Consider the following 72089-nt stretch of genomic DNA (forward strand, 5'->3'; position numbering starts at 1 on the left):
CCCTGGTGAAATTTACGATCCAGAGCTCCCACAGGCTCAGGCTGAGGCTCCACTGCACTTGAAAACTAATCTTTGCTGTTTTCCCCCTTCCCTACCTTGCTTCCCCGGCTCCCTTACAGGTTGAGAACACACCCTCAATAAATATCTTGCAACAAGAATTCTCATCTCAGGTTCTGCTTCTAGGAAAACTGGCCTCAGACGGAATGCGTCTAGGAAGGAGCAATGGATGCCGAGCAGTCAAAAACACTATGTGACTAATACAGTCCATCCCTTTGCTGGCCCAACTGGAGTTTTTTCCATATACACACTTTTAAGTATGCTCTATCCAAACATCCACACCTTCCTGTACAAACAGAGACACCTTTGCCTTCTCCTTGAAGGGAAAGAATCCATATCTAGTCATTGAATGCAATTAGCTAGACGTTTGTGCTTCTTGGATTGTGCTTCGTCTTCTATTGTGATTCTATTTCAGTGTCTTGCAACCTATGAAATGGTAAATTTAACCACTACTTTGTACCAAAGAGGGTGAAAGGGAGAAGAAAGAGAAGCAAAATTATTTAAAATAGATAAATATACATTTAACACACACAGACAAATATAACCAATTTCTGTCACTACTCACAAGGTTGTAGCTAATATTTACTAATCCTACACTGCCTACTCTGTATTTCTTGGTTCAGGTTGTTTTCCCAGTGAGGTGACCCAAGTCTTTATTTCTCAGGGGGCTAAATCTTTGGTGCCCTTGCATGGAAGAATTTGCCATAGTTTTCATTAACTTGGACCACTGGATGTGGCTCCATGCAGGTGGGAGGCAGTCGGGACACCACTTGAGTTTCCATTCACACTCCTTTGGCTCATGTTGTGAATCAGAATTTCTATTTTCCTTTGATAGAGAGGGTCATCAATCCCAGCCTGCCACCACCAGAAACCTTTCTTTTTTATTGGGACATAACAAGTCTCAAAAGGCAAAAGGCAGCCTCACCTCCCAATTCAGTGGAATCATAATCGGGCTCTCCCTTAGAAGCATCTCACATGAGATTCAGAGTCAGAGATGTTAAAATCAATATGCTTTAGGTCACCTGATGGTAGAGTCTAGACTAGAACCCATGTCTATATGATCCCTAAGCCAGAGCACTGAGCTCTTCAACCACTTCAGTGGCTGCAAAGACTCTTGCATTCTAGATGGTTCTTGGCGGAAGACAAGTATATGGGAATATTAGTAGAGAAATGGCTCCCAGGGTTGGGGGGAGGGCAGTGTGGTGCAGTAGAACAATCCATGGCTTGAATTCCAGCTCTGTACTTATATTTATTTAATGTATTAAAAATTATTTAATGAGTCTCTTCTAGATGACAGGTGCTGTCTTAGTTACTGCAAACAGAACAGCATTCATAAGCAAAGTCCTACATTTTCCTTCTTGGCTATATGTTCACTGGCAAGTTATTTCACTTTGCTGAGCCTCACTTTCCTGACCTATGAAATGGGGCTACTAATACCTACCAGGTGAGAGAAGTCGATTGTTTTGTCAATAGGAAAATGGGGACCATAATACCTGATCTTGCTGGGAGAATTAAATCAGGCAAACATGTATGGATTCATTCATTCGACAAATAGTTATTGACCATCTACTATGTGCCAGTGATGGAGCTGAGCTCTGGGAACACATCACTAAATAAGGCTAATGTCATTCCTTCCCACTTGGACCTTACATTGAGTGATGTTAGATATTATGCAAAAGATTACAGTTGTGAGTAAGGTTTCTAATGAATACGCAACCAACTATGGCCATTGCTGTATTTCTTTGTATTCATTGTCCCGCTGGTTCTCAGCAAGTTCCTTCTTAAAGGTCTCCAGGGTTCGGAGAGCTTATAATGCCTTCCTTGTTTGTTTACTGAGTCCTGAAAAGGAGAGTAGCATGTTGGTGTTTGAGCAGCCAAGGCATGTAAGAGTTAAAAGTGAAAAGTTCCTCAAAGAAACAGCAACCACGCATCTGCTGCCATGTTGGCTGAGTCTCACTGTGACTTTGCCATGACTTTAGGTTTATGGAAAAAAAGTAAGTCCAGCAGAGAGGAAGAGAGGAAGTCGTTTTTCCTACAGCACAGCTGAAAATCCCATCTCTCCATGGAATTTTTTTCCCTTAATGTGCACAGTTTTTGGATGGATTTTGCTCCTCTGTCAGCTTCCTTTAGACGTTTTATTGTAAGGTGTATTTACGGACTTTGAAACCAAATATAAATGGCTGAGGACTAATTCTGTGGTTCTTCAGTTCTAGCAGAGTGTACCCAGCATGGTGGCTGGTGTAGAGTAGATTCTTGGCGAATGTTGGCTGGATGAATTTTTGCCTGGAGACTGCAGGTCAATTACAACTTTCTGGAAGTTCTGTCCTGTTGACCCATCTTGTTTACAGAAGAAAATGGTGCCAGTCTGTCTTTCTGCGTCAGTGAGTTTGTTTTCGACCTGTCAGGGTAGAAACACATCAGGGTTCTTAGGTAATTAATGTTGGAGGAGTACCTGCTAGGTGACAGCCATTGCATTGGTGTTTTACAGGTCGGATCCTTGAGATATTTAAGAAACAAGGAAATCGAGGCATCATGTCCATTGCCTCCTCCCACTCCGACCCCTAATTCATTTCCACGGGGATCAAGCTTACCAGTTGCTGCAAGTCTCTTGTATCCACTGAGATGAGTCTGTCTTCTTGTTGGTTAATGGTTTTGTCATTAGTCAGATGAATAGACTCGATCTAACATTCTTCAACTCCAGAGTAGGAGGGGATTCTCATAGCCACCATGCTGACTCTGTCATGATACAAGACAGAAATCTTCCAATTAAGCTTTTATAATGAGACAGACTAAACGGGCAAAGTGTCTCTTTTTCTCTGGCTGAGTCATTTTGGATGGAGGGAGTACAAAAGTTGTGTTCTAGTTTGACGACTGCCCAAGAAAGTAAATTTCCTTTTTAGTGTAGTGGTTAGAATTGCTTTGCTAGAAGAAAGTTATAAAGAACTAGATATTTATCAGTGTGACTTGCATATCATAGTAACCCAAAGCACATGATCGGTATATTTATTGAATAAATAGTTATTGAATAAACTGAAAAAATAAATGAAAGGAAAAGGAAAAGACACAGTAGATACTGTACAAATATTGATGAATAAGTAAAGAAAGGAATAAAAAATTAAATAACTGAATAAATGAATGAAAGTAATTCCCAAGGCGAAATAACATTAAATGACTGAGTTTGAATGTGTGAGAGAATTGCGGAGTGTCTTCTTGTGAATAATGGTGCCCTTGACTGCCTTGCCGAAATTCGCAGAGGTGGTTTCTCTGTACCCGCCTTTGTCCAATGCGACTCATTCCTTCTGACCACAATTGTCTGGACGAGGATTGGCATCCAGCCCAAGGCGACAAATCAAAATATCTTCCCCAGGAAGAGCTGAGGCTGAGATTCTCTCTGTCTGTGTTGTGTTTACTGTAATATGCTCATGTGGCTACTATAGGGAGCCACGTTTCCCTCACCAGGAAGATAAGGAAGAAGAGAAAGATGGTTTTCCACGAGGCAGAAGAATAAATACAGAGAGAGAGAGAGAGAGAGAGAGAGGGAGAGCATGAGCGAGTGCTAGAGAAGAGAAATGGAGAAAGAGAAGTCCCTGGATTCCTGAGATTCTTCTAGTTCCTGGACATAATCCTGAATCTTTATAATTTCCCCAGCATTTTTCCTTTGGTTAGCACAAATTGATCTATGTCATTACACCCCAAACAGTCTCAATGTACATGCCCGGAGACGAGATGCTCTAGATGTCATGGCCTTTGTGCAAAGATAAAGACTGGATCTCTCAGCAGCCCTGCCACTTACGGCTCCCAGTTTCCTTCCTGTTTCTTCATCCCTTGGGATTTAAAGATGGAAAAAAAAATAGAAGAAGAAGAAGAAAGAAAGAATGCAACACCTCTCCCCTCATCACTTTAAGCTGGTTGGTGAGGAGTTGCTTGATTTGGTTTCCATTCAGCGCTCAGGCTTGTCTTTCCTGCTTTCGGCATGAGTCTCAGTTGCTTTATCTTGGCTCCTGGCTGCTCAAAAGGACTGAAAGGTGTCCAGGGCAGGGTTATGGTATTTGCACTTGCTGTCAGAGCTGCTGGGTTAGTAGAAGGGCCTGACCTCAGCCTTCAGTGCATCAGAAATTTCCTTTCTGGGGTTCGTTGTCCAGGGGATTAGGTCAAAATGCTCCCATAGTTGAGTTGCAGTAAGACCTGATCGGAATCTCCTAGAAGTGTTGTGTTTTGCCGGGCTACCACTGGGGATCATGGAAAACAAATGGTTCTTCTCTTCTCTCTTCTCCTCTCCAGCAAGGGAAGCTGGTGGTTTTGGCTGCCTCGGTGGAAAAACAAATACCCTTCCACAAATAAGTTCTTCTCACAGCCTTGAATTAGTGTTGGCAAAAACACCTCTGAGTGGGGATTCCACAAAGGCGCAAGTCAACCACACCTTTGAGGAGAGAGGACCTCAAAGAGGTGGGGTGGATGGGTTGGGTGGAGCAGTTTTGGGGGAAAGGGGGCAAAGAGTGTCCCTAAATGGAAATGTTGTCAAAACGGAGAGCTGGGGGGGCATGGAGGGATGAGGTGTCCTGACAGCTTTCTCTGGATCAGGCCAGATACTTTCATTTCAACCAGCTTCCTAGGTGTTGGCAAAGGCGTCATGAATCCTAGCAGCCAGCAAATCTGTGGCTGCCTGGGAAAGCACACTTGTAACAAAAAGAAGAAGAAAGGAACTTGCTTTGCAAATGAACTCACAGACCCTGGAAATTGCACATAAGGGAAAGTTTAAAATAATGGCGCTTTGGTGGAATCTCTCTCTTCAGCCTAAAAACACACCTCTTTTTTAACATCACTAAAAAGTCGCCCTTCCTCAGCATCATGCCACCCTTTGCCACCCTGACCCTCTTGGCTGGCCTTTTCTTCTTCGGGCCCTCACCAGTCAGCTGGGCCTGCCAATCTGAAGGCTAGGGCATGACATATTTGCACCATGCGTAAACACCGCTCACCATTAAGAGCTCCATCTAATGAGAAACAGAGCCACGGAGGGGAAGCTTCAAAGTGGTTAACGGAAGGAAGTGCCTGGAACGAAATCCGACTTGATGTCCCAATTAATACGTCCCCTAATTCTATTTCCTGCCGTGGCGGGCTTGCAGCCGCCTCCCTCTAATTTCTGTGGGAGACGGAGACTCGGCTGATGGGGAGGAAGGAACCTGGAAATGGGGCGGCTTCACGGATGACTTGATACGCAGGCAATGGGCATATTAGGACAAATTAGAGAATTAAGGAGGAGGAAAAAAAAGAGACAACGACAGTCAGAGGAAATGTCATCCCGAGTAATAGTATTAATGGAGACTGGGACTCTGCTGGAGAGGGTGGCTGGAGAAATTGAGAGCTGAGAGCACCAGCCAAATAGTCTTTTATTTCAGCCTGAGAGAGAGGAACGTTTGCCAGACCCTTTCCTCGCTGCTCTAGGACCTTGGGGTAAAACCAGCCACGGGTCTGTTCGGGAGGATAAAGGGCAGGTCCAGACCTCAGCCACAAGCCTGTTGAATTTAGATGAAGGCTTTGCATGCAAATACAGTTAAAGAAGACATTAGCCCAGGAATAGTCGAGTTAGAATAAGTGGTGGGCTCCGAAGGTGTTAAAAGCTCTTTGAAATAACTCTATATAATCAGCTTGAAAGTCCACCATTCAATCACTCTTTTCAGCTCAGCGTTACCCTCTCTGTAGTGTCCCTTCCAAAGGCAGATGCTTGTGGAGGGTAAAGCATAGCCATCCCTGATGCCATAGGACGAAGAGCTTATCAGAGGCATCCGACAACCCAAGAGACGTGGTGACCCACATCTACTCCTCCAGGACAGTGTGAGCAATCTCTGGATGGGTTCCCTGACCCCAGTCTCTCCACCACTCTGGTCTGTCCTCAGCGCATTTTGCACACACCTGCCTCATGACCTTTCTAAAATACAGAGCCCGTGTCGTCATCGCCCTTCCTTAAATATCCGGTGTGGCTCCTTAGTGCCTGTGTGAGCAAGTCTGACCATGTTAGCATGGCATTCAAGGCCTGTCATTTTCCAAATGGGCTTTCCCTGGACCTGTGCCTTCCCTCTCTTTCCTCTTAGGCCACCATCCACCCACTGTTTCCCCAGCCTAGTACATTCCTTTCTTTTCCCCAGCTATGCACACGCTGTGCCTTCCTCCAGCTTTGCCTTCTTCCTCTTCTGTGCTCCCTCTTTATCCACCAAGTCTAAGTTTAAATGGCTTCTCCTTGCTTAAGTCTCTCCAGGCATCTAAGTCACCTCTTTCTGTTCCTGTGGGCATCTCTCTGAATCTCTGAGTCATCACACGTCCCTCAGCATTGTAATAGTTAGCTTTCGTGTCTGGCTTTCCTAAGAGAATGTCTCCCAGAAGATGCACAGAGGACAGGACCAATGGTATAAGTTTCTCAACATTTGCTGTGTCTGACATAACCTTTGTTCTTGGTGCCCTGGAGTCTATTCCAACTCCTAGAGACCCCTGTGGACAGCAGAGCGGTACCCTGCCTGGTCTTTTTGCGGCATCCTCTCACCTTCCAGTGCTGAATAAGACGATGCTCCACTGCTATTCAGAGTTTTCATGGCCAATATTTCAGAAGTGGGTGGCCAGGTCCTTCTTCCCAGTCTGTCTAGCCTGGCAGCTCTGCTGAAACCTGTCCACTATGGGTGACCCTGCTGTATTTGAAATAGCAGTGGCATAGTTTTCAGCATCACAGCAACATGCAGCCACCACAGTATGACAACTGGCAGATGGGTGGCGTGGTTCCCTGACCAGGAGATGAACCTTGGCTGCGGTGGTGAGAGAGCTGAATCTTAACCACTAGACCACCAGGGCTGGCTCTGATATAACATAGGGGATCAATAAATGGGTAGGGAAAGAAAGAAGGAGAAAAGGAAGGAAAGGAGAAGGCAAAAGATAGAGGAAAGAGGACTCAGAAGGAATAGGAAACATCCAGAGCTGCATTGTCCATGGCATAATTTTATCATTATGTAACACAGACAGCCAATTGGACATAAGATCAAGCTGAGTTCAATTTAGAACTTATTCAATTTAAGCCAATTGGCCAGGCTACACAATGTAGCTGGTGATTAAGAGCCTATGCTTTGGAGACCTGGGTTCAAATCCTTTTGCAATCACTTGGTCATTGGGGAGGGCATGTCCCCTCTCTGAGCCTCAGTTCCCTCATCAGTCAAATGGGAAAAGGTGATCATGAAGACCAAACAGGGGAAAGTACTTAAAATGCTTTGCCCAGTGCCTGGTGCAGAGTAAGTGATCAATAAAATCTAAATCCATGAGAGTCAAGCCTGGGCACTCTGCCATCCTTTCAGACCATCTGTGGTTCTCTCTTCCTCCTCTTACAGGCCTCTTCTTCTCAGGACCTGCCCCGTAGTCTGAACTGTTCACTCTCCTTGATGCCATGATAGACAAGCCAGGGAGTGGCCCTAGTATTCATGCCAACAACCACTGGCATCTTGGTTACTGGGGAACAATATGATTGCTGTGGCTAGGTTCCTTCAAGGATCCGATGTCTGCCACAAACATACCCAAACAAAAACCTCCTGATTACATCATTTGCTTGGGAGGAGAAATGATAGCAAAAATTTGCAGGTCTGAGATTTGATGTCTCTGTTCCTCCACCGTGGTTTGCCTGCCAGTGGGGAACCTGGAGGAACTGCTGAGACCACGCTGGGGGTCTTTTCCAGCAAGATACACCTCTACACATTCCAGATTCCTTTCCCTATGTCCCCAGGATCTGGCTTTCCTGCCTGGAGCAGAAGTCACCACTCCCTGGCCAGACAGTGCCTGTTGATGTAAATATTGATGCAATGGCAGGAGAAATCCAGGTTGGAATTTCTCCTTAGGAAATCACTGAAGACAAGGAGAATGACACTGAGGTCCATGGAGGCTGGCTTCAGAGTTGACCAAAGCTTCATGCAAGTCATTCTCCAAAGGGTTGAACTGGGCACTGGTGTCATTGAGAACTCGCTCAAGACAAGGCCTTTCCATTTGGACAGTCCGTGGATGTATTTGAGCCCCTAGATGTTTCATTACTGATAAACTTTGATCAGGATCAGAGAGTCTTCCTCTTCTGGATATCTTATGACATTTGTAGAGGTCTTCCTTCTTTTTATCTTCCTCTTCTTTTATCCTGTTCAAAGCAATTTCATATCCATTGTTTATTTTAGGTTCTTCCTTAGAGATTGAGGAGAGGATGTCATCATCTCCACTTGACTGATGACCAAAGGAGGCACGGAAAGGTTAAGGTTAAGTGTTGTGGATGCATGATGTGTTACTCAGATCCATTTCAGGACTGAAAATCTTATTCCCTCAGCTTCTAGGAGGGTGGCCATCTGAATGCCTTCAGCTCCCAGTCCTCTCTGGTTATTGCACTCCGCTGAGGAGATCCATCTTACTTATGATTTTGGTTCCTTCTGAGGACAGCTCGCATCCAAAAACTGATGATGCAGAGGAATAAAGGTCTAGCCCCTTGGCCCCAGTAGAAGGGTCACCTCATCTTCAGAACTCCTGTGGGGTCAGCTGAGGCCTTTGTTGAGACTGCATCACATCTCAACTTCTCCCTCTATCCAACCCTGATTCCTTTCCAGCCCTAATAAATGTCCTGCACATTGATCTTCAGCCCAGCATCTGCTTCCCAGGAAACCTGCAACACCAAGGTCACACAAGGTGAAAGGGGCCGAGGTGAGGCTGGAATCCAGGTGCCAAGACTCCTGCTCACTCAGGACATCCTTGGCCAGTTTCTGAGTGCTTGCTGAGTGCCAGGCACTGAGCCAAGAACTGGGGATGAAGTGATGAACAAGGCTCACGAGACCCTTGCCCTCATGGGCCCATGCCTGGAAGAACCACAAACATTGAATTTACAGTTATTTACAAAGGTGATGAGTTTTAAGAAGGAGAGGTACCAGATGCTAGGGAAGTAAATAACAAGGGCATTATACCAATTTAGAAGATCACATAAGGCTTCCCAGAAACAGAGATGGCTGAATTAGGAGCACAGGATGATGAGGACAAATTAGCCAGGCAAAGAACAACTTGTTCAAAGATCTAGATACTGGAGAAAGTGTGGCATGATAGTGGAATTCATAGAACTCTGGAAGAGACAGGGAGCATAGTATGAAAAGAGCCTGGAGGGCATGAGGCTGTGGCTTGGACCACTTGGATGATCAAGAAAGCTCTGGACTCTCTATGGTGTGTGGCCTCCCTAGATGCCCATCATTGAGGACTTCATCACTGACACCTGCTGCTCCATCCAAACTTTAAATCTAGGCTGGGCTTGAGACTGGCCTTGGCCAATAGGATGACACAGAAGTGATGCTATGCTGGTTTCGGACCTAGTCCTGAAGAGGCCTGGTGGTTTCCACTTTCCCTCTGATAAGTCTGTCATCAGGCTGTAGAGAAACTCACACTACTACTGAACGATGACACCATGTAGAGAATGGGAGGCCACATGGAGAGCACCAGACATGGGAAGACTTCTTCCTGGACCTTTCAGCTCAGCCTGGCCACCAGCCGAATACCATGAATGAGCCCAGCCAACACCATGTGGAACTGAAGAACCACCCACCTGTGCCCTACCCGGGTTCTTGACCCACAGAATTGTGAGAAATAATAAATCATTGTCATTTGCAGCCTTGAAGTTTGAATTGATTTATTATACAGCAATAGTTAACCGAAACATTCTCCTCTAGAAAAAAATCCCTAGAAAAAAATCTCTAGAAAAAAGCCGGATACACATCCATCTCCAACAGCTCACATTTACTGAGTGCCAACAAGGTGCTAGACTTTGTGTTACGGGCTTTGATACCTTATTTCATCTAAACCTCACCAAAAATCCAATCAATTAAGCGTTTATGTTCATTTCACAGATGAGAATAAGAAAGGCTCAGAGCAAATGTGACTTTCCCAATTTGCGTTGTGGGTAAAATGGTGGAACGTGGACTTGAACCCAGGCAGCATAGCCCCGATGCCTGCTCTTTCCATCATTGTATTGACTGTTCTTGAGCGAGCATGGGGTCAACAGACCTGAACTAAAGCCTGAATCTGTAGGAAGATCCATCTGTTGATGGCAGACGGTGCCGAGGGAAGACTCGCATTTTTCGGACTGTAATCCCCACATCTCAGACACTTCCACGGCTGTCCAATGCCTCTCCAGATACCTGGCTCCTCAATCAGTAGAATTTACTACATGGAAGTCAGGATAGGAGAGATGGGCCCCAACCAGCTGCTAGAAAGCCTGGCTTTCAGCCTCAGTTTCTGCCTCCAACTTGCCAGATGACCTTGGGGCGTGACTTCCCTACCCTGTACACCTACTTCTCCACCTGTAAAATGAGAACAGAGTTTTCCAGACATTTTCAGCTTTCTCATATCGGCAAATGACCAAATCTATTACACACTTGTTTTGTAAATCATCGCCCGTTTGTAACTTAAATAAACCTTGTCCAAAGCTTTAAAATTTGTTAAATTAAAGACTTAAGGTGCTGGTTGTAGATTTTTTGAATACATCTGAAAACAAATATGTAATTTTTTAAAAAACACCTATCTGTTGCCACCAATAATTGTGCCATATGCTACCGTGATGTGTGTGCTACTTGGGAGACCTGGGGGTAGGTGGTCCTGGTGGTCATATTGTTCTTGGTGAGGGCTAAGATCTGGGCAAGGGAGTGGGTTTCAGTTTGGGTCCCACTAGACTGGCCAACTGTCACCTCATAAACAGAGATGCTCTCCAGGTCCTTTGCACCTCACCTGGCCTCGCCTTCCTCTGTGGGTGTGGTGGGAGCTGGAGGCTTCTCATGTCATCACACCACCTCATTATGGAATGGGAGAGTTCACACCAGAGTGAACATCAGGCTTGGGAGGAAGGCAGTAGGCAGGAAGGGAAAAAACAGTCTGAGAAGAGAGAGTTCAATTCCTCCTACAGTTCCTGGCCTGTAGGAAGTTTCTCTTCATCTTTCCTTCTAGAGCAGCTTGGCATTTTAAGAGTCCCTGGTCTGAGGCTTGGCTGCCCGGAGATGGAGAAGGTCCAGCTTGAGAATGGTCTGCTATTAACGGGGTAACTGAAGTTGGAGAACAAGGCTGCCAGGAGGGTTGGGTTTCATTTTCTCATTTCTGGCTGGGGTACTGGCATGTTACGTTATGTCTCAGGGCCAGCTGTGTGGAGTAGAGAGAGCACTGGATTAAGAGAACATAATAATACCTAATAGCAGTATAAGAATAATGATGTTAACAACAATTGTCATCATCATAGGTAGCATTCATTGAGTGCCTCTATTCTTGACTTAACTCACTTGATGGATCCCCACAACAACCCCCTGTGTGATGGGTCCTCTCTTCTCCCCATTTTACAGAGGAGCAAACTAAGTTTAAAGAGATGAAGTCACGTGCTCAAGATTTTACACCAGCAAGTGACAGGGATGAGATGTGGCTGCAAGATATGACATGCCACAAGTCCCTTCCTCTCTTGGAACTTGGTGGTCCCTTCTGTAAAATGAAGGCATTGGACCAGATTGATAGTGGTTTAGGGGTTTTATTTTTTTAACCACGCACTCTTTCTTCAAATGAAGGCTGTCAGAAAGCCTGATACATAACAAGAGGGAAGCGGGATTGCTGTGTTGATGCAGAGAGAAGCAGGAGGCACAAAGCCGTGCTAACAGAGCCAACCTTTGCTTCCTTGAGACAGCTTCCGGCAACTTCCAGGATTCTGTGAAACTCGTTTACGAACCAGAGAGACAAGAGTGTCTCCCAAGTTGCTTCCTAGGTTTGTTTCTGGGAATCCAGTTCTTGGAGACCTCAGAGCTCTGTGGATGGCTTCACGTGTAGCTCTTGTGCTGCTGCTCAAATTAGCGAATGTCCTTGATTGCAGACTTATTCACCATTCATTCCTCCAACATTTTGGGCCCCTGTCTGCATACCTAGCCTGATGTTGAGTATATGGGACAGGAAGAGACAAGAGATGCTCTTTCTGCCTTCTCGGATGTTGTATCTTTTGGGAAAAGGAGAGAGGGGAGGGAGAAATCAGTTCATGGGCAGTTACAATGCTGAGTGATATGCGTTTTAACAGGAATGAGCAGAGCACTGAGAGAAGGGGTTTTTAATTCAGACCATAGGTTAGAAAGACTTTCTGGCAGGAAAAGATAGGCGATAGAAAGACCAAAGGCAAGTGGGGGGATATGGGGCAAGGAAGGCATTTCAGGCGGAGAGAGACCCTTGTGCAAGGCTACAGAGGAGAGAGGCATTGAGGACTGTGTGCAGTATAATGTGACCGGGAATGTAGACAGGAGACAGGGGGTTGGAATCAACAGCTATCTCTTTTATGACCTCCTCCAATGCTTCTCTCTTCCATTATGGGCACAGTGAGGGGTAGAGAGGTGGGAGGCTGATGTTCGCAGTTCCTTGGCCCTTGGATGAATACATTGCAAGAACCCGGGAGTAATTACTTTTTCCAAGAGGCTTGGCTCTTGCCCTCTTAATAAAAACAAGAAACAGGAAGCTGCTACCCACACGGACAGCAACCTGGACAATTTCAGATGGAGAGAATAAGATGAGGTGACGGGAGGAGGGGAGGCAGGAAAGCAGGGTATGTTTCAGTGCTGTGAAAAGCAGCCTTTTGGGGGAGAAGCTGGCCCGAACCCCTCAAACCTGTTCCCACCCACTTTTCTCTCAGGTGTTGAATTCTTTCTGCTGCCTCTGCAACTCAGCATTTCACAAGGTGGTTTTCTCGTATTTTCCCCTCCGGTGACACATCATTACTGAAAAATAGGTCTCAAAGCTCATGTGGGAAGCCAGAAAAGTGAGGGGTAGGGGAAAGTGGTTGCCCAAAGTGTGCCCCGTGAAGTTTGAGTCCAGAGCCCTGTCTGCAAGGTGCCTGGGGGTCTGACTAGGTGGCCACAGAGGCCTGGACACAAATATCAATGGTAAGAGCCCATCCTTGGGTGTCAGAGGGAGCCCACTTGCCCCAAACTCTATTTTGTCTGATATTCATATTACCACACCGGTTTTCTCTTGGTTAGCATTTGCTTAGAATATCTTTTTTCTAATCTTTCATTTTCAACTTTTCTATTAATTTATGCATGCCTCGAAAAAAGAACATAGCTGATCTTTAAAAAAAATGATCCATTCCCAATGTCTCTGTCTTTTAACTGAGGAGTTTAATCCCATTACGATGAGTGTAATTAGAGATTAGTTTGGGTTTATCTCTGTCTTCTGATTCTAAGATTTCTATTTATCATATTTTCATATTTTTTTCTTTTTGTCTTTGCTTCTTTCTTTCCCCTTTTTCTCAGAATGATAGGATTCCCTTTACCCCCTCCTCTCCACTCACCTTCCCCTCTCCTTACGTAGCAGCTTTATGTTTCATTTCTGGTCTTTAATGTGTATATTAAATTCTCATTGTGTATTTGATTAATCACTGCGATCAATACCATAATTCATCTTGCCTTCTCCTGAACAAAATGAAGCTCCCAGAACAATGAACCTCCAACCTTTTCTCCTGTCTGGCATTCATATTATTTTTGTGCAAACCAGATTAGAATCCCCACCCTGCCCCTCTTCTCCGTGTTACCTTGTAAGTAATTTCACCCCCCTGAGTCTCAGATTCTTTGACGGAAAAAAAGTGGGAGTCATAAAATCTTCCTTAAAAGGTTGTTGGATGGCCAGAAACAAGCTATGGGAGGTGAAGCCGTTCTGTCTGTGTGTTGATCCCCAAATCTCCTAGAAGTTGGAGAAGTCAGAGAACTATGGCAGTGGCCTTGAAGGACATTGAGTCCTTCATTCTGCTGTCCTGTCTCTTCTTTCTTTGGCTGCAATTGGATATGATCTTTATTTTATAATCAGTGTCTTTTTGGACCCTACTTTGTGTCAAGGTGATGGAGTATGATGGATGCGTTGAAACTTAACTCCCACGTGCGCGGAGGTGCTGCCTTCTTTTTCTGCCTTATTCTTTTTTCTCTGCCTCTTTATCCCCTTCTGTCTCCAGGTGTGTCTCTCCCACTGCCCGGTTCCTTCCTCCTCTTCTCCTCCTTCTGACAGTCGGGATTTCTGCCTCGCTCCATCTTTCTCTCTGTCTCTCCATGTCTTTGTTTTTCTCGGTCTCCTCTCCCCACCTCTCTCTGTGTCCAGATCTCTTCTTCCTTATTCATCTCTCAGCCCACCCCAGCTCTATCCACCTTTCTGACTGTCTCCTGCATCCACCTCTTTGAACCTGTTAGAGACTCTCTCCTGCCTCTTCCTCTGTCTGCCTCCGCCAATTTTCCTTCCACCTCTCTCTGATTCTGCATCTGCCACTCTTTCTAGCATTTTCTCTGCATCTGGCTTCCTCCCTCTAGCATCTTCCTCTTCCTTGCTCATGCCTCTGCCCCCATCCAGCTCGTGATCTCTGATCCCCCTGCTCCATTTCTTTGCCTCTTGCCCGCATCACCACCTCCATCTCTGACTCTTTCTTACTCTCTCCCTGCCTCACCGCACACTCTTTGCACATCAGGCTGGGCCCCAGCCCGGGGTCTCTGGGCTCCAGGAAGCCAGCCAGAGACTGTGCAGGCTGCGCCATAACTCAGGAACTCCGCCAGCAATCATTTCATTAAGCAGGAATGGCGTTCCCATTACCAGATAGCAGGTCTGCTCCTTCCCCACCAGGGCCCCCTCCCTGCCACAAAGCCCCCTCACAACTTCCTGCTCAGAGCAGCCACACAAGGCCTCATTCTAATCCTCCGACTTGTCTGTTTAGTGTCTTTGGAGAGGGGAAAGGAGCAGAAAAGTAGCTTGTCTTTTATTTTTATTTGCCCTTCTTTTTTCCTTCCTCCAGATATCCCCCTGGGGCACCGGCCTAGAACAGAGCAACAAATATTTACTAATTCCATTAACAGAAGAGGATTTTTTTTTTTTGAGTGAATATCTGAGGCCCCAAGTTCACGGTGAGCCTCCTCCCCCACGTGACCCCTCCCCCTCCTCCCTCCACGCCCAGGACTTATACATAGTTCATACTCAGTACCATTTCCCCAATTTTTTCTGAAGTTCAAGACAAGTTGAAGGGTCAAAAAGGCAAAGGGTGTTTTAGAAGTTGAGCAGACAGCTTTTGGTACAAGGGAAAGAAAGAAAAGAGAGGCGAGAGAGGGAACGACAGCAAGGAGGCAGGGATCTGGCTCACATTAAGCTGGAAAGTTCCAACCATTGATTCGCCCTGGAATTATATCCCTTTTTTTTTTTTAAAATCACAAAGTATGGTTTATTCATGAGTTTTTTTTTTTAATAGCAACCAAAAGTTACACTTTAGTTTACCAAGATGGAGACCCATCCTTCCCTTTTCTTTGTGTCTTTCAGGTGGGCCTGGGAGAAAAGGATGAACGTTGGAGACGATGGATTCCCAAGGCAGCAAGTCCTGAGAACACAGGATGATCTTCCAGGCAGGCCTTGCCAATGTCTTTATCCATCCCTGCCTCTTAGGGAAACCCAAGGACACGTCCTCGCACGGGGAGAGAAGATCTCTTAGAGGAAAGAGAGCCTGTTCTGAAATGGCAACTCCTGGTAAAGGAGAAAGGACAGAGGAGAAAAGATTCATTAGGTCTTGCTGGCAAATGTCACACTAGGAATGAGTTTGCTGCCTGCATTAGCTTCCCAGGGTTGCCGCAACCAAGGCCCACAACCAAGGCTGAAAACAACGGGAATGTGTTCTCGCACCATTCTGGAGGCCAGAAGTCTGAAATCAAGGTTTTGGCAGGGCCATGCTCCCTCTGAAGGCTCTAGGGAAGAATCCTTCCTTTCCTCTTCCAGCTTCTGAAGGCCCCAGGCATCCCTTTGCTTATGGCTACATAATTCCAATCTCTGCCACCGTCTTCACATGGCCTTCCTCGTGTGTATCCAATCTCCTTCTCCTTTCTCTTAGAAGGACACTTGTCATTGGATTTAGGGACCACCCTAAATGCAGGATGCTCTCTTCCTGAGCTTCTCACATCTGCGCAGATCTTATTTCTGAATAAGGTCACATTCACAGGTACGGAGGGTTAGGACTTGGACACATCTTTTGGGAGGACACCCTTAAACCCACTATAATGATCATAGAGTATTTCTCAACAATGTCATGTGGGGAAGCCTACCTGGAGTGACACAGCTGTGTTCCCTTTCTCTTCTCTTTCAGTCTTGACTGGGGCAAGGAGAAAGGCCTAGCTGGTGCTGGTGTGTCTACTCGCTAATCCTCCTTTTTCAGGAACAGAGAGGGCAGCATTTGGGCTCAGAGCCTTCAGCAGACAGCTCCACACAGTGTTTATCACATGTCTGACCCATGTGAGCTTCTATTTATGAAAATAGACACTGGACTTTCATTTACGGTCATGATGTATAGCTTCCTTTCGGATTGAATTAAAATGTAAGCCAACAATAGGTGACTGAGTTGATAAAAACATTAGGTAAATAAATAATGCAAGTGGTACACAGACATGGCCAATGTTGGCGGGTTGCTGCGTAGACGCAGGAAGATTGGGAAACACTGGTTTCCCAGTGTTTCCCCAGCACTGGGGTGCTGGTTTCCCACTGTTCACAGGAGCCCAGAGCCTGAGGGCTTTACCAGGAAGAGGGTGAGTAAAAAGTTTCTAGTCTGTTGGAGTTTGTTGTTTCTCCTTGAACCCAGGATGCTATTTCTGTTTCCCCATGAGACTTTGTTTGCAGGGCGGGGGTGGGGGGGACTGCATAAAGGAAAGAAAACTTAAAGAATCAATTTCCTCTGCTACTTCACTTCTATTTTACAGATGAAGAAATTAAGGCTCAGAAAGGAAAAAAAAAAAAAGAGTTGTCCAAGGTCACCCAGGCGTTTGGACTCCCATATGTTGAGTTCCTACTATTTACGGGGCAGCTGCAAAACATGAATTCTTCAGTGCATGATTTATTGTATTAGATCTTTGCAGCAGCACTGTGAAATTGCTTGAATTTTACAGGAGAGGAAACTGAGGCTCAGAGAGGTTAGGAGCTTGTCTAAAATGACAGAGCTGATAAGGGGGAGGAGCTGGGATTCCCGCCCACATCTGGCTGACTCTCTGTCTGGTATTGTTACTGCAGCAGCCTACTGCTTTCCCCCATTTGCAAATGTCTGCACACGCTCGCCCACCACACACACACACACACACACACACATTTGTTTGGATGAGGACATTCTGAGCCTTGGCTGTTTATGCAGGCTCTACATTCATACACCTTATCCGATTGACATTTCTTTGCTGGGTCCACTTGGAAATCCTTGCAGGCGGCAACATGTTTCTGGCTTCTTCTGAAGGGAATTGAGTGCAAGGGAGACATTCCTCCTTGGGGAAAGAAGAGAAGCTGTGTGCAGGGAGAGATTTAGGACCTAAGGGCGCCACATTATTTCTCTCTATTCTGGCAGTTCCTAGACATTGGAAGACAATTGAATGAAGCCAATTATATGGCTTTTCCTGTTTTTCAAACAACCAGATGTTGAACACCATCGAAGACCCTGGCACCAAGACCATAGGAGTGACCTGCCTCACGTTTGTTAGCTGTTGAGTGTCTTCACTCATGGCACTGTTGTAGTCTAGATACCTGGAGGGTCCCTTTTAGGAAACTGATGTGAACTATGTATCCCTTGCCTCTGTGAACAAAATGCTCCCACACCACTTTTTTCATACAATTTCTTGGAATTTACATACTCTCTGAAGCTCTTTTCTGAGCTCTAGTTTAAGATTTCGCCATCCACTAATCAGAATAAGAACATCCCTGGATATTCCCGTGGGTGACTCTCTCAATTCACAAATGGGGAAACTGAGACCCAAGACCCTAGAGTGGAGGGACTCGGAAGTCCCAGGGATGGTTAGGGCCAGAGCTGGGGTTTGGATGCTATGCCTTCTCAGATTGCATCAGGTCCCTTTTCTACCACGTCCCCCTCTCCCTCAAAGCTTGAGGCACTTCTGAACAGACCTAGGCAATGCTGGGAGAATAGCTCACTGGGAAACCACGAGGGAGGGGCCGAGGGATCCCACACCAAACTCCTAGGTTCGAATCCCAGCTCCACAGCTTATGGGCCATGAGGCTGTGGGTAAATTATTTAACTTCTCTGTGCCTGTTTTCTTATCAGTACAATGGGAAGAATACTAGCACCTACTTCATAGAGTTACAGTGAGGATTGAGATAGAATCCAGGTAAAGTTTTGAACCAGTGCCTGGCACACAGTACACATTCAATGAGAAGTTATTACTGTTAACATCAACATTGTCATTATTGTTAGCTACAGAGGGAAAACCCCTCCTCTTGGTATGGTACAGACACCAGAGACAGGTGCCACCCCCCGCCCCCCACTCTGAGCCAGGAGACATTCTACTCCAGGTAAAAACTGGTCTTGGTGTTGGGGTGGAACTGAGAGGCACTTGGAGCATAAGTGGCTTCATCTGATTTTTAGGCATAGAAACTAACATTTCATAACCAGCCTGGAGAAATTAAGGGACTTTTCTGAAGATCCCACAGCTACTTAGAGGCAGAGCCAGGTTTCCAGAACCTTCTGTTTCACCATCCTCCCACCGCTTGGGGCACATCCCTCTCAAGATGTAATACTGAAGAGGAGACGCTGGCTTCCATGACACTTGAAGGGGTTAACTCTGAAGCCTGCAGCTGACTGCGTTGAGCTTCCTACACTCTGATTTTCATTTGCAAAACAAACAAACAAGAGGCTCTCTAATAACTCCCAGGCCTCCTTCCTGTGGTAAGACGTGAATTTTGCAAGAAGCAGGCCGTCCAAAGATCCCTAATTGCTATGCTGTTGTTGAACAACTAAGGACTGTTTCAGGGCTGACAAAAGCTTTACATGCCCATTCATTCATTCATTCACCAACTGATTGTTAAAGACCTACTTGAAGCCTTCAGCTGTGGGTACAGATATCCACAGCCTCCCTGCCCTGAAGAAGTGCACAGTATACTTACAGCGTTCCCAGAGCTGCTCCTCAGAGAGGTCAGCATGACTATTCTCAGATAAGAGATGGGAACATGGAGGCGTTCACTAAATAAATGCCGATCCAAGAGGAACATGGGAATCTTTCGGCACAATAGAAGTCCAATTCTCCAGGCTGAATTTCTGGTTTGTTGCCTGGTTCAAAACCACATCAGCATCCCAGATTGGCCATTCTTCTCTTCATCTCCTTGTCTTCCTCCTCATCCTCTTCCTTCCTGTTCTCCATTATGGCTAACACGAGTTGAAAGTTTACTATGTGCCAGTTTTTTTAAATTATTTTATTGCGGTCACATTTGTTTATAACATGGTGTAAATTTCAGGTGTACATCATTATATTCCAGTTACTGTATAGACTGCATCGTGTTCACTACCATATGCCAGGTTTTGCACTAAGCACTTTATAATTACTATTTCGTTCTGTCCTTGCAACAAATCAATGTGGTATTCTGAGTCACCCATTTTTTCCAGATGAGCATTGGAAGACAGAGAGATAAGACCACATGGTCAAAGACTCATTGATCGTAAGTGGGGGACAGGGTTTGAACCCAAGTCTAAGGGTCTCCAGGTCTCAGGCTTTTCTCTTCTAGTTTATTTGTGTGATTTCCTCTCATTCATCACATCAAAGATGGAAGAGAGGAAGACTAATGTCCACAATGAATTTCCACATCAACTAATACCTGGAGGAAACTCTGATTCTAGGACTACAGCCACTTTAGGTTACAAGATAAATGCCCTTATTTAGAAACATATCTGGGGTTTTGGAAGAAGGGGTGGGAGAAATGCTAAGCATGCTTTCACTGACTTTGAGCAAATAGTGGCATCTACAAATGTGGCTGATACTGAGAATGGCCTACACAACATCCATTTCCCTGATTTTGCTATCAGATCCTTCAATTAACCAACCCACAATGGACAGGCATGTGAGAAAGAAATCTTTTTGCAATATTTTTGTGATAGTTTAAGTTATTGAGATTGAGAGCTTGTTTGTCACTGGAGCATGACCCAGCCTCCCCTGACAGAAACAAGTTCCCATCAGCTTGATTCCTGGGCTTGAAGATCCTCTCCACAAATACTCTCAAGAATCCCAGAGTTGCTTTCTCTTTGTCTCTTACTTTTTGCTGCTTACAGGAAATACGAGAGAGGAAACATAAGCTGTGACATCCCTGACCCCCAACTCACCATCCCCCAGCTCTGCCTGCTGGTCTCCCCAGGGCTTCATTCTGGTTCCCCATGGTGGACCCTGATGTGGAGGTTGAGTTCATGATGGAGAGAGGGAAGATTTGCTTTTCTTCCGTGGCACACACAGCTAAAAGCATCCACTGCAGAAGACCTGGGGCAGCCAGTATTACAGCTCTTTGAATTCTTGTGGAGGCTAGATCAGAGGTTTCCAGATGCTGCTGTGCAGGTACCCAGAGCACTTCCTCCCGCTGACCTAGGCATGGGGTGGAGGCTGGGACAATTGTTCTGACTTCCCCTTCCCTCCCCTAGGACAAGTTCTCCTTTGGACTCCATTGTACTTTCCTGCCACCTGACCATGCTAGAGCCCACCTCAGTCTGCTAGAACATACTTTTACTGTCTTTGCAACTAGTAGGGGAGGAAGGCATGTCTATATCAGTTAAGTTCTACAATGCATATAAAAAACTCAATGGAGGCTGGCTTAAACCATAAGGAAATGCACTGACAAGCACACCTGGAAGCCAGAAGCAGAGCCAGCTTCAGAGTTGACTTCACATAGTATTTCTGGTTCTGCTTTTCTGAGCTGCTTCAGTCTTGCTATCCTCCATGAACCAGCACTTTTCTCAGCCACCAGTAAGGTGGCTGCCCCAGGTCTATTGTCTACACATGATCTTACTCAGAGGAATAAGAGTGGTCTTCTTCTGGAAACTCTGCTAGAAGATCAAAGAACTTTCATAAAAGTCCCCAGCAAACCTCTTCTTGCATCTCATTGTCCAGAATGGATCAAATGACCATGTCTGAACTATCACTCAGAGCAGAACACAGCTACTCTTAGATTAATTGAGTTGAGCACTGGAGCTGGGAATGGTGTTGACATCCCTTGAGGAACACAGGCAGTGTGGAGGAGGGATGGACACATGGACAGAATTAAGATTCTATTAGGAAGAAGGATGGGGGAAACAGATGCTGGGTGGGCCACCACCCATAATTTTACAGATCCTTACTCTTCTTTTCCCAGGAGTCTTCTCTATCCCAGTGTAATTTTATAGATGTGAATAGATGCTGAGGGGAAGCTCAGGAACAGTGTCAACACCCCAAACCTAACACAGATGGTTATTTTAGGTAACATGTGACATCTAACTCTACCCACCAACCGTACAGACTCAGGATCTGGACAAGGCGAAGTCATTTGATTCTTCTCTTTTCTCAACCAAAGCTCTCTCTCTCCAAATAGATATTTTCTTACGCAATCAAGTTCAATTTGATGAGCATCTTGCTTGTGTCAGTTCAGTCTAATGGAAAGCAGATGCTAAGATAGAGTGAGAAATGCAAGAGATTTATTAGGGGGAAATTCCTGTGAAAGATAAGGGGGGAAAGAAGCAGAATTAGGTAGGAAGAACATCAGACCACACTAAAGATCAGAGAAAGTCTCAGCCAACTCAAGGGGGAGGTCCAGAGCAAAGATTGTCCATTAGACGAGTCCTGTGTGGGCAGAAATGGCCAGGCCCTGATCAGTGTTTGGATGGGGGCTTCCCAGGAAAGATGTGGCTTTGACTTAAGAGCTGAAGGAGATCCCAAAGGTACTGCAGCTGGAGGTTGTCTGATAACTGCACTCCTTGCAGCTGAATAGCAAGTTCTTTCTTGAAGGGAGATCTGAGGGTCACATCTTGGTGGCTACCATATCCTTCTATACCTACTATGCACTAGGATTGTACTAGGCCCTGGGAGGGGGGAAAGGAAGATAATACTCAATTCCTCCCTTATGTCATGTACATGGCTTAATATTGTCATTCCTTGATATGCAAACAAAATTGGATTGAAAATGTTCTTTTGCAGATAAAAAGTCCTTAGCAGTAGCCATTAATTTCCATTACAACTAATGTAAAATCCAGAGCATTCTTCTTAGTGGAGCAGTAAGTTAAAGCAATAAGCTGGTGATACATAATATAAGTCATAATTATACGCCACAGATAGCTGTAAAATCTGTTATCATACTAATAATTTGTAAAAACTCTTGCAAGAACTTGTTGGCAGCTGCAGTGCAATACTTACCATTTTATCAGTCATTTGCAAGCTCTGCCAATGTGTGAATGTTGGTAAAGAAAAACCTGATATTTGCTTGAGAACACATATTTTCTGATTTGATACTGTATTACAGTGCAAACACTTGGTATGTAAGAATGCCTCCATGGACATCTCTGCCAAATGGTGCCCAGAACAAAAAGCTAAGATAATCATGAGGATGATTGTTGTTCCATTTATCTAGTGCTGCTTAGTAAACCATCCCAAACTTAGTGCCTGAAAATAAGAACCATTTTATTATGCCCATGGATTCTGTGGGTCAGGAAATGAATAGGGTGCAGTTTGTCACTGCTCTGTGATGACCAGATTTCAGCTAGGAAGATTCTTAAAGGCTGAGGGTTGGAAGCATCTGGAGGATCCTCCGCTCATATGACTGATACCCCGGCTTGCCTGGGACTTTCCATCAGAGAGCTTTACTCATGGCCTCTTACTGTGGCTTGGGCTTCCTCACAACATGGTGGCCTCAGGGCAGTCATATTCTCTTTGTAGTCCAGGTGTCCAGTGTTCTAGAGAACAAGGCAGACACTGCATGGTTTTTTTATGATCTAGCCTTAGAAATAAGACAAGTCACAAGTCCACCCAGATTCAAGTGGGGAGGGCACAGATCCCACCTTTTGATGGGAGGAGGGTCAAAAAGTTTGTGGCTATTAAGAACTACCAAATTGGTACTAATAGTTATCGCTAGCTATGTGCCAAGCCTGATGCATTTATTCTTCACAATAACCTTGTAAATTAGATATTACAATCTTCATTTTACAGAGGGATTAGTGACTTGTCCAAAGTCTAACAGATAGAAAGAGACATAGCCACAATGAATTCCCAGATCTGTCAGATTCTATAACCCTTCATCCTAATCTTAATTTCATGCCTGAATGTCGCCTCATCCCTGAAACCCTATTCCTGGACTGGTATGGGGAGAGTAGGCAATTGAGAGAAGAAGCTCAAAGATAAATTAAAGGTATTTCTTGCTGGTGAAAGTAATTAAAACAAATAATTTCACTATTATTCCTCAGTCATATCCAAATTCCCGAGTTGGAAATACTATGCCACAGTGGCCAAGGCAGAACATTCCATTGCTTCCCAATAGGCTACGCTGCTTTGCCTTCCATGCCCAGCTCTAGATGGATAAATGACAGCATGAGGCAGTCCAGGAGTCAGTGGGGACAGCTCTGAGAGATGGGGAAGTTCCTCAGTCCAATCAGCCTGTCCCACCGCTGTCCACACCCGGCAGGTACCCAGGCATTTTACACGAAGTGGAAGATGTTCACCCATGATTCCTGCCACATTCCTGGAGTTTGAGGTGACTTCAGATAGCATAACTCGCCCGTTCCATTTCCCAAGTGTCATGCATGGGGTCTCCTGAAACCCCAGCCAAGACTCCCCCATCCTTACTATAATCTCCCATCCTCAAGATCCACCCACTATGTGCCTGGCACACAGTAGGTGATCAATTCATTTTGAAAGAATTGCACTTTGCATTCCACCAATTTTAAACTGGTCAATAGGTCTTCCTCACATATATTTCTGTTTCTCCCTCTGTCCATATTGGCCTCCTTGCCTTGAATTCTCTCCAACCGCCTCTTATCCTTCCCACTCCTAGGGATGCTTCAAGACTGCATTCTGTTCTCATTTTCCTCCAAGAGGCTTTCCTACAGCTAATCTCTGAAGTTTGGGTTAAAAGTCCCTCCCACTTAACCCCCTACTCATATGGCGGCATCTTTCACATTGGATTGTAATGAACTCATGTGTAGGAGGGTTCAATTTCATATGCTATGATTCAGATGTACCCAGAATTATTTAATAAATAAAATACAGCTTTCATCATTTTCTAGAAGTGATTTCATTTGGCCCTTGAGTCTCCATTTCCATTAATGGCAGAAAAATATTAAATTTTCCAATTAAAGGTAACGATTTCTTCGGTAAATATTCAGCCAATTCAGAATTCAAACTCCTGGTAAGGGCTGTGTCTCCTTTCTCAAGAGGTCCCTGCTTCTCTGCCTCATTTCCAAGGCAGCCTCTGGGTGTGGGGAAGCTGAAGGGCCCTCATGGTGACAGGGTGACCAGCTTCCATTGGGTCATTGCTCTGCTCTGCTGTGGGGTGGCTGGACTTGCCTGCCACTTAGATGCCAGGCTGCCATGTGGTCTTTAACCCTTATGATTGCCCACTTCTGATCCCAGGCTCTTTCTGATTTTCTAGCCTCTTAGCACTTCCCACTGGGACACATGGGGACTTTCAGATTCCTTAGATGCTCTGCTCAGACCCTGGGTAACCAAAGGCCCCCTCTTGAGTCATGCGACCAGCATGGGCAAGCTCTGAGCGACTTGCAGTCTCCATCCCAGTGAACTGGGGCCACAATCCCAGACGTGGTTAGATTTCCCCAAACCCATCTGGATGTTTCTACCTCCCCTGACTCCTACAGAGTACAGATTACTGCTGGGAGTTGACCAAAGACTCTTCCATTCCTGACCACTCGGCACTAAATGAACTTTCTCTTTCCCCTTCTTGTCTAACAAGAACTTACTTTATGTCATATTCTCCTTTACTCTTTTTGGAGTTCTTTATTCTGGGTAGCAGCCACCTGCTCATACTCTGGGGCGATCGCTCTGTGGCTCTGACTTAATGGAGGCTGAATTAAAAAAAGAGAATGAAGAAAAGTACATCAGTAGACAGTAATACACACACAGATATTCTTCTTGTTACACTGGTCTCTCTTTCTCTCCCATTGTAACTCCTTGAGAACAGGGACTGTGTCTGACTCATTCCTGCAGCCCCAGGGCCTTGAATGGTGCTTGACACAGAGAAACACTTAAGGAATGTCTCTTAAATGGGACCTTGATTTCCCAGTTGTTTTCCTTGACTTCTGGAACCCTGGTGGCTGGCACGAGATGCTCTGTACTGACAGCTGGCTTCATGTCCCACTGGGAAAAAATGGAAGGGACATAATAATAATGACAGGTACTAGATTTTGAGCATCTAATACAGATCAGATGTAGTACAAGCCACTATAATTAGCTTATCTATAACTTCATGAAACCCTGTGGGTTGGGCTTGATAATGTTCCTCTCGCAGATGCAGAAACTGGTGTTCAGAGAGATTAAATCTTTTATCTGAATATACTTTGCCAGTAAGTGAAAGGGTGAGGATTTGAACCCAGGAACCTGTTGCTCCAAAGCCCAGGGCCTTTTCACCACACCACATGAGAAGTAAGAGGCCTGCATGTGAGTCTTCCTTCAGAACTGCAGAAAGAACTCTGGTCTAAGATGGTCTTGGAATTCAACCCTTGCAAACCCACATCTCCAGAAGGGCAGGCTTTGCAACTGCAGGTTAGAGTTTGGAATTCATTGGTGCCAAATCTCTGTTATATGGGACACACCATATGGAGCCTAGAATTCATCACAGCCCTTGGCAGGCAGCCTGGCCTGGAAATAACCCCAGAAGGCTACATTTTGATCAGGAAGCTTGCAGCTGTTTTTCAAAGTCATTGTTGGAATTTTTAATTTAATTTTATTTTTAGTAAACCTCCGTGCCCCTCGTTTTTCAGCCAGTCTTCTAGTTTCCTTAGTGTTCTGGACCATCACGATGGGTACCCAGCATGTGTTCAGAGAGATGTTGGGAGGTTTGGATAGGTTAGCGTACCTCCTTGGGCCAAGCAAGGAATGGGGCCTCTGGAAAAAAAATCCCAAGTAAAGTTAAACACATAAACAGCTGTGGCCTCGTCTCAGAGTCTCAAGGTTGCAGTGGGAAACAGAAGGAGTACAAAGGAGCTCTGAACACTCCAAGAAATGGGCAATGCCTCTTTCCCTAAAGTGAGGCATCTGGAAGGCCAGGCAGATGCCCTCAGGATAGAGTCCAGCCGGTCAGGCCAGTCTGCCACGGGGCCTGGGTGGGATGCATGGCCCTCTTAGAGCTCTCAATTTTTGATTTTCCAAGTGATTCACCAGATCCCCGTCACGCTGGGGCAGAATTCTTGAAAGTGAAGCCACATTTGAATTCTCCAAAGTAAAGCCACGTTTTAGGCTTTGGCTGCAAGGGGCTTGGAATCCAGCCACCCTGGGACTTGAGAGAACAGCAATTCCATTTTTGAGGTTTGAGGAATCCTAGAATTCAGAGGCTGGGCCCAGCCTGGGAGAGAAACTGATTGCAATCTGATTTAATCCCCCACTGTCACCCTCCACCACCCCGACCCAGGTTTACAGGACAGCATAGCTTATGGCACGTTCTTATTTGTATGAACTGTGTTGTGCATCAATAAGGTGTCAGGCTTTTACTAACTGGGGGAAAACTTCAGGATCCCATGAACGCCCCAATGGAAAGAATGTGTTTGTGTGTTTCTTCTTTTCTCCCCCCAGGATGGCAATCCTTCTGTGGTTGTGTCTACATAACTGGTTGAGAAAGGGAAGAGGGAGAGAAACAAGAAGCCACATGTAAAATTCAGCGTTTTGTTATTCTCTTTTGCCTGCACAATACCACACAGATGGTGTGGTTGACTTATTTTTAACTGGGTGTTTGTGTGAATGAACCAACCTGGTCAGTCGCTTGGGCAATGTTGAAATCAGAAGCAAGCTGATCAAAGGCACCAAATGCAACCACTAATTTGACCAAAAAAAAAAAAAAAAATCCCTCCACAATAGCTAGACAAAGACATGTCAGTTTGGACTGTGTATAGACGAGGCCTGCCTTGAAGTCTGGTGATTAGTGTGGAGAACTACCAAAATGAGCCCTACTTCTGACCATCCAAGCAGCTGAGTCCTGACCATTCCATCCGCCAGTTTAGCTTGTCTGATCCAGTTTTCAAGAAAGCTTGGAGAAAACGGCATGTGTGTGCATGGGGTGGGGGTGGGGGGATGGGAAGGGGGATTTGGTGGAAGTACAATTATGACCATTGACTTTAATGATCAATCCAATAAAGCAATCAGGAATCCAATGACTTGTTAGTCAATTGACGGTGCAGTGGCCAGTCCAATCAGTTGTGTGATCTTTTATTCCTCATTTTTTTGGAGTTGGGCAGCCTACTACATCTTCACACTCTGCTGAGCTATGGGTTGAATATGGGGTTAAGTTGTATTCTCCCCAAAAGATATGCTGAAGTCCTAACCCCCAATGTGATGGTGTTTGGAGGTGGGGCCTTTAGAAGGTAATTAGCTTTAGAGGAGGGCATCAGGATGGGGTCTCCATGACGGGATTAGTGTCCTTCTAAGAAGAGGAGGAAATTGGAGCTCTCTTTCTCTGCCACGTGAGGACACACAAGAAGGTGGCTATTTGCAAACCAGGAAGAAGGTCCTCACTGGAACCTGACGATGCTGGTACCCTGATCTCAGATCTCCAGCTTTCAGAACTATGAGATAAATTTCTGCTGTTTAAGCCACTCATCTATGGTATTTTGTTATGGCAGCCTAAGCAGACTAAGACAGCCATCTCTAAGATTCCTTCCAGTATGAAGATTATATGACTATTGATCTTGCCTGTATGTGGCTAAAAGATGTAATTTATCCTTGGATGGAAACCTCTATCTAAAGGGCCAAATTATTATTTTGGTCAATGATGTATTACACTTCCCTTGTCCATTTTTCGTCTTGGCCCTGTCAGCGAATTCAGTGCTGATGAGTTAATGTATGTGAAAGTGCTTTGTAAATGGCCAGGCATTGCCCCAAGAAAAGGACTGATTTTTATGCTATTTAGGCTGAGAGCATTGCAGCCGATCTGAAGCAAAGTGTATCTGATATCATGTGCTGGCAACGAGGTCATGGGTGGATGATATTTGTGTAAATGCATGAGGAGTGTAGTACATGTGTGTTTCCGTTTCAGTTTAAGTGAAAATTTAAGAAACAGCAGAGCAATATGTTTATAAGCACGCGATCTTGAGAAGACTCTTCAAAGCCACAACCAGACCTTAATGTTTAACATCTGTGTGGTCTTGGATGAATAACTTATCTTCTCTGTGACTTGATTTCTTCTGAAAAATGGGTATAATATTAATTCTTATTTCATAGGGTTGATGGGAAGATTGAATGCGATAAAGCACTGTAAAGAACAGGGCTATGTACGCTAGTGACCTATATGCATGTCTATCTTATGTGTATTTTATGTATGAAGCATGCACAAATGTCACATGCCCATGTTGCCTTTCCTTCTATGTTTTGCAAATTGCTTTGTTCCCTGGGATTTGGCTTGTGATCCCCGAGGAAGCCATTAGAAAGAAGAAATAGAAGATGGCATCTCAGAAGCGTTAACATTGGACAACCTGGCTCTGGAAGACAGTTGACGGATTGTCTTTCCCAACTTTCCAACGCCTGTATTCTCCTCTTCAACATCTTGTAGTCATACATTTGAGGCCAACACTTGGAGCTTTACAGCGCTACCCACAATGGCCTGGATTGCACGTTTCAGCCAATGATCCAAAAGAGTGGCCTCACTTTGAGGAGGATGAAACCTTCCTCTGTGGTAGGAAAAATTAAGGACGTGAAGAAACAGCTGTGTTTCAGGCCACTTTAACCTCTCTGCCTTGGGATCTGTTCTTGGCATGCTGTTGGGGAGTTTGCTGGAGAAGGGAAACATTGAAGTCCATTATTTTAAAAGCAGCAGAAAATAGACTCTGGGAAAAAAAAAAAACAAAAAAGTGCATTGGCCACAGGAACTTAATGGGCCATTTTGATCTCTGCCTCCTGCTCGGCTGAGGGTGTCAGGAGCCATGCTCTCAGCTTGCAAAAAAATGTCGTAATGAAGTGTTCGAGTAATGGAGAGTTAATGGAACTGGGAGCCAGAGTTATAACAAAAGGGCCTTAAAAGAGTGGACGGGTGTAATTTATTAACAGCAATGGACGGAACAGGGAGGCTGCAACATTTATGAGAAAAGGGAATGGGATTTTTCACAAGATCCAAGGTTTCTGTTCTCCACAGGATCAAGCAACGCTCCTTGGAGAGACCCAGGCACCTCTCCTTTCTCTGTTAGCATCCCAGCCCCTCTTCACTAGGGAAGAGTGTGGCATCTCTGCTGAGTATTATGGATCAAAGGTGCCTCTCTGCTTCTCCTGTGGATGGAGAAGTTTCTATTTATGATGGATGCTGAGGTCCTTATCAGTGGAACATGGCTCCAGTGACTCCAGGTGCTTAGGGTATCTCTTGTAACCTGGTATATTAGTCAGGGCTCTGTTGGGTGTGACATGCAGAAACACAGTTCACACTGGCCTAAGACTGAAAAAAAAAATAAAGTGTGGATTTTCGACTCTTCCTGAAGCAGATTTTGAGAGAAGGAGATGAGTTATGATCTCAGGAGACCATGGTTAGGTAGTGGAAAAATGAGGCAGGAAAGAGAAGGAAGCCAATAAAGGGTGGTCATTATCAAGTTAGTTATAGTGTGGGCAATGGATCCTAACCCTTTTGCTCCAAACTCTGGGTGGGAACTCTGGGTGATATTGTAGAACACTTTTTTGAGTTATCTCAGTTGAGGGGAGAGGCTGGGGAAGTTATCCATTCAATCCCTGCTGTCATTGGTTGAGGGCTACTGCTAGAGTTTTAACTCTCTGGCATTCCTGGCTTTCCCTGAATGATGCCAAGGGTACTCCTGAGCCCAGGGACTTGGGGGAGGGACCTTCAGACAGAGAGTCACAGCTATTTTCTGTAAAGAACTGTCAGCATGCAAGGTGACTGCCCAAAAGATATGGATGCATCATCCATAACATCCACCAAAGAGGGGTAGGTATTAATTGACTTAAATGATGGAAACTGTACTAGCTTCAGGCATAGTTGGATCCAGGGGCTAAAGGAGTGTTATCAGCACTGGGTCTGTATCAGTTTGTTATTGGTTTTTCTTTTCTCAACATCAGCTCCATTCTTAGGCAGGGATGCCTATATGATGGTATGTTGACCACCAGTAACTATAAGCTTTTATCCAATTCAGTAATCTCAGTGAAAAAGAACACTCTCCCCACCCCAAACAATTTCAGTAGATGTCCTGGAATTTATTCGTGTTGATTCAACTTGTTTAGTTAAGGATAAGATATTTAACAATTAATTTAATCTACCTACACCCCCTGAGTCTTCACCCTCACAAAGATGTTGTAACACTGTCTTCAAATAGAATCATTTGGTCTAAGTGACTCCCATCTACCTCCTTCAGGGAATCCTCTTTATTTTGATGGCACGTCTGTGCGAGCATTATTTCAAGTAATTTCTTCAACTAATCCTTTGACTAGTTCAGTTCTTCTTTCTATATAAGCTCTTCCTGAGTAACTCCTCCATTCCCTTGCTTAGCTTCCCCTTCTGAGTAGATGGCCTTTCAAATTGACCTCTTGAAGTTACTGCATCAGAACTGTTTTGATAACAAGTGACAGAAAATCCAATTAAAATTGTGTTAATATACGTATATATATACCTATATATACATACTTACATATACATATACCTACAGATACGTTTATATAACTGGAAAAGTCAGGGGCTAGCTGTGGTTTCTATCTTGGCTTGATTCCAGGTCTCACACAGGATCACCCATCCACCCACTTTGCTTTCCTTTTTTTCTTTACTCTCAGACATCATATCTCCTCATGATGACAAGATCCTCCAGTAGCTCCAGCCCCAGATTCTTTCACTTTCATTCAGAGGGAAGAGAGTTTGTTTTGCCAAAACAGAAGTGCCGGGATTCGATCTTGCCTGCTCTAATTGGTCTGACTTGAATCACATGATCATTCCTAAACCAACCACTGGTCTTGGAGGAAGCTGATGTTCTGATTGGCCAACCTTGGATCCCATATTCATTCTTGATTCTAAAGTGAGTTTAGTTTGACCAGAATCACATAGACTGAAAATAGGGAAGGGCCGTTGCCAGAAATAGAAAGACCAATGTCCCCCTCACTTTTCTTTTGCAGCATTCATTGTATTTTCCCTTACACACAATCACCACTAAATCAGTGTCTACAACACATTCACACCACTAAACTCATTGTCTCTGGCCAGCTGTCCTCTGACACATTACCTAACATGTTACATCACAGCATTCCCCCATCCTTCCCACCTTTGACTTTCATGTTAGTCTGTGAATTCCTGAGGATACATATGCTCTTGTTCTCTTTGATATCTTCAGTGCCTAGCAGAGAGGCTGGCATATATTGGGCATGCAAGCAAAGGTAAAAGAGAGAAACAAACGAAGGAATAAAGGATTTTGAACTGGCAGTCCCAGATTCCCTTCTGAGCTAGAGATTCAGACTTGGATTTTGCACTGCTAACATTTAACGTGTTAATGTCACACTTTCAACTCAAATGTCCCAAACTGAAATTACCCTCTTATTTTCCAAACCATACCCAGCACACCACATTTTGCTCCTTGGCTCTCTTTGACCTCAGGATGTCCTACTAGAGTTTTAATCTGGCGGCCATAGACTTTGTGTTGCAGAGGGTCCATGAATCCTCTGAAATCACATAAAATTTTGTATGCATGTGTCCCTGTGAATTGACTTGAGGTGTTGGGCCCATAGGCATCACAGTGACCCGGGGATCTAAAAGCCAAAACTATTAAGAACCAATGACTGAGGTCGTAAATGGAAATCATTTCAGTTTCAAGCGATCTAGCATTCGATGAAACACAATATGAGCATCTTCCCTTTCTTCAGCAGATACCCAAAGGGACAGTCAAATCTCAATGCACAATTTTGGTTTTCCATTGACTGTTTATCGCAGGGCTTAGACACATTTATCAGAGAAAGGGAGTCATGTTTATCTCTCCTCCTACACACAGCTTTCTCTTATCTCAACTCCCTTTCAAGTCAGAGTGATCAGTCATGACAATTCATTGTACCTGCTTAACAATTTCCAGTTATTAAAACTTTTTCTCATAAGTTGTTCAACTTAGTCTTCCCACATAATTCCACCTTTGGAGTAAAAATTGACTCAAGTAAGAATCCCCTTGGCTTCTAAATGACCTTCTGGTTATTGACTTTCTGAGGTCTGATTTTCTACTATGTCCATTAGGAAGATGTTCAGCTGCAAGTAAAAGAGAACCCAATGTGTGGCCTAAACACATATTTTCCTTACATCGCAAGAAGTTAGACAGCAGGTGGTTGTCTATGTTGGTTCAGCTACTTGGTGATGCCATCGTAGACAAGGATCTGTTCAGCTTCCTTTGCTGTATTGATTGACTTTTTATCCTGAAGCTTGTTGCCTTATGTTGCAAGATGGATGCTGGAGCACCAGACATATGCCTAAGCTGGAGGAAAAGAAGAGGGATGGCAGAAGGGCTGTGTCAGCTGTGTCTATCCCTTATTATTAGGAAAGCAAATGTTCTTCCAGAGATCCCCTCCCTTAGTAGACTTATGCTTATATCTTATTGGACTTTACTGGGTCGTCTTTTAACTTCTGCTAGCTGCTAGGAAGATTGTGAAAGTGGAGGGTAAGCTTGTCATGTTTGGTTTCAGCTTAGTCCATCTGGCACGGGGCAGTCACATCATGTCAGTCTTCTGGAATACCAGACCACGTCACTCAGAGTAGAAGCTAAAGTCTTTACAGTGGCCTGCAAGACCTACAAAATCTGGCTCCTGTGGCATTTCTGACCTCATTCCTTACCACTCGCTCTCTCCCTCCCTTCATTCCAGCCACACTGGCCTCCCAGGTCCCACTCCAGCCTGTTCCCTCTACATGGAATGTTCTTCCCCCTGATTCCCACACGGTCACCTCACCTCCTTCATATTTGTTTAAATGTTACTTTCTAAATCGGGCCAACCCATAACACCCCACCCATTCCTGATCTGCCTTACCAGTGTATTAATTTCCTGTGGCCGCTGTAAGAAAGTACCACAAACCGGGTGGCTTAAAACAACAGATATTTATTGTCTCACCATTCTAGAGGCCAAAAGTCTGGATTCAAGGTGTTGTCAGAGCTGTTTCCTTCTGGAAGCTGTGAGGAAGAACCTGTTCCATGCCCCTCACCTAGCTTCTGGTGCTTTCCAACAATCCTTGGTATTCCTTGGCTTGTAGATGCGTCACTCCACCCTCTGCCTCCATCTTCACATGGTCTTCTCTTAGTGTTGCTGGGTGTCTCTGTCCAAATTTTCCTCTTCTTATATGGCTACCAGTCATTGGAGTAGGGCCCACTCCAATCCAGTATGACATTATCTTAACTTAGTTACATCTGCAAAGTCTCTTTTTCCAATGAGGTCACATTCTGAGATTCCAGGTGGCATGAATTTGGGGGGATAGTGTTCATTCCAGGTGGCATGAATTTGGGGGGAAGCCAGTTCACCCAGCTTTACGGTTTTTTTTTCCTTCTAAAAACGCTATATACCTTCTAACTTTCTACAAATCTACGAAACTATTGCTCATTGTTGTCTCCCTCCATGAAGACAAAGGGCATTTCCTTTTTGGTGATTTATCCTTTGACTTAGTAGGTGTGTTGAGTGAATGCCTAAATATGCATTGAGTGAATAAATTGCCATTCTGAACAAAACCAGGATTCTGGTGGCAAGAAAAAAGAGCAGAATTGATAACCGAGTCGATAACTCTCAGTGTCTGCCGTTGTCCTTCCAGTTCTCAGGTTCCTGTGGAAATCCTGTCTCCCTTACCGGCACGTGTGTCTATTATGGGTTGTATCCCCCCAAGAATTCATATGTTGAAGTCTTAACCCCTAGTACCTCAGAATGTACTAGGGTCTTTATTGCAGTAATCAAGTTAAAATGAGGTCATTAGGGTGGGTCCTAATCCAATATGACTGGTGTCCTTATAAAAAGAGGAAATTTGGACACAGGGAGAACGCCATGTGATCATGAAGCAGAGATGAGAGTAACACTCCTATAAACCAAGGAATGCCAAAGATTGCCAGCAAACCACCAGAAGCTAGGCGAGAGGGATCGAACAGATTCTCCCTCATAGCCCTCAGACGGAACCAACCCTCCCTACACCTTGATCTCAGACTTCTAGACTCCAGAACTGTGAGACAATACATTTCTGTTGTTTAAGCCACTCAGATTGTGGTACTTTTTTATGGCAGTCCTAACAAATTAATACAGTATCCATACAAAATACTCTCACCTTTTAGGCAGGCCAAGGGACTTGTTTATTCTCATAGACCCAAGCCCTCAACAGACTCACGCACCAAAACGGGCTCAGAGGCGGGAGGGAGGGTGGGGCCCCGGATCCCAACCGCCTGAGCATCTTCTCCACACAGCATGAGAACCAGACATCGGCTTTTATCCCGTGCCCATCTCCAGGAGGCCCTTATGTGGCGCTCCCCACCCCCACAGAAAGCGAGGCCCAGGAATTCATACGTTTGTTGTTGCCTGTGTTACTGAATATCCATGAAATGCAAAATGGCACCGTGACCTAATGAGGTATTAACCCTGCCTCATTACTGCACATCAACCGTGAAAGCAGGCTCTTCTTGGCCAGGACTATTTCAAGGAGATTTAGGAAATATTTGAGGCTCCGGAAGAATGGCTGGAAATCAGGGACTCTTCAGATGGACCTCTCTGAGATATCAGGGCAGGAGACGTGGGCCAGGAGCCCCCTAATGCACCAGTGGATCTCCGCTGCAGTCTCTCTGCTCCTTCCTCCCACCCCTGCTAAGACCTACCCAATGGTGGGAAGAGCAAAGACTCAGTCTACAGATCTGGGTTTACGGCCCAGCTCTGCTACCATGAGACATGAGACAAGAGAATTATCCCTTCCGAGCCTCAGTTTCCACTTCTGCAAAATGGAAATAATTATGGTCAATGCCTCACAGTGCTGTGAAAACATAATGAGATGATATCTATAAAGCACCTGGCTCATGGAGGATGCCCACTAACTTGGGGCTATTCTCTTGTTGCTTTTCTTATTGTGATTTTTGGTAACATTGACAGAAACCTTGGGTGGAGGAAACTGCAAATGGTCAGCCTGAACCACGTGAACCCTTTGCTCTTCAGAGAGAGGGGAAAGAGAAGTGCGTAATTCAAATAAGCACCATTTATTGCCTGTCTCTGTTAAGCGCTTTATGTGTCTTATCTCAGTATTTCTAGCATTGTCAGCCTCATTGAGGAAACGGAGGGTCAGAGAAGTTAAAAAGCTTGCCGATGTTCAACAGCTGCTGGGAAGTGGCAAATCTGGGATTTGAACCTTGTTCATGTGACATCAGCTGCCATGTTTGTCCCATAACACCAGCCCCGGATCCCCTGTTCTCTATGCACCTCTGTCTTTATCAGTCCTGGGGGTGGAAGGTCAGGGGTCCTGGTGTCCTAATCCAGACCTTGCTCTGGTTTCTCATGAGGGCTTTGATCGCCCTGTGTGTCCACCGAGTCCCAGCTCCAGTTGCTGGGAGGTCACCGTCCCCCACTACCTGGGGACTCCAGGGGCCAGGAGCAGTGTGGGCAGTGCTGTAAAGCAGTTTGATGATGTGTTAAGTGTCACTGCTTAATGAGCTGCAGGACCAAACACTCAGGGTAGGGGCAACGGAGGCCGACGCAGCCCCTGGACACATGCTCCTGCCCAAGTTCAATCGTAAACGTCACAACCAAGGGCAGGTCTGGAGCCACCCGCTCCGAGAACCCCGACTTCCGTTGCCCCACTGGCCTCTGACTAATCCACTCCCCACTCAACAGCTCGCCTGATTTCCTCTCCAGCCCTCCCGCCCCCCTGCCCATCCTCAAGGTTGTCGCCATGGGAGGTCTCTTCTCACAACAGGGCAAAGCAATTAAGGCCAGACGGGGTGAATTAAACCAGAAAGAATGAGTTTCCTCCAGCGCCACAGAACTATCTGGGGCCTTGGAGGAGATGCGGGTGGGAGAGATGGACGGTAGTTGAGTGGTGAAGACGAAAACTGATGGAAGAGGAACTGAGAGCAGGGAGGAGAAAAGAGATGTGCACGTGCAAGGAGCGCCTGGCTTTCCTTGGGCTGTCTCTGGACAAAAGGTTAAAGTGGAAAGAGTAAGTGAAAGGAGAATGGCAGAACCATTCATTCATTCACTCACTCATTCATTCATTTATATGTCAAGAATTGACCTTGGTGCTTGGCATCCGAGGGCAAATTGGAGATGGCAGTGAATTAATCAAGAGTCAGGGCTTTGTAACAAAGTGGACGTGGCTGGTTCCATCACTCATTAGTGGGGCAACCCTGGGTGAGACCCAACCTCCCGAGCCTCAGTTTCTGTAAAATGAAAATAAAGTGCATTTGTCTTGCCAGGGTTTTGGGGGAAAATTAAATGGTATAAGTTATATAAATTAAACATTGTTTTGCACATAGTAGATATTCAAGAAAATTAATACATCATGTACAGGGTCCTCTATGTGTGTTTACTGAATGAATAATTAACAGCTTGCATGCATTTTTCTAAAAGTATTTTATGTAGGTAAACTTACTTGGTTCTCAAAAATACGTGAGGAAGCCATCATTACCATCTTCTTTTCTTTTGAAATAGAAACTGAGGCACCTAAAGGTGAATTTAAAAAGTCACACAGCTATGAAGTGGCGGAGGTGGGATTTGAACCCAGGGACTCCAGCTTCAGAAAGTATGCATCTAAAGGCCAGACTCCACTGCTTTCTGATGAAGCTGGAAAAAAAATAATAAAAGGAATTATACCTTATGCATTTAAGAAGTGAGGATTGGTCAGAGGGTCCTTGGAGATCTCTTAAAAGAGTTCTGTTCAACGACTCCCCTGCCCGTGGCTGAGTGTGGACACACACAGGCAAGCACACAAACACACGCTTGTGTGTACATGCTTTGGCCTCTGCTGACCTCCAGCTGCTCCCCTCTGCATGCCCCGCAGCGATGGCTGTTTCCTGGGAAGGGGTGGATGGAGTTGCCGTGTGGATGCCTAAAGCAAAGGCTGCTGACCCCGTAACCCCAATTCCATCCCACACTGCCCGCCTCCTCCCCACTTCCCCCCTTCCTTCCCTCCCTCCAGGGCCTGGTGCAAACACAGCATCCAATTTGTTACCTACACAGGAAGGTCAGGGCCCTGTTGGCCCCTGCACTTTTCTCAGCGTGGGTCGCTTGGCTGTGGCTTGCTTGATTTTTGCTTTGTGATTTGAAAGGGTGAATGGGAGATGGAGGGGGAATTGGGGCCAGACAGTGACCTCTGACTGTAAGAAATTCATTGGCGAAGGTGCTCTTCTGGAGTCCTGAATAGGTGTCAAAGTTTTCTAGGCAAGACTATGGTGGGAGGATTTTGATGGAGAACTTGAGGTCCACCATAGACTGCAAGACAGACAAATTGCACCTCCTAAGCTAATTGGGGTTCACAGACAAAGCACTATGTGATATCGTGTGTGTGTGTGTGTGTTGTATGTGTGTCCATACGTGTGTTTGTGTGCCTGTGCTCATATTGGCATTTTTCTGGCCAGAGGCTTCATAGATGTCATCAGAATTTCAAATACATATTGGCTTTCTACTCCTTGAAGTCTTTCAGAGATCCAGGTTGATATAGGGTTTATCTTGACACGTGCTTCCATGATCACCACAGCAATGGGAAATGAACATGGCGAATTGCTTATTCTGGCTCTTACAGCTTCTGCCTCAAAGTGACACATGTTTCTTCTGCTCATGTTTCATTGGCTGAAGCCAGTCACGTGGCCATACCTAACTGTGGAAGGGACAGAGAAGTACAATTCTTCCAAGTGCCTGGAAGGAAAGCAGAGAACTAGAAATATTTGATGGGTAGCACTATTAGCTACTGCACCAAGGGAATTCAGCAATTTAAGAGAATCTTTGAATAAAAATATAAGCTAGAATATATTGATAGCCTAAGATTGGCCAAGGACTTCACTTGCATTATCCTACTTAATATGCAGCCTGCAGGGTAGATATGATTGTGCCCATTTCACAGAGTAAAAAACTGAAGATTGGAAAGACCATATGAATGCCCAACGTCTCCTGGCCAGTAAGTGATGGTTTTACCTTTGAACCTGGCGCTCTCTCTCTTTCCAATGTCCATACTCTTAACCCCCATGTTTTTCTTTCTTTTTTTTTTTTTTTTTTTTTTTTTTTTGTGAGGAGATCAGCCCTGAGCTAACATCCGCCAATCCTCCTCCTTTTTTGCTGAGGAAGACGGCCCTGGGCTAACATGGGTGCCCATCTTCCTCCACTTTATATGGGACGCCGCCACAGCATGGCTTACCAAGCAGTGCGTCGGTGCGCGCCCGGGATCCGAACCAGCGAACCCCGGGCCGCCGCAGCGGAGCGCGCGCACTTAACCGCTTGCGCCACCGGGCCGGCCCCTCTTTTTTTTTTTTTAAATCTATTCAACACTTTCTTTCAGAAGCAACATATATTTTCAAAACACCAGGAAGAGTAAAGTACTATTAAGAAAGATGACTCTTAGGGAATTCACTGTCTGGCCATTAAAATATTCATCATCTGTCTTTCATTGGATGAGAATTTCCATATCAGGCTTTCCTTAAAACGGGGGACTCAGCAACAACACCAGTGAGCCAATATTAACACAGTACAGGGTTTAGCTTTCTCAGGGGTAAGCGTGGTGCACAGAAGCTTATCACCTTTCTTTAGTGAAAGCCTGGTGTGATCTGGCTGTCAAAAAAGGCTTCTGTTCATCTCAACTCTCACTGAAGGGTTTCTTTATAATTTTAAAAGCCGTTTTTAATAGTCTGTATTATTGTTTAGCAAATATTCACTCCCCTCCCTCTCCCAGTCTGGGCAGAGAATACTTTCCCCATGCTGTTGAGTTTGGACTTGGTTACGGGACATACTTGGGTCAAGACAGCATTAGAAGGCACGGTGTAAGGAGAGTTCTTCAACATGCCTGCATGTTTTGGCTTGACTCTTGAGCTCTCTTAATCCACCACGAGAAAAGCATCACCCAGGTAGTCACTGCTCTTTTATCCAGGGCTCCAGAACAAACACATGTGGAGCAGACTTGGAGTCATGCAGCCAAGCCAAGCCTACGTCAGCGGAACCGCAGCTGACGGCAGATCTGTGAGTGTAAGAATAAATTCCCGTTGCTCCAAGCCACTGGATTGTGGAGTTGTTTGTTATGCAGCATTACCATGGCAATAGCTGACTAATACAGCATTTATTTTGCATGCAGGTGGGAGATGAGAGCTGGCCACTGGGACATTTTAAGTGTCATTTATTTAGACCTATTTAATCTAGAGAGATGGGGTGGATCTCCAGAGACTTCAAGAGGAATGATGAACTCTTGTCACAGAAGGGCAGAAAACTGGGATATAGGAACACTTGAGTTCTAATCTCAGCTCTGACTCACACATGCGATTTGAAGATGGGTAGACCATTTCTCTTCTCTGGCTTTTTGTTTTATTTTATGTTAAGGGGCTTCTCTAGACCAGAATAGCAAATAGGTCAAAGTGGTCCACTGAGATTTATTAGTGATGGTTGTTTTGAGTACTCTCACAAGTTTAGAAGATGGATCCTGACCTGGAACAAAAGTTCTGTGATTGATTATTGATGTCTGCCATGGGCACTGATTTTTTTTTTTCTTTTTTTTAGTGTGTCCATTCCTTCCCGATGTATACATCTGAGACTCTAGGCATCTAAGAAGCCAGTCTGTTGTCCTTGTGGCTTGACAAAGATTGAGTCAGAGGGAAATCCAATCTCCTGTGAAAGATCAGGAAAGAACAGGAGGAACCAGAGTTCACAGACCATGTGAGGTTAGGGTGACTATTTTGTAAAATTCCTTGCATTTCCTCTGCAGAGCGTCTGTGGAAAGTTGCAGCTGTGATGGTGAAGTTGGCGGGCTGCTTGGAGCAAACACTCCTTTGCCCACCAAATGGTGGGGAATCTAAGCTGACAAAATCTGGGGCTTTAAGAATTAAAGCTGATCAGGAACATTCAAAAGGGATGAGGGGGGCTGGCCGCTTTGGTCCCTTTAAGAGCAGGTGCAAGTCCTCATAATGGGGTGATGGGTACCATTCGGTCAAGGAAACAAAATTGCCAAATCTACGGCCAATCTGAGTTGAGCAAGAATCAAAGCAGAGGCATCCAGCCCTCCACTGGTCCATGCATCGTTCGTTGGGAAATTTAATTGGCTGTCCTCAGGGGTTAGTTTTGAAAGTATTCCCTTCTTTTAAAAAATATGCTTACACCTGGCATCAGAGTTCTTTCTACAGCCTTTGGGTTAATCACCAATTTTCATATTTTAGAGCAGCTTAGAGAACACAGATTCAAAGATTACTCTGCACACAGGGCAACTGTTGAAAAAGTAAGAGCATCTTCCTGTAAGGGTGAGAAAAGATCAGTTAGAAGCTTGCTATAACAAGGAAATGCTTGTTGGTCCCACTCCCTCAGAGCCTTGTTCAGCCACCTGCTTGTTCACTGTTCTTGATGGTCTGGTCATACTGTCGTCTGCCAGGTCAGTGGCCTGTCACTAGGCAGGCGTCCAGTCTGCCTTGTTTTCTCTTGTGAATCCAGATCTATCACGATGCCCAGCTCATGGATGGATAGTAATCATTCGCTGATGGAATGAATGACACACAGACTTTTGCATGTCAGGGAATAGCATTAAGCAGAACTACGCAAACTTTGTGATTGAGATTTGCCTCAATTTGATAAATATTAACTAAAGTTTTCTGAGCACTTACTGTGCACCAGATGCTGTTTGAAGCCCTCCCCTTGATGATCTCCTTCAATGCTCACATCAAAGTCTGCGAGTTGGGTGTTATGGTCATCCACTCCTTGGCATCCATGTCTGGTAATATATTGAGACACTAGGAAGTTAAGTAGCATGCCCAAGGTCACATAGCTTGTAAGTGCTAGGGTCAGGATCTAAACCCAGGAAATCAGACTCTAAATCTCACTGTTTGGCACTGTATTATCCAGGGTGGTAGTTCTCAGAATCCTTTGGAGGGTTGGTTAGAACACAGATTGCTGGACCCCACCTGGAGAGTTTCTGATTTAGCCCATATGGAATGGGCCCCAGGGATTTGCAATTTTCACAGATTCCAGGCGAGGCTGCTGTATCAGGAGTCACACTTCGGGAACTATTGATTTAGGGTAATGCCAAATGTTGGTGGCTTAACACAATGTAAGTTTATATTTTGCTCGCACAACAGATGTGAACGTCCCCAGTTGGTGGGTAGTTTTCCTTCAAGTAGAGATTCAAGAATCCAGATTGCTTCCGTCTTGTAACTTTGCCTCTCCCTAGGCTCAGCTGGCAGAGTGAAACCACAGCCAGGAGAAAGCTTCTTAAAAGACGTAGTCCAGAAGTGACATACATCACATCTGCCCATCTTTCATTGGCAAGAACTAGTCACATGACCACCATGGGAGAGAGGTTTGCTGGGAAATGTAGTCTTTGTCCAGGGAATGGCTTGCTGACCACAACTTTATACTGTGGTAGAGGGAACACGAATTCTGGTGTATAGCTAGCAGCCTCTGCCAGAGATAATATGGCTTACTGCCGCTAAGTCTAAATATTCTGGCATCAGCTATTGGGAGTTCAGACAATTGCTTTTCCAGCTCAGAGAAGTGATATACATTGCTTAGTTGCACCAAAAAAATAGGCTGAATATTTCTCACTTGTGCTTTGGCTCCCAGAATATCATGGTCAAATACAGGCCTTAGATGAATGCCTAATGCAGAGATCCATGAAAATCTGAACACTGAGTGTGAGCTTTGCGTGTATGTATTTTTTTTTGGAGAGAGAGTCCATAGAATCCATCAGGTTTTCAAGAGGGTGATGGAGACCCAATAAACGTTGAGACCCACAGCTCTAAGGGAACACAGACTTTTTCCTGGTCATTCAATCACGTTATCTCATCACTGTCTACTACATCCCTCTTTTAATTTTCTTCCTAACAAAGATCAGTAATTGATATTTATTTTTGCTTTCTATCTGCTTCCCCAAGTTGAATGTCAACTGCCTTGTCTGACCTCCTCGCGGCTGTGTCCTCAGTTCCCAGAACAGTGTCTGGTTCATTGAAAATGCTCAGTAAGAAACTGATGAACAGATTCATGGAGTAACAAATATGGATTAAAACATTCTGGTGTTACGCTTTGGGTTGCTTGTTCCCTAGATTTTTTTCCAGCTTTATTGAGATGTAATTGACATATAACATTGTGTAAGGTTAAGGTATACAATGTATTGATGTGATACACTTACATATTGCAAAATGATTACCACTATAACATTAGCTAACACCTCCATCACATCACATAATTACCATTTCTTTTTTGTGGTGAGAATATTTTAAGATGTACTCTTTTAGCAACTTTTGAGTGTATAATGCAGTATTAGTAGCTATAATCACCATGCTGTACATCATGCTGCACATTGAATCCCAAGAACTTGTTAACCTTGTAACTGGAAGTTTGTACCCTTTGATCAATATCTCCGCATTTCCCCCAGCCCCTGGTGGCCACCACTCTACTGTTTGCTTCTCTGAGTTTGGCTTTTTTAGATTCCATGTATAAGTGAGATCACACATATTTGTCTTTCTCCGTCTGACTTATTTTACTTAGCATAATACCCTCAAGATCCACTTAAGTTGTTACAAACGGCACACCCCCACACACCGTATATACACATTCAGATAAGAATAAAATAGACCAAAATAACAGTGGTTATCTCTAAAGCACACAATTATGGTTGATTTTAATTTTTCTTCTTTAGTCTAGTCTTTTAAATGCCAGACTTTCTATAATAAACAAAACACTACCATTTATGAACATACCAAATAAGATGTGTTATTTTACAATAATCTGTCAAATACCACTAATTTTGAGTTATCTGAAAAGTACTTTCTATAGAGAAAAGTAGAGTCAGCAGCAAGGGCTTATGGAATATGAAGAGGAAAAAATGACAATATGTGGTGGTATAAATCGGGCGTTCAAAATAATCGAGTATCTTGTGACATAGAAATAATTCTGATGTATAATTTTACAAATGTCTGGACATAGACACACATAAATAATTTTGATTACATGGCACAATTATAAATGCAGATTTTGGAAGACTGAAATTGATCAACGTTATCTGGATTGACAATAAGCCCATAACGTAGCATAACGGATTTTTAAAATGAAGCATAAATCTGCTTAAAAAAACATCTAGGCAGCCCAACATCAAGACACATTAAAAACTTCCACCAGTTCCTGGGCTGTGACTTCTGTGCCGGCACCTTTCAGACTCAGCAAATGCAGAAACTTAGCAAGTGCCTTGCTGTGGTGCAGAAGACAGGCTCATAGGAGCTTTTGCTAAAGTACACTTCTTTTCAAGTTGAGTGAGTGGGATGATTTTCTCTTTTTAAAACAAGAAAGAAGATGAGAATGTTTAGCTAGACTCTTTCTCCCCAAATGTAAAGCCATTTCATGGAAAAAGTACAAAGGATGCGAGTTAAATGAAGTTTTTTTTTTTTTTTTTAAGCAAAGGCAGACAGATGGAGCTGCTGATGGACAGACAGATTTTGGATATATTAATTAGCCAGAGCTCTTCATTGCAGCAATTCTAAGGCTTTGTCCCTATGAAAAGTGGGGCTGCTTTTTGAGGCTAACACAAATAAATTGGATGGATTAATCCCTGAATTGAAGGCTCAAGAAACAATGAAGTCAATGAAGGAGGGTTGGGGTGTGTTATTATTTAGCTCCTTGGCTCCCTACTCTTTTTAAAAGCCAACTTGGAATTTTGTTGAGTTATTCACCACCACTGCTCTCCTGCTCCCAGTGTCTAAAATTTGATAAAAGACAAAAATAGATATAGAAATTATAAAGCAGTTTCAAATCTCCCATTCATGCCTACACTGAATGTGTACGGTACACACCTATTGTGTTTCAGGCCCAGGTGGAGGAAACTCAAATTACTTTTAAATTACAGTTTTAAAATTCTCAAGATCTCCCTAGAAGTGGAACTCATAATAATCATTCAAGAATAGATAAAACAAAAACAGAAGAAAGATGTCAGCAGAACAAAAGGTAGCTTAAAGATTCTGTACTGATGTATTTAGCACATTCAATTCAATTCAAGGAAATAAAGTTGGCAGTGTCTTTAAAGTTAACGAAGTCCAATATTTAATCTAGTACATATCTGTCGAGGAGTCCTGCCATATAAATATTTGGCTCTGTAATTGGTATTTGGGGAAGTTAGGAACAGGAGTGGATATTTGGTAAATATTTTCTGAATTGAGTGAATGAATGAAGGGATAATAAAGGAATAAACACTGTTGATAAAGCCAGATCTCCTTAGTGAAGAGTCCAGACACATGACAACCCATGATGTGGAAATGATCTAATAATAACAAACAACAACAAACATTAACGTGCTTAGTATGCACTAAGTATTGCTCTAGTGCTTTACATAAGCTAACATTTCATTCTCATATAATAGATCTATAAAGTACATATGGTTACTATCACATCTCCATTTATTGTTAAGAAAGTGACACACAGAAGGATGAAGTAAATTTCCTAAAGTCACAAAGTTAAATGTGGCAGTTAAAGTTTAAAACCACATAGATTGTTGCCACAGTCCCCAGTCTTATCTATTACTCTCGCTTCCTCTCACCATTTCAGTTAATTCTTACAATAACCATATGAAGTAGGATTTGACAGAATGGAAAACTAAGGCTCAGAGAAGTGATAAAGATGAGATTTGAACCCAGGACTAAATCATCTCTCTTCAATAAGGTTATCTTCATCCCATAGTCATCATCCTTTATGGAACTTTCTGTAGCCAATCTAAAATGGTCCCTTTAGAAGAACTTTGTGCAAGAGATCACTGTCATCCTTGGTGCCCTTTGCATTCTTCACGCTAGAAATCCACAACACACCTGAATTCATCTAGAACCATGGACAGCACCCAGGTTTTAGAAATATCTTCCCCAGGCTTCAGGCATAAGGTGGTGGAGATTCTTTCCATCGTGAACCAAATCAATGATCACATAGCAGGCTTTGTGGGTGAGAAAACAAGTTGGTCCATCTGGAGGTTTATGCTGACTAACCATAGAGTCCTTGACTTTGAGTTGGTTTGCCAACCTCATCACCAGACATCATCTAGTAAGTCATCAACTGTTTCCAGATAACTGAGTATTTTCAGTTTGCTAGAATCACACTGAAGGCTAAACTAAGTATATAATTCTGGGCTCCCAAATAATTCTTTCACTGATGCCCTAAGTCCTCTACCAGGAGGAATCTTAGCCTAGGAAACCTCTTTCAAAATACACAAATGCCTGAGAGAGGTAATATATTTAGCCAATCCCTTACACCTTCATGTTCCTTCATGAAGGGAGAGATAGGTCAACATGAAATCATACTCTTGACATGGATGAGGGGGAAACAAAAGGACCTCAGGGAGCATCCATATATTCCATTTTAAATTTGACCTAGGAACGGTCCCAAACAGACTCTTTGGGTTTCTCCTCCCAGTAAGTACTTTGAGATTTATTAATTTATGATCTTAATTGATTATTTATTGGGCTTCAGTAAGAAGTCTCTGAAACTCATCCTTCCTCCTTGATTCTTGCAATATTGTATATGTGCTTATTATAAACTATCTTGTGACTTCTTATTGTTATATGCTCTTCTTTCTTTTTTGAGCTTTCAGTCCTTCATCTATCCATCCATCCGTCCGTTCACCCATCCATCCATCTATATACCCGTTCTTCCCCTGATCTCATGCCATTAACAATTCAGACAAAGTAATCAGACAAATTCACTAGAAGATGTGACAATTGATGAGGATTTCCCATCCACCTTTCTTTCTTTTATCCTAATTGTCCTTCCTCTGCCATCTCTCCTTGTGCCATCCCACATCTTTTCCTCTTCCCTCAGGAGAGTTACAGGAACGAAAATGAGATGGCTTCTGGGGACCGGAGAGGAGAGTAAATTGCTTGGCGACAGCTTGGGTGCAGGGACAGATGAAAACCTTAGCCTTAAGCAAAGTTCACGGAAGCCAAGGAGCGAGCTGATGGACAGTCTGACTTGTCAGGGGTGAAATCAATTAAAGTACATCAAATCCAGAATTCATGCTTTCTCAGAGTGACAAATCTATGCTGGAAACTGAGAAAGACGAAGGGAGAAAAATGTCTTTGACCTCTTGGAGACCGGCTGTTCCTTCTGTCAGGGGAGCCAGGCCTGCAGTGAGATGCGTTCATGATGAATTATAACAGCCAGCCAGCCACCTTAAAAATGAACGGGGTGAAAAGGTCACCAGAGAGACCCAAAATGTGAGGAATTCAACCAAACATCAAGCTAAATCAACTTGAGGCCGGGAGTATTTGTGCCATGCCTGTTCAGAACTACTACGATAAGCTCAGTTTGTTAGATCAACTCTTTTAGGCACAGAATGCACCACACTTACAACCACACACATGTTGTTTACCAAGACCCAGGAAGGTAAGCAGAAGAGAAGAGCCATGAGATTGTCAATCTAACGTCAGAAATCTGGAGATATAGCATTTCTGGGCAATGTTGTCCAGTAGAACTTTCTGCAATGATGAAAATGTTCTATAGCTGAGCTGTCCAATATGGTAGACGTTAGTCACATGTGACTACTGACCCCTTGAAATGTGGCTAGTGCATGTAAGGAACTAAATGTTTATTTTTAAAACTTTTATTATTTTAAATTTAAATAGCCAGATGTGGCTAGGAACTACTGTATTAGACAGTGAAGCTCCAAGACAAAGGACGTTTTTGCCTGCAATGATACATAAATAAGCAGGAGTGGATTTAACGTCTGATTGCAGTGGTTACTGCTCCACGTGTTCTGAAGATTTAAAGCATACACAGGTTCATGAGCTCCATAGCACAATGACAATATCTTATCTATCTCCATATACCCATCATCTACCATAGCACCTGGCACATAATGGGTGTCTATACATGTGCAATAACTGATTAAACAAATGATAGTAGCTAACTTATTGAACACTTATTACATGTCAGATACTATACTAAAACTTTACATACATTCTCTCCTTGAATCTATCTAGGAAGACCGTTGGGTAGGCAGTAGCAGAAATAATTATAGCAACATTGCTTACTACGTGTCAGGCTCTCTTCTAAAAGGTTTGCATGTATTAACACATCTATTACAGAAATTCTATAAAGTAGATACTATTATTATCCATACGTTTTGGATGAAGAAACTGAGGCATAAGAGAGCCTGAGCAACAAACAAGTAAGTCACACAGGTCGTAAGTGGCCTGGCCAAGATTTGAACCCAAGAAGTCCAGCTACAGAGCCCATCACTGCATCATACTGGGTTCCCTTGCTTTCCGCAATTTACAGAAGAAGAAACTGAAGCTGGGAAAGATTAAGTTACCTTTTCAGTTAGTAAGTGGCAAAACCATCACCCAAACTCAGATCTACGTGATAGAAAAAGCCCAGTGAGTAACTGAGTTGCTTCGTAACTGCTTGGGTTTTTGCAAAATTCTTGGCAGAAACTTATTATTCTCACTTGTAATACTCGATGGCAAATTTGATTCTCTCCTTAGAAGGTAGAGGTTGAATTTTGGTTGCCTCTCTGAGATCAGTTTCCCCATCAGTCAAATGCGCTTAACTTGCAACTTTTTTGAGAGGGCTCAGTGATGCAATCTATGTAATGTGTCTACCTTAGTGCCTGACACATGATAAGCACTCAATAAAAGGATGCTTCCATTGATGTTATTATTATTACTAACAATATTGTGATTAAAAAACAAACAGGCATGGAAAACAGAAATCCTTTGTTGACCAATTGTCCCAGTTTCTGACTGGTTCCTCACTGAGGTGAACTTTCCAAATAACTATGATTTGCATCCTTTAGCATCCAAATTAATATTGCTTCCAAATTTGAGCCATTCTTCCTGGAAAACTTTCTTATAAGCTTTAATATTTCCTGTCTTTATAAAAAGATGTGGAACGAGCCTTAATCTTTGCTTTTTTTTGAAATATATATATATCAAACAAATATACAAACAACAAATATATATACATATGAAATTCCTATAGCATAAAACTAACCATTTAAAGTGAACAACTTAGTAGCCTTTAGTACATTCACACATTCACAGCATTGTGCAGCCACCATCTCCATCTAGTTCCAAAACATTTCTATCATCGCTAAAGAAAACCTTGTATGAATTAAGCAGTCACTCCTTATTTACCCTCCTCCCAGCCCCTGGCACCCACAAATCTGCTTTTTGTCTCCATGGATTACCTATTCTGGATATTTCATGTAAATGGAATCATACAACAGGTAATCATTTGTGTCTCGCTTTTTACACTTAGCTTAATGTTTTTGAGGTCCTTCCACATTGTACCATGTATCAGTACTTCATTCCTTTTTATGGCTGAGTAATATTCCACTGTATGGATGTACCACTTTTGTGCCATTTTGATATTTGTTTTCTGTATGGCTTACACCTATTTTATTCCTAAGTTCCTCTATTACTGCTTTCTTTTGCGTTTAGTTCAAATTTTATAGTTTACCATTTTTTATTTCCTTCTTATTTCCTTTTCTGTATTTTTCCAGATATTTTCTTAGTGCTTATCATAGAGATTACAATTAACATTTTAAATTTATAACAATCCAGTTTGAATTTATATCAACTTAGCTTCAATAGCATACAAAAACTGGTCCTATACAGTTTTACCCCCTTTATGTTATTATTGTCACAATGTATTATCTTTACACATTTGGGAAATTAGGGTGCACCATTAATATAGACTTATATTTATTGTTTTATGCATTTGTCTTTTAATGCATATAGGAAATAGAAAGACAAGTTACAAACCAAAAAATATAATAATCCTGGCTTTTATATTTACTTATGTAGTTACTTATACTGGAATTCTTTATTTCTTCATATGGCTTTGAGTTACTATCTAGTATCTTCTCATTTTAGCCTGAAGGACTCTGTAAGCACTTTTTATTGGGCAGGTTTACTAGCAATGAGATTTCTCAGCTTCTGTTTGTCTTGAAATGTCTTAATTTCTCCTTCATTTTTGAAGGATAGTTTTCCTTCAAAACTATTTCTTCTCATTGCCTTCTGGCCTCCTTGGTTTCTGGTGAGAAATTGAGTGTTAATCTTATTGAGGATCTCATGTAGTCATTTTTCTCCTGATGCTTTCAAGATTCTCTCTGTCTGGCTTTTGATGGTTTGATTATAATGTGTCTAGGTGTGGATCTCTTTGTATTCCTTCTTCTCGTTATTCATTAAGTTTCTTGGGTGTGTAGTTTCTTGTCTTTAATTAAATTTGGGAAGTTTGAGGCCATATTTTTTCCAATATTCCTTCTGCCCTTTTCTTTCTTTCCTCCTCCTTTTGGGACTCCCATTATGCATCTGTTGGTACACTTGACTGTGTTCCACAGGTCTCTTGGGCTCTGTTCATTCTTTTTCATTCTTTTTTCTTTGTGCACCTCAAATTGGATAATTTCAATTGACTTATTTTTAAGTTCACTTGATTCTTTCTTCTGACTGCTCCAATCTGCTATTGAAACCCTGCAGGAAATTTTTCATTTCCTTATTTTACTTTTAAACTCTAGAATTTCTTTTTGGTTCTTCTTTGTAATTTCTGTCTCCTTATTGATATTCTCTATTTGTTGAGACATCCTTCTTTTGGTTTCCTTTAGCTCTCTGTCCACGCTTTTCTGTAGCTGTTTAACTATATTTAAGATAATTGATTTAAAGTCTTTGTCTAGTGTGACATAGACTTAAGTCCAATGTCTGTGCTTCCTCAGGGACAGTTTCTGTTACTTGATTTTGTGCAGAGTCCATGTTATTTTATTTCCTGCATGTTTAGATCTTTTCCGTTTGAAAAAAAATTTTTGTAAATCGCACGTTTTGAATATTACAATGTGGTTACTCTGGAAATCAGATTCTTGCCCACTTCAGCATTTATTTGTGTTGATTGCTTTGGGCTGTAGCTGTTTATTTGCTTAGTGAATTTTCTAAACTATTTTTGTAAGTTCTGTATTCTTTGTCACATGTGGTTTCTGAAGTCTCAGTTCCTTTAACTTGTGTTCAGCTAGCGTTTTGACAGACACTTTGTTAAACACTAGGAGTCATTCCTCCAAAAAAAGAAAGAAAGAAAAGAAAGAGAGAAAGAAAGAGAGAAAGAGAGAAGGAAAGAAGGAAAAAAGGAAAGAAAGAAAGAAGGAAAGAAGGAAGGAAGGAAGGAAAGAAAGAAAGAAAGGAGGGAGGGAGGGAGGAAGAAAGAAGGAAAGAAAAGAAAGGAAGACAAAAGGAAAGAAAGAAAGGAAGAAAGGAAGGAAGGAAGAGAGAGAAAGAGAAAGAAAGAAAGAAAAAGAAAGGAAGGAAGGAAAGAAAGAAGGAGAGAAAGAAAAGAAAGAAGGAAAGAACGGATAAGGAAAGGAAAGCAAAAAACATTCTTGCAGTGTTTGCAGATTGGCTCTCTGTTGGGGCACACTTTCAGTGTGTAGTTGGGAGTTTACAGCTTTGCCTTAGCCTTCACTTCCTGTTTGTACTAAGCCTAGACATCCGATGGGGGTAAAAGTTTGTAATCTTCTGGGGGCTTTTCTGATCGTGCACCCTGCCCTGGGCGTGTGCGTGGCTTTCTAGATTTCCCACTGTATCTGGTGGCTTTTGAGCATCCTAATTTCCCAAAGACTCTCTCTCTCTCTAGCTCCCTTCTCAGACTTGCAGCACGTTCATCGTTTGCCTCAACTGTGATCTTTTGTCCCAGGTGGCAGTGGGTTGTTCAATTACCCTGTAATATTTTGAAGGAATGCCCTCTGCATGGCCACTCTTCTGCCCTGAGTGAGCTCCGAGGTAGGAAAACAGAGGCTAGAGCACCTTGTGTCATTCCCTCAGGTAACCCCCAGACAAGTTAGAACAGACAAATGCAATTCTCTGAGAATAAGGTCTACTCCTACTGTGGATTGAATTGTGACCCTCCAAAATTCATATGTTGAAGTTTAACGCCCAACATGACGGTGTTTGGAGATGGGGTCCTTGGGAGGTAATTAGGTTAAGATGAGATTATGAGGCTGGAGCCCTTATAATGGGATTAGTGTCCTTATAAGAAGAGGAAGAGATCAGAGCCCTCTCTCTCTCTACCATGTGAGGCCACAGCAAGGAAACAGCCACCTGCAGGCCAGGAAGAGGGCCCTTACCAGAAGTTGACCGTGATGGACCCCTGATCTTGGACTTTCCAGCCTCGAGAACTGTGAGAAATAAGTCTCTGTTTTTAAGCCACCCAGTCTACGGTATTTTGTCATGGCAGTCCGAGCAGACTAAAACAACTCTGCATCTTCCAGAACCGGGGATCAGGGTCCCACACTGGGAATACAGCTGTCATTTTCAAGACCATCATGAAGCAGAGTAAGAAGATGAGGCAGGGCAAGTCAAGAGGCACAAAGCTTTCCTATCTTATTATTTTTTTTTTTTTGAGGAAGATTGGCCCTGAGCTAACATCTGTTGCCAATCTTCCTCTTTTTCTTTTTTCTCCCCAAAGCCCCACTACATTGTTGTATATCCTAGTTGTTGGTCCTTCTGGTTCTTCTATGTGGGATGTCACCTCGCCATGGCTTGAGGAGCAGTGAGTAGGTCTGCTCCCAGGATCCGAACCAGCAAACCCTGGGCCGCCAAAGCAGAACGTGTGAACTTAACCACTACACCACTGGGAAGGCCCCTTTCCTACCATTTTTAAGTTGCCTTTTAAAGAAAAAATTAACACTTGCTTGGTTGTTGTAAACCTTTGACTATTTCTCAGAGTTCAGAAAAAGTTGGTTCTGCCAGTTCTTGCTTGCTTCTCAATGTTTGTATGGAAAGACCAGTCCTTGGAGCTACCTGCTGCATCATTTTCACTGACATCACTCCCAAGACTTAATATTTATTGTATGCTGAGGGACCCTTCTGGACCTCAGTTACTGTGTGGTGTAGAAAAAAACTCAAGGATGCCTACAGTCCAGATAGATAAGGCTGCTTCCCTTACACTCAATGGCCCTGTACAGTTAAGCTTTGTGTGTCTTTGTGAGTGATTTTGGAGTTTACTATCATTTGTCTTTGTCAACAGCCACCTTTTAGAGCAGTATGTAAAGGCTGCCTCTAAAAACTCTGTTTTTCTCCCACTAGGATGACCAACTGTTGGAGTTTGCTGGAGTCTAAAGCATTTCACGAGATGTAGGATTTTCATTGCTAAAATCAGTCTCAGGCTAACCAGGATGGTTGGTCATCCTATCGCCATCCTTCAAATTTCTCACCCCGCTCCCAACACGCGAGCGCGTGCACGCGCGCGCGCACACACACACACACTCACCATTACCATGTGTTGCTTTTGATCTAGGCAGTTCATCAAGATGATTAGATTTTGGGATAAACATAATCCACTTAGGCTCTGAGTGAGGTTTGAATGAAGACCTTCAGTGCATGGGCTTCATGACCATTCTTTTGCCTGCACAACGGTGGGTTAGCCAACTTCAGGCTCTTGCTTGTGTTTTCGACATTCATGTGGGTTGGCTAAGAGGCCCTTCCACATTATTCTAGTGAAAGGGATATAATAGTGCAAATAATTTGCATGTGTTTTTCATAGAAATACAGAAACTAAGTTATTTTATCTTCCTATTAGAATTTAATTTTCTTCTCTTTTCCTAAAAGTCATCTATTCCCCTATTCTCATTCTCACTCCAACATTATTGACTCTAGAATACTCTAGATAAATGAACTGTGACTCTAGAAAAGTGATATTTTCAATGAGAAGAGGGATGCAGTTTTGCCCCCGGGGGTCATTTGGCACTTTTGATTATCACAACTGGGGGAGGGCACAACTGTCTCCTGGTGGCGAGGGGCCAGCGATGTTGCTCAGCATCCTACAATGCACAGGACAGCCCCCCCATAAGAATCATGTGGCCCAAACGTCAACAGTGCTGAGACTGAGAAACCCTGCTTTAGAAGAATAAATTAACTGTGATAGACGTGAAGTCAGCAAGACAGTTAGAACAGACTTAAAATTGTCCATGGAAATATTTTCCCTTAATTTTTTTTAGCTAGTTCAATAGGAGGCAACCTCTCTACTCTACTCGAAAAAAAAAAAAAATGCTCTGGCCTGCCATAAAAGCTACATTTTTGGACTTTGGAAACTCAAGTCCCAGATACAGTGAAACTCAAACCCCTCACCACTTCTACTTTCCTCTCTTGCCAGAACATTTTGGTGCAGCAGAAGAGTAGGAGGCACACACCGTATGTTTTTCATTCATTTATGCTGAAATCGTCTAAATGTTTCTTTTTTTATGAGCCATTTGATGTCCAAAAAGCCTTTTGAATTGCATTTATAACCCTTTAAAAAGCTCATTCCTCTTCGAAACAGGAAGCCACTTTGTGAACAGAGTAAACGCAGCCAAACCCTGGAAGACAGGAGAAGAGAGGCCACTCCCTCGGGGAGCCTCTGCCCAGGGGGGGAGCTTTCACTGCGCCGGAGGAAACCTCCGTGTGGCATGCTGGTGAGAGGGGTGACATGACCAAATCGGAAAGCAGGGGCCTGCTGCTAATGGAGCAGCTCTAAATGGGCCAGCGTCTGTGATTGGTAATCCTCTTTGTGACTCTATCATGGTATAGCAGAAAGGATGCTTGGCTGATTCTGGACCCATCGCTCTGTATTTCCTTGAAGGGCTCGCCCTCCGTTGTCTCCTTCTCCTCACATGTAAAATGTAGAGGATAGGCCAGATAATTTCCAAAACAGAGGCTTTTCCTCTGTTTTGAGCTATGCTTCTCTATAGATCTCAGATGCCTGCTTCAGACACCGCAAATTCATGGCACACTTGACGTCATGCTTCCATTTAGCACCCATGACAGACATCACTAGCTGATAACAATAGCCTTTCCACTGGCCTCAGATACAAATTCAGAATTCCTTTCAAGAGAGTTCTCCAAGGCAGCCACTTCCAATGGTTTAGCATTGGCGAGCGCGCGCGCGCAGACACACACACACACACACACACACACACACACACACACACACACACACAATAAAGACTAATAGGTCAACCCTGGCCCAAGGTTGGTGTGACATCAACAGAAGGTGTAACATCAATTCCTCTGGAGCAGAGAATTTAACCAAAAGCCAAGTGTACAAGCAGACACAGTGAAAAAATAAAATACAAAGTAAAATCAAATCAATAAACAAAACGAAGTCAAATAAAAGAAAATGAAAACTAGAGCTGAGAGTCACTTGCCGTGTGACCCAAGGCAAGCGACTGACTTCTCTGGGTCTTTGTTTCATGACCTATCAAAGGGCATGATAAAGCCCACCTTTCCATTTTAGTTACTTTCTTTGCTTTCCTTGTTTTTTTTTGTTTGTTTGTTTGTTTTTATAGTTGACAAAGTACATTAACATTTATTGTGACAATAATATTCTCTAACCTTAATGCCAAGGCACATTACTTTTCATATTCTTGTTTCTGAAATCAAGATGTCTGACAACCGTCGTACAGAGTTAAAATGGCCAAGTCTCCTATTTGCCTGAATAAAACAAAAACAGTTTTTAAAACTATGAAGTCTTGGACTAAAACAAAGATTGAGAATAGTTTCCTTTTGTTTAATACATAGAATATTCCTGACTGTGTCCTAAGTTGTTACAATGGCCTATAAAGCATGTATTATTAACATTATACATATTCGTATCTAAACATTTGCCTCAGTGAGATGCAGAAATGGAGACTGTGGGAGGTTCTCTTGCTTAAGGTCACAAGGCAGGTCAAAGACAGAGTTGGGATTTGAACTATGGCCCTCTAAGACCAGGTTTACTCTTGTAACCAACTTTTGATTTTGGCCTCACATAACCCTGTAAGGGAGACTGGGCAGGTGTCACCCTGCTCCTTTCCAGGTGCAAACATAGAGACCATGACCACAAAGTGACTTTGTTCTGGAGTCATGTCGAGAAAATATTATGGATCCTGGGGCTCTAAGCTGAATAGGAAAAATAATCACAGTGTTCTATAACTTATGGATGTTAATCTCCCATTGATTGTTGGCTCTGGGACAGAGACCTTGCTTGAGGGCTGCTGCATCCTCCTGAAGTTTTAAGAGGCCCAAGGGAGCCAGGGAGGAAAGACGTTACAATTCGTTAGAAAGTTGAAAAAGACGTATGTTCCCAGGGAGACTACAGCAGATGGTCTGTGACATTTGTTCATTCACTCAATAGGCAGTTATTGAAGGTGTTCTGCATGTCTGGTCGGGTTCAAGACACTTGGATGAGTCCTGGGTTGGTGGGTGGGGGTGGCGGGTGGATAGCCTGTGTACTTACAAAGCAGGAGTCACTTGAGAGGCAATGAAGCAAATTGGAAAGACCCCAGCTTGGGAATCAGCCCCAACTTGAGTTGAAGGCCAGTTCTGCCCCTCTGTAGCTGTGTGATCATGGCCACGTGATATCACCTCTCTGAGACCTAATTTCCTTATTTATAAAATGAGAATAGTGATAGAAAACTACCCATGGGATGGTTGTGTGGCTTACTTAAGTTCACGTGTGTAAGATGCTTAGCATATTGCCTGGCACACAATAAGCACTCCATAAGTGAAGTTTGCAACCATGTATTCATTCAACAAATATTTACTGAGCACCTACTGTGTACCAAGCACAGTTCTTAGCCCTGGACATCAACATGAATTGTTATTATTGTCTCATAGTGACCTGCAGACTTCATCTCCTTGGACTTCCCTGAGGTATCCTAAGACTTGAGTTGGTTCTCAGTCCAGGATGTGTGTGTGTGATGAAGCTACTGAGCAGATGTGTCTGGGACTCTTGAATTCTCCTGGAGGTGGAGAAGGCAGGTCCATTGCTGAGGGGTAAATGGGTCTTGTGGATCTCTATAAAGGAGAAAGGAGATGAGGCAACTCGTCTTATTTCTAGGGCTGTTCAGATCTCTTGTTTCTCTTGGTTTTCTCTCCTTGGGTCATTTTTGACTGAAGTACAAAGAAATGTCAGTGGATTGTGTGGGAAAAGGGCACGGCTTGGGGGAGGGGGGCCTTCAATCCACCTCCAGCTCTGGTTTTGCCTCCTTAGTCTTCCATATCAACACCTGGTGCCATCTTCATGGAATGTATTCTTATCTTGAACCTGGACTAACTCCCCTCTGACGAATAATAGTGATCTTGATGTTGATGTTCCTGGAGATGGTGGTGATGATGATAATGATGATGATGTTGTTTAGAAGATGAGGGCAATGATGATGACCATCAATTACCATGGGCTGGGCACCTATCAATGGAGCTTTATATACATTCTCCCTAAACCTTGCAATAACTCTGCAAATTGGGCCTTATGATTGCATTTGATAATACAGGAATATGATGCTAAGAAAGCAGACATGAGTGTCCCAAGTCCACACCACTAGGAAGGGACAGAGCTGGTTGCAAACCTAAGATAACAACTTCAAGCCATTAATTTTGCCAGTAAAATTATAACATTGGGTGCATAGTATTTGTCAGACCTCTGTTAAGAGCATTACATGTCTTATCTCATTTAACCCCCACTACCCTGTGGGGTAGGTACTAACTTCATTTCGATTTTACAGACTCAGAAAGAGAAGCACAAAGCTTGTGTAACTTGGCCGTGGTCAGGGGGGTGGCTGTGGATCTGAGGTACATATCTAAGCAATCTGACTACAGAGCCTGCCCTCTTCTTATTTTTATTTTAAAAATATTATTATGGAAATTTTTATTGTTCATGGAGGTATAATTTATGCATAGAAAAGTGCACACATGTTAATGGGTTGCAATGAATTTTGATGCCTATATAGAGCACCACTAGATAAGCCTGAGCTACTAACTCCCTCAGCCATGCTGATCTAATTCCTAGTTTGATGTTGTCAGAATTATCTGATGCCACTTGACACTTCTGGATTTATCTTCCCCATATAGTCACTGTGTTAATACTAATTGGAAACCCACATGATATTTATTATGGTCCAGACACTGTTCTAAACACCTCACATAAATTAACTCATGTGAGCCCTATGAGGTTGGTACTATTGCTATGATTATTCCCATTTTCCAGATGTGACAATTGAGACCCAGAGAAGTTAAGTGACCTACCTAAGGTTACACAGCTGATGAGTCCTGGTGCTGTTGAATGAAACCCGGACAGTCTGGGTCTAGAGTCCTTCACGTGCTCCATTTCCTTAAATGCACACATTATCCCTGCAAAGAAAGTGCAATTATCCATCCCAGTTCCCAGCAGAGGGAAACTAAGGCTCAACAAGTTTAAAATAACCTGCTTAAATGTCTTTACTAAAAGCCACACAGTGAAGACTCTACTGATTTCCAAATATATAGTTTCATCACGGTCCTAAGAGAAGTCTAAGACATCTTTGCTTTGGATTGGAGTTATTGAGGTCTACCTGTTTATCCCCGTGCAGGAATCCCAAGTTTATGGAAAGCAGGAGCTCTGACTTATCGCTCTTTTGTCATCTGCAGCCCCCAGTCCTGACCCCATGCTCTAGCGGAGCCTGTGGAGGAAAGAAGGCTCTGGAAGAAACGTGCTTGCTGTCGAGGATGGCAGAGACTCACGCCTCACCTTGACGAGGCTGCGACCACATGAACGCTTCTCTCCCCAACTCACCTCCGTACCCCGCTCAAGCTCCTGGGTCCACGTCTTCCTAGCTCTTCCCAGGGGGATAGTAAATCTTGAGTTTCCCATTTTCCTCCAGCTCGAAAGGATATGAATTCCGTAAATCTTGGCCTGAGTGACCAGCGGGATGCATGAAATATGACAGGAAAGAGGCCAGAGATGCAGAGTTTACTCAGAGCACAGCATCCAGTGGTGGGGATGGGCAGATGGGGGGCCCTTGGGGACCCCTTGGGCTGCAGAGAGAAGCCTCGGCAGTCCCTGGCTGTCATCGACGGTTACGGTCACTGCCGTGCCAAGGCCCTAAGAGCATTGCCGCTGCACAGGGCAGAAGTGACACACTGCAGAAAAGTGATACGGCCCCATCCTGCTCCTCACTCTTGGCCCTTGACTCCAAAAAGCTGGGGAGGGAAAGGAGACCCATCTATTAGGGCTGACAGGACAGCAGGAAGGACTTAGCTGTGATGAGAGGAAGGACTTCCTGCAAGGAAAGGTTATTAAGCCCAGGAATGAGTTATTGAGAGAGGTGGTGGAAGTGACTTCCTGACTTGGAGACCAAGATGGATAGTTATTGGTCTGCTAGAGTCGGCCCAGCCTGTCTGCTCGGATCCTTGACCCCTTCGGGGAGACTGCACATCAGCTGCGTCTGCCTCCGAGGTCATTCGCGAATGCTCAGCGATTATAAAACTCCCCTTTGACAGCAGGTTTTGTGTTTTTACTTCTTCTTCTTTTTCTTTTTTTTTTTTTGTACTGTAGAATTACTATATGTTCATTTTAATTTTTTTAAAAAATCCAAATAATCTAGATGAGACTAAAGTCAAAAGGAAAACTTCACTCTTACTTCTTTCTGCAAATCCCACTCCCCTTTCTATAGATAAATACTGTTAACATTCGGGGTAAATCTTAATAGACTTTTTGAATGTGCATCCACACAGGCACATGTGCACACAGCAGCCCTTGTACGATTCTTATTTTTAAACATAGACAGGCACATACTACGCTCATTGTTCTGATATTTGCGTTTTCCCCTGTTAACGTCACGGGCATCTTTCCATGTCAATATACATATTTCATTTTCATTTTTGAGACAGTAACTTCATATTCCATAATATGGATATACCATAATTCATGGAACCAATCCTCAATTGATTTATTTTTGGGTTGTTTTCCAAATTTTGTCATGCAAAAATGCGGCAGTAAATCTTGCATCCCTCTGTACACAGAAGGGGGTGTCTTTAGAACAGATTTCTAGAAATGAAACTTCCAAAGCAGAGAGGATTTTAGATGTTGCCAGGTAAGGTGTAGCTAGCTGCTCTCTGAAAAGATGTAAAGGGCTTATTCTTAATTTTGGTGAAGGCATAGAGAAAAATGATTCAACCTTCATTAACACTGGTTATAAGCACGTTTGAAATGTTTATCAATGGGTTATCCCATTTGGATTAATTTCTCTTATTTCTAATAAGGTGGACCATCTTCATCTTTATTAACTATTTGTATCTTTTACCCATTTATTTCTATCAGCTTTTTGTCTTTTTAAATTTATTTGTAAACCTTTCTACAGATTATGGCCTCTGTCCTTTTGACTATCTTATATGTTGCAAATATTTTCACCCGACTTATTTCTTTATTTTTCTTTGTATTCCTATTATTAGCCATTTCTTCTGCTTTAAAAACTGTATTAAAACATGTTTTCTTGTCATATGTTAATAAAAGTAATTTGTGTTCATTGTAGGAAAATGTGGAAAATAAAAATGAAAAAAGGGACAAAAGACGCGCTGTGAATGGACCTAACATTATTGAATGGCAAACTGAAAAATGATTAAGATGGTAAATTTTATGTTATGTGTATTTTACCACAATTAAAAAAAAAAAGAACAAAAGAAAAAAATCACAATTTCCTCTCTCAGAGAAAACAGTTCTTTTCCCTGGAGATGTTTTTCTCTGCATTAGTACACTTAGTACATTTAGCACATTAGTACATTTGTGATCTACTTGTCCACTTAATATGTCATGACTAATTTTTTTAGCTTAAAAAAGCCAACATGATTGTTGATGGCTATGTGGTGTTATGTGGTAATAATAAAATTGGTAATAACAGCGTATCACTGAGGGTTTACTATATAGCGTATACTCAGCTAGGTTCTTTTTATGTATAATCTCATTTAATCCTTACAACAACCGTATGAGGTGGTAACTATTATTAGGCCACCTTCTCAGATGAGGAAACTGAGGCTTCTAGAGGTAAAGTTACTTGTCCAAAGTCTCATAGCTGGCTAGAGGTGGGAGCTGAAGTTGAATGCAGTGCCCATGTGCTTCACTATACTCTTCATATTGTCATTAGTGTCAGGGGCCATGAATATCCAACCCATCTTCAATTCTTGGATATTTAGGCTGCTTCCAGTGCTGCACCCATCCTTCCAATTGTAAATCACCTTCTAATCTCATTCCTTCTTGCTACCATCTCACTCATTCTATACTTCTTGACCAGGTCCCCTTCCCCAACACTCACAGACACTGAGAGGGGCAGCATGGTGCGGATGAGTGTAGATGCTGGAGCGAGATTTCTCAGGTCTGAGCCCTGGGTTCACCCCTGTCTAGCTGTGTGGCCTGAAGCCAAATATCAAAACCCTCATTTTCTTAATATTCCCACCTGCATAATAAAGTTAATAATAAGAGTCTCTATTATAAGGCTGTTGTGTGCAAATACACACACACACACACATTCCTTCACAGAACACCTTCTGAAACCAGTGACCCTTGGATCACCTTTGGGAAGTGCCGAGTTGTAGACTTCCCGAATGGAATTCCTAGCAAGGCCTTCACTTGTTTCCTCCAATGCCTTGCTGAGCTCTTGGAGCTCCAGGGGAGACCACAAACTGAGCAGGTGTCATGTGCCAGCCATGTTATGTCACGGTCACCCTAGATGTAACAACTTTATGCAATCCCCATCTTACAGATCAAAAAAGGGAGCTTGGAGCTTAAGTCATTTGTCTCTGGTTAAATCAACAGTGGGGGGCAGAGTTGGGGTTTGAACCAACATCTTGACGAATCCAGAGTCCATGGTCTAAACCACTCCATTTCTCTCCTAGAAGCATAAAAGCCAAAGGCTACACTTTTATCTTTCACTAAAGAGAACTCACGTCCCAGCTACTTTCTTCAGAGAATACCAGTTTCCTAAAATCCTACCTGTCTTAGCTCATGGAGAGCTGAAGGTATGTTTTAAATACAGAGGGAAAGACCCTCAGCCCCTCTTCTTTGGTGGCACGTTCATAAACAGATGCAAGACAGGAAGTAGGTGCCCTCCACCCCTGCCCCAGGGCGTCTGAGGACAGAACAAAGAGCAGGGTTCTGTGCCCAGCCAGCGAGCAGAGCCTATCACGTGGTTGCTGCCTGATGGTGCGAAATGGATTCAAGGCCCAGGTCCATCTGGTTTGTGTATCGTGAACGAGCTGTTAAAGTGTCAGGACTTAACTTCTCTGGATTTGAGGAAGTCTTGTGGGGTTTTATTGAGCAGTTAAGATGGGTGTGAACCTCACTGGGGGAACCGCTTCTCTGCTATGATCTGAGAGACACGCAGCGTTCACAGGTTGGAGAAGCACAAGATTAGAAATAAGAGGATGGACCCTCCCCCACCCCCAAATCAAAGCAACAAAGACTTGGAGTCCAGGGTCCATTGATTCTGCACCATCACGAGCAATTCGTTCTTCCTCTAAGCCTCAGTACCTCCTCTGGGACATGGGGACAATTACCTTGCCCAACTCACAGAGCTGTTTAGATATGAAAGATAATGAGAATGGTAAAGGTGTCTACAAATGGGAGAGGTAGCCACTAGCTTCTTTTCATTTCCTCTCTCCAAAGGAACCAGAAAGAGCTACAGGGACTTCGTCTCTTGTTTCTATTCTCTCTCTCTCATGGTCGGAATTGGGCATTACTTCTACATACAGTACTTAAAGATTCTCAAGAATGACTTGCAACTGCTCTGGGTTCTGTGGTATTGGCTGCTTCTGACGGTCCATCAGCTCTGGAAAGAATATAAGAGCATAACTCTGGGTGGAGGAGGGGGCAATGAGAGGTGTGGTAGTTTTAAAATGTGTTTGCAAATTCTTTGACACACCGCTCATCAAAAGATGGAGTCTAGAGGCCGGCCCAGTGGTGTAGTGGTTAAGCTTGTGCACTCTGCTCCGGTGGCCGAGGGTCTGCAGGTTTGGATCCCTGGCATGGACCTATGCACCGCTCATCAAGCCATGCTGTGGTGTCATCCCATATACAAAATAGAGGAGGGTGGGCACAAATGTTAGCTCAGGGCTGATCTTCCTCAGCAAAAAAGAGGAAGATTGGCAATGGATGTTAGCTCAGGGCCAATCTTCCTCACCAAAAAAAAAAAAAAAAGATAGAGTCTAATTCCCCTCTCCTTGAACATGGGCCAGGCTCAGCGAGTTGCTTCTAATGAATGGAATATGGAGGAAGTGATGCTCTTACTTTTGAGGTTGGCGAGGAAGGCACCACAGCTTCCACTGGCTCTCTTGCTTGGAGCACTTGCCCTTGGACCTCCAACCTTGAAGCTTCTCTTTCTCTGCCCCTCTATCACATCTTGTGTAGTGACCTCATTTCTCCTCCTGAAAATGGGTCTTCTGTGTGTGGCTGGGGTTGAAGGAGATGTGTCTGCAGACAGCTAGTCCCACAACTACATCCTTACCATTTCCCTTCTCCTAGTGTCTTCAGGTAAATCTCCAGGAATGAGCTCCAACTGGCTCTCTTGGGGTCATGTGTCCATTCTTGAACCAATCACTGTAGCCAGAGGGATTAATGACTATGATTGGCCAGCATAGGTCATGCATCCAGCCTTTGGACTTAGGGAATGTCAGACTATCAAATATAGTTAACAGAACTACATGGCATGGAGAAGGGATAGTTTCCCTAAATCGTGGGTGCTTTGTGCTTAAAGAGGTGAAAGAGAGATGCTGAGCAATGAAAAAGAGCAGATATCTACGTCAGCAGACCCCACACATAGAATTACCTAGTTGTCTCCCCCACTCAGCTATAAGCTCCATGTGTCACAGGCCTGAATCCCCAGGCCTGGCAGAGTGTCTGGCACACAGTAGGTGCTTAAGAAAACCCTCAGTGCAATTTCCACCATGTCAAGCTAGGATTGTCATGAGCCCTATAAGAACAGGGGAAGATTTCATTGGTGGCGTTGGCATTCCTATGGTACCTAGAGGAGTAGGAACCACTTGCCGGGTACAAGACTTTAGCTTTTTACTTATTTTCTCTCAGCTTCAGTTTTCTCACCTGTAAAATGGGCTCAGTAATGAAACTTATCTCAAAGGAGTATGGAAAGGATCCAGAGAGAAAGTGTATGAATGGGCTAGAACGCTATATCAAAAATGTAATCTCATCCTCAGAGGACTCTGGGCAACATTTTTCATCGTTTTCCTGGAACTCAGTTAATGGACCAGCTTTTGGCAACTAAAAGCCATCCAGTTATGCTTGCTGAAATTCATTCAGTTTTTCTCAACGTTCCCATCTGTCAAATGGGAATAATAATTCCTTTTCTCGCAACAGGCCATTAGTCAAGGCAGGATGCCCTCCGGATGGAGAGCGCTGAGTGGAGCCATCTTGTCTCCTCCTGGCAGTTATGATTCATTATCTTGCAATGTGGCTCTGGGGTTCAACATCAGCTGGCTGACAGGTAAATGGGTTTTGGGGGAAAGGACATAGGAGAGTAATGTGCTTTTTTATTTCCAATGGCGTTTTCCTAGCCACTGCTTCCTCCTCACTCCAAGGCACCAGGGAATCCAACCTAAATGGAGAAGCAAGTTTGTCACTCAGGGAGAGAGGAGATTACAGAGGCGGTGAGGTCGGGTTCATGGGTCTACATGGCATTTGTCAGAGGTGGTGAGCTCTAGCTTTGGCCTGCAAGTCCCACATTTTGCCTTAATTTTTTTGGAGTGAAATTTCAGCTTCAATCATGACTCTGCTGCTTACCAGCTGCGTGACCCTAGGCAAGTCAGTCTACCTCTCTGAGCCTCAGTTTCCTCTTCTGCAAAATGGGACTAATAATCCCCACTCCACTTGTGTTAATGAGACCATGAGAGGGAGAGCCCCAAGGACAAGTTCCATCCCCTCTCTCCCAAATGTCTCCAGACACGGTGCTCCCAAGTCTTCTGGCTTTATTCCTTTAAATGCTTTTTGTTTTTGGTAAGGAAGATTTGCCCTGAGCCAACATCTGTACCAGTCTTTCTCTATTTTGTATGTGGGTCGCTGCCAGACTTAACCACTACACCATGGGGCTGGCCCTTTTAAACGCCTTTTTTAAAGCCTCAACCTTCCACAATGTACATGATAAAAAAGCCCAAAGCCCCCTCCAATATCTCTGAGGGTTTTACTGAGCACCTACTGTGTGCCAGACACTGGGTTAGGCACGGACAATGCAGCCTTCTGTCACATGGACAATTGTCCCTGCCCCCATGGGACAATAAGTGGGGGAGAAAAAGGTCAATATACCATCACTCAGATAATTATAGACACGATAGCTGCCGACGTGGATATCTGCTCTTTTTTTGTTGTTCAATATCTTTCTCCCTCTTCTTTAGCCCAAAACACACCCCTTTCTTTCAGGGAGCTGCTCCTTCTCCAAACCAGGCGGTTCTTCTAGGCCTGCTGATTGTGTCAGTATCCTTATATATGATCCCGACGGTGGCCATGTGACCCACGCTGACCAATCACAGCTGTTCATCCCTCTGTCTGCAGTGATTGGTTAAGGGATGAGCACATGACCCACACAGAGATAATTGAGTTCCTTCCTGGAAATTTACATGGGCAAAAGGAAATGGGAAGGATGTAAGCATGGGTGGAGCTCTGCACACACATCCTCCCCAACTCCGGCCACGTGGAGAAGAACCATTTCTCAGGGGAAAAAAATGCGATCAGCACATAAGAAGGCAGCAGAACCAAGATCTGAGCAGGAGAAAGAGAGAGAGAGATACTTCAAGTCCCAGAGTTCTGTGTGTAGCTCCATCTCTGCGACTCAGTTGTCAAATGAGCTGATAACGCGTCTTTTTTGATTGGGCTGGTTTGACTTCAGTTTCTGTTACTCACAAAATAGAAGAGTTCTGACCCAAGCATGTGCTTTGCAGGGAACACACATCGAGCTAGAGAGGATATAAGAGGAAGAACTGCTAATGTCCACAGGGGTCGAGAAGGGTCCCCGGAGGAAGTGAAACCTGGCTGAAATGAGCAAGACGAGTAAGAGTTGATCAGACCACGGGTAGGGTCAGGGGGTAGGAAGAGTATTTTCCAGGTAGAGGATGTGACACATGCTAAGGACCTGAGTCAGGGGAGAAGCCAGGCCCATTCGAGGAAATGAATGAAAGTGGGTGTGGCTGGAAGGGAGAGAACAGAGGCACTGGTGGTTTTCAGCAAGGCTGGAGAGGTGCGCAGGGTCGGATCACAGTGGGGCGAGCCTGTGCCAAGGATTTTAGATTTTATCCCAACAACAATGGGGGAGTTTCAGAGTATTGACCCTATTTTATTATTATTACTTTTGATATATATATTTATATATATATGTTTATGTGTATATATATAAAGTCCTAGTATATATACGGTAGGACTTTACCGAGAGTCATTGTAGTCTGAAACAAGAAACAACCTCAAGCTCATTGTCCAACATGCCTGTTTCTAAACATTTATCCATCACACGCTGGCCCAGGAAGTTTCTCTCTATGTCTCCCCATCATCTCCTGCATCCAGCCATGTCCTCGGGGTGGCTTCTTTCCAAACCCTTCTCTCGTCTCACCTCTTCAAACAGTCCTTGGTACCTCACCTCCCATCTCTGGTCTGCCTGCAGAACTAGAACCCCCTTCATTTATCGTGTAGATCAGGGGGTTCTTAAACTTGAACGTGCCCCAGAATCAGAATCACCCGGAGAGCCTGTGAAGATTCAGATTGATGGCCCCACCCCCAGCGTTCCTGATTCATAGGTCTGGGTTGGGCCTGAGAATCTGCATTTCTAACAAGTTCCCAGGTGACATGATGCTGCTGGTTTGGGGACCACACTTTGGGAAGTCCCCATGGAGAGGAATTTGTCTCTCTCCTGCCATCTGTCCCTCACGTTATGGCCTCCCTTTCCTCAACCAAAAGGGCCATTCTACTCCATCACAAACCATGAAGCTCCCTTTGCCTCAGTTTACTGATCTGTAGAATGCAGGTGATAGTGGCACCTGACTGATAGGATCAATTCCTGTGACGTGGTTAGAACAGTGACTGACACATAGCACTAATTAGACATTAGACTAGATTGTTTCAACGTTTTTGCTTTTCCAAAGATGGCCATACAGTGTCCCCCATCCCATATGTTTGTCTTATAATGCGACCTTGATACTCCTCCCGTTGAATGTGGAGACTACATCTCCTCAAACTTGGGTGGACCTTTGCAATTGCTGTGCCCAGCAGTATAGAGGCAGTGATGTTATTTGATTTCTGAGGCTAGTTCACAGAAATGCGCTTCCTCCTTGTTCTCCTGTATGGCTCACTCACGGAACCCAGCTGCCATACTGCGAGGAAGCCCAGACTAGCCACGTGGAGATGCCTCGTGTGGACGTTCTGGCCAACAGCTCAGTTGTGGTCCCAGCCAACAGCCAGCATCAACCGCCAGACACGTGAGTGAAGACACCTCCAGATAATTCCAGCCCCCAGCCATTGGATCACCCCCAGCTGTCAAATCTCCCAGCTGAGGCTCCAGACATCATGAACAGAGACAAGCTGTTCCCACTTTGCCCTGTGCAAATTCCTGACCCATAGAATGAGTGAGTATAAATGAAACGGTCATATTCTATGCCACTAAATCTTGGTGTGATTTGTCTTACATCAATAACAACTGGAACAATTATTATTATTATTATTAATTGCCATTATGTATTATGTATTCCAAGAGATAAATTGTCAAACAACGCCACTCCCCAAGAAAGGAGAAAAAGTTATAGTTGATTTTTATTTTAAAAGCTCTTTCCCTCTTTCTTCCATTCTATTTTCTTCCCTGTGCTACCTGAGGCAAGTCATGCAACCTCTCTGTGCCCCAGGATTCTAACATAAGAATGAAGAATAATAGTTGATCTTAGGAAAGAAAGGACCGTGGAGATGAGAGCTAAGAGGATGCTTTGGGTGAAAGCTTCTTTCTTGACCTTGGCACTGACAGCTTATGAAGGAGCAGCCCCAGGACCCGTCCCGTGTCCCACAGAATCAGGGTTGCAATGGGAGGCTAGAGCCAGCTCCTATGTAGAGACTCAGTCACTGCCCAGCTCACACAGGAGCATTCTCCAGGTGAGGGATGGGGAGGCAGCTGCTGAAAGCACCCCCCTCAGCACCCCTCAGCTTGTTTTAGGAGACTAGACCTCATCTATTCCTTCTCCCTGGGCGTGCCTGGGCTGCTCTCTGCCTCCCTTACCAGACCTCACTCTTCCAGGCTTGAGCTAGCACCCAAGAAAACGTGGCCTGCCTTGCTTCTGCCCTAAAGACTCCCCCACTTCAGCTCAGCTCCCAGGGAGGAGGGGCACGGACTTGGTCAGCAGGCAGAAGAGTTTGTATGACTCTGCTTGGGGGGGGTTCGAGATTTCCATCTGCCATGTCACCTCTGTGGAGTGACTAGGGCATCATTCCTGGTGCCCTCTCTCTGCCCGTACCTCGCTCTCTCCCTCTCACCTGCCGCCAGGTGTCCAGCCAGCCTTGTCCTCTCCTCCCTGCCTGTCTCCTGTCTCTTTGTCCCTCCTCCAGAGTCCTGTCCTGAATCTCCTTGGTGGGCATGGCCATGGACGGTGACTGCCTAGTGCAGGACTGTGAAACCCAAACCAGAGCTTCACTTACCAGCCAATGGGATCTGCTGCTCTGAGTCGGTGACAAGCCAGCTTAAAACCCTCCGAGGGCTCCCTGTGGCTCTCAGGACCCCTCATGGAGCCCACAAGGCCCTGGGGGTCTTGCCCACCCCTCTACCCTCATCATGTGCCCCGAGCCTCCGTGTTCTCAGGAGTCTGGCTGTATTGACCGCCTTTCAGTTCCTTGAATGCCACGTGCCTCAGACACCAGGCCTTTGCCTCTGCTGTTCCTTCTGCTTGGGTTGCTTTTCTCTCTCTGAGTTCACTCCTACACCTCCTCCAGATCTGTCAAGTGTCCCTTCTGCAAGGAAGGCCCCCGGCCTCCCCCAGGTGCAGGGCCTCACGGTGCCACATCCTTCCCTCTTGTCAAGTTTACAATCGCGCACCGAGCACTGGATTGGTGTCTCTTTGCACCATCAGGTTGTAAGCTCCCTGAGAGTGGGAAGTTTCCTCGGCCTTCCCCTCGCCTCCTCAGTAAATACAGCCTGGTGCTAGGTGTATCGGAGGTACTCACTAAATATTTGTGGAATAAATGCATGCACAAACAAGCAGAACCCTTTCTGGTGCTTCATTTTCCCTTCAAACTTTTGTAAGCAGTGGAACTTTCCAGAAGAGACAGAACAAAATGCAGTTGGACAGCGGGGTTAGGGCATGCAGACTTCTACCTACTGTACTTTGCTCATCTGCATCCTCACCAGGAACCTGCTGCACTGGAGAGAAGCAGCACGAGGTGGCCGTTCAGGGTCCAGCTGCCTGGGCTCACAAGTTGATTTTGCTCCTTACTCTCTGTGTGGCCATGGACCAAGCACTTACCTCTCTATTTCTCATCTGCAAAATGGGGCAATAACACTCCTACCTCATAAGGTTCTTATGAGATGTAAGTGTTAATATCTGCAAAGCACTGAGAGCTGAGTCTGCCCACAGTAAGGACTCTGAGTTTGTTATTATTATTGTCATCATTATTATTAGGAAAGACTCCACTTTGCGAGTCTGTTCTGTCTCCATCCTACTGCCCTGTCCAGGTGGCTGGACAGAACTGTTCCTTGTCCTGCTCATGACAAACGGCTGCCTGGTGTCTCCCTCATCCCCACTCCTCTGGATTCCAGGCCTTCCTACACAGGAGCCCAGCCCTGGATGGTGACGGTGACCCGTGGAGAATGCCTCACGCCTGTCAGGGTCCTATTACTTCAGCGGCTGGAGAGGCAGCGTCCTGCTGGGAGAGATAACTTCCCATGAAGATGGATGGCCTTCCACTTCTTGACAGCACTCCAACCGGGGGAGATCAAGGATGCTGCTGTGGGAGGGAAGGGGCAAGAGTATTAAGTGGCCATTGGGCTCAGTAGGGGAGGACAAGGGGGCATGGAAGCCTAGTTCACTTTGTTTCAATAACACCCAGCCTTGCAGACTGACAAGCCCTCTCTCCTCGGAGGCGGAGCTGCTCAGCTGCCCAAGCATTTCTCTGCACACTGTGAAGCCCAGGGTTTACGGCACGCGTTTGCGGGTCAATTGCCTTGAGTCCTTGAGTCAATCGGGTCCTGGCGTTGCCATTACCTTGACTGCTAAACTTGGACCCACTACTACACTTCCCTAAGGTCTCAGTGTCTTCATCCATGGAATGGAAATAATAATACCCACTTCATTAAATTATTCTGTGAATTCTAAGAGATAACGCATGTGAAAGCCAAGAGAGGGCCATAGAGCCAGATTGCCAAATGTGTTCTGTTTAGGGTCAGCTAGGAAATATTTTGGGCTTTGTGGGCCATATGGTTTCTATTGCAACTACTCAACTCAACCACTGTAGCAGGAAAGTAGCCACAGATAATATGTAAATGAGTGGGTGTGTTCCAATAAACTTTCAATAAAACTTTATTGACAAAAGGAGGCGGCGGCAGTGGGATTTGGCCCACGGGCCATCGTCTGAAGCGTAGTCCAGCTCTGCCGCTCACCAGCTGTGGGACCTGTCTTCACCTAATAGCAGTTGTAAGAATTTGATGAGTTATACACTTCTAGACAAAGCACTGGCAGTGGTGTCTGACAAATATTAACCACAATACTAGTGTTTACTCTCACCTTTGTTATTACAAAGATGAGTAAAACATGGCCCCTGTCCTCTGGGATAAACAAGTCCAGGAGAAAAAGAAAGCAACGTGAAACAAATCACGGTTCCAGCTGCCGTGAGAAGACTGGAGGCCAAGCTTTGAGGGAGTACTGCGGAGTGGATGGCTTATTGTTCCCATTGGTTTGCAGGGAAGACTTTAGGGAAGGGCACATTTGAGTTGGATCTTGAAGGATGAAGAGGAGTTTACCAAGTAGAGAAGAGAAGAAAGGAATACCAGGTAGGGAGAAGAGAATGGGCAAATCCACAGAGACTGGAAGGATCACAGTGCAGTCTAAGTTGAGATAGAGGTTTTGGGGAAGTGGAGGGTGACATGACTGGAAAGCTAGGAGGGTGTCAAATTATGCCAAGTCTTGAATGCCTTGAAAGAGATCCAATGCCCTACCTAATCTCCTAATATTGCATAAGATCAGACCCCTCTCCTTTTCTCCAACCTCCTTCCACTTGAGTAAATATTTCATTTTGTTTTCTGATTGATTTTCCTAAAGCAATGATTCATTCCTACCTTTCCAAGTTGGGGTTCCTCAGAAGCAGATCCTGAGATGAAACTTGAGTTCAGGTAATTTATCCAGGAAGTGCTCCCAGGAAAGCAGGAAAAGCACAAGGAAGGAGAAGAAACCAACCCAGCGGGCGAAGTCCAGCGGAAGATGGCTTCGTCCTGATGCCCTGGGGGAGCTCTGGGGGTAAGCTGCATCTCTGAGTTTGTCCCTACCTGAGGCGAGGACTTTCATCCTCCCAGAGCAGATAATCAAAGCCTGGCTGAGGGGCTATGCCCCAGGGACAAAGCTCCCAGGCGCATCCTGCTCTCTCCTCCGTGTAGACACGGGGGTTCTAGGAACACGTGGGCCAGTCTTGCTAGGAAGGCCAGAAGGGCAGTCCTTAGAAACAGAAGTCCAGAGAAGCTGGGGGAAAGGCATAGGAAACAAACAGACCAGATTGGAGAGGCTCTGGGTGGTGCGCTGGCAGCGTCCACTGCTCTACCATTGACAGACAAGAAAGCCTGATGTTCTCCTGTATTTGGCACAATTCCACTCTGTGATAACACAACACTCCAGACCTCCTAACTGAAGATCACATGACCACATTCTCCTAGTCCAAATCCACCACGGTTTGCAGAACAAAGTCAAAGCACTTAGGCGAGCCCTCAAGCCCAGCAACAAATTGGTACCCGTCCTCTCTTCCATGATGCTCCCAGGAACCTTCTACTTGATTCCTTGTTATCCCAAAATACCATGCACGATGACCCTCTCTACATCCCAGTCCCCCTCCCAGAATGGTGCTCCCTCTCCTGTCTAATGACACTCGATCCACTGGTCTCCTTTCTGACTTCAGAGCTAACCTCTAGCTATGAGGCTTTCCATTGCCTCTTCCCACTCTTCAGTAACACGGTAGCTCAATGAATGTGTTTCGAGTGAGTTAATGAGAGCATGACTTTAAAAACGTTCTTATCGTTTCTCATGTAGCAGAGGCATCTGGAAGCTAGGGAAGAAAATAGAAAGGCTGTGAGTATGTCACAGTATCCACTACTGTTTTATCCACACCAGATATTGTTACCCCTATTTATAAGTGAGGAAAATGAGGCACAGGGAGCTGATATAAATGGCCCGAGGTCTCTTAGTAAGCAACAGTGCTGAGATTCAAGTCCAAGTCTATTTGACTCCGAATCAACTCTGTTCTTGTTATGCTCAGAACTTACTATCCATGGATGCAAATTCAGAGTTGGACAGCAGGGAAATCTTGATGTTGGGTGCTCTTGTCATCTAATTCAGCACTCAGACACCTCCACATATCCCTTACTGTTTTCCCATAAGGGTTTCTTCTGCAGGCCTATCATCTAACGCTCTTTTATTTGGCTAGTATAAAGAAAATGCAGAACAAGAAGTTTGTGGGTTGTGTGACTTAATGGTTAAGAGAGGGGCCCCGCAGCCTGGCCAACCTGGATTTGAATCCCAGCTCTCTTTATTTAGCTGTGTGACTTTGGTTGCGTAGCCTCTTTAGGCATCTGCTTTCTCAACTCTAAAAGAGTGTTAACAATGTCATAGATTGTTGGGAAGATTATATGAGACGACAAAGTGATTACTCAATAAATGATAGAGATGATGAGCTAATGATGACCTCAGTGATAATGATGTTGATGGTGGTGATGATGATGGTGAAGGTGAGGATGATGGTGATGGTGATGGTGATGGTGATGTTGATGGTGAGGATGATGGTGATGGTGATGATGTTGATAGTGATGATGATGATGATGATGATAGTGGTGGTGATGATGATGGTGAATGTGGTGATGGTGATGATGTTGATGGTGATGATGGCGATGGTGATGGTGATGATGGAGAAAGAAGACATCTTAAACTTGGCAAAATTCACCCTCAGTCACCTGTCATTGGTTGCTGGAATACT

Source organism: Diceros bicornis, chromosome 35 (assembly GCF_020826845.1).
Source record: "Diceros bicornis minor isolate mBicDic1 chromosome 35, mDicBic1.mat.cur, whole genome shotgun sequence".
Taxonomy (NCBI): Eukaryota; Metazoa; Chordata; class Mammalia; order Perissodactyla; family Rhinocerotidae; genus Diceros; species Diceros bicornis.